Source organism: Cyclopterus lumpus, chromosome 20 (assembly GCF_009769545.1).
Source record: "Cyclopterus lumpus isolate fCycLum1 chromosome 20, fCycLum1.pri, whole genome shotgun sequence".
NCBI classification, from domain to species: domain Eukaryota; kingdom Metazoa; phylum Chordata; class Actinopteri; order Perciformes; family Cyclopteridae; genus Cyclopterus; species Cyclopterus lumpus.
Window position 1 is genome coordinate 10,930,139 of NC_046985.1, and position 69,029 is coordinate 10,999,167.

General features: G+C 42.2%; 7 protein-coding genes across 13 annotated transcripts in view; 4 read left to right on the forward strand and 3 right to left on the reverse strand.

Moving 5' to 3' along the window:
• Positions 1 to 3,595: 3,595 nt before the first annotated feature.
• On the forward strand, positions 3,596 to 14,050 carry LOC117749499 (ranBP-type and C3HC4-type zinc finger-containing protein 1-like). The gene is given in 28 exon segments (XM_034560084.1): positions 3,596 to 4,062; positions 4,064 to 4,243; positions 4,245 to 4,292; positions 5,215 to 5,242; positions 5,245 to 5,304; positions 5,307 to 5,387; positions 6,092 to 6,169; positions 6,618 to 6,700; positions 6,702 to 6,760; positions 6,899 to 6,917; positions 6,919 to 6,996; positions 7,176 to 7,208; positions 7,211 to 7,261; positions 7,263 to 7,412; positions 7,415 to 7,502; positions 8,625 to 8,692; positions 8,694 to 8,726; positions 8,897 to 9,067; positions 10,566 to 10,592; positions 10,594 to 10,650; positions 10,652 to 10,728; positions 10,925 to 11,035; positions 11,605 to 11,704; positions 11,706 to 11,786; positions 12,136 to 12,236; positions 12,424 to 12,502; positions 12,504 to 12,570; positions 12,810 to 14,050. Coding segments are annotated over 28 exon segments (2,136 nt in total). The 5' UTR covers positions 3,596 to 4,014; the 3' UTR covers positions 12,890 to 14,050.
• A 2,442-nt stretch (positions 14,051 to 16,492) lies between these two features.
• Positions 16,493 to 27,072, forward strand: oplah (5-oxoprolinase, ATP-hydrolysing). Its single transcript, XM_034560340.1, is given in 30 exon segments — positions 16,493 to 16,663; positions 16,833 to 16,893; positions 16,896 to 17,039; positions 17,516 to 17,560; positions 17,563 to 17,616; positions 17,851 to 17,876; positions 17,878 to 17,992; positions 18,386 to 18,579; positions 18,752 to 18,917; positions 19,308 to 19,446; positions 20,027 to 20,094; positions 20,658 to 20,833; positions 20,947 to 21,072; positions 21,233 to 21,345; positions 21,471 to 21,641; positions 21,785 to 21,922; positions 22,165 to 22,303; positions 22,434 to 22,546; positions 22,756 to 22,907; positions 23,078 to 23,238; positions 23,356 to 23,457; positions 23,569 to 23,743; positions 24,451 to 24,635; positions 24,713 to 24,859; positions 24,950 to 25,084; positions 25,204 to 25,353; positions 25,447 to 25,604; positions 25,707 to 25,867; positions 25,969 to 26,066; positions 26,400 to 27,072. Coding segments are annotated over 30 exon segments (3,933 nt in total). The 3' UTR covers positions 26,550 to 27,072.
• A 2,984-nt stretch (positions 27,073 to 30,056) lies between these two features.
• Positions 30,057 to 34,464, reverse strand: foxh1 (forkhead box H1). Its single transcript, XM_034560529.1, has 4 exons — positions 34,388 to 34,464; positions 32,062 to 32,652; positions 31,303 to 31,407; positions 30,057 to 31,019 (listed from the first exon to the last, which is right to left on the reverse strand). The coding sequence occupies exons 2-4, from the start codon at positions 32,536 to 32,538 to the stop codon at positions 30,057 to 30,059; spliced, it is 1,545 nt and encodes a 514-aa protein (XP_034416420.1). The 5' UTR covers positions 32,539 to 32,652; positions 34,388 to 34,464.
• Positions 34,465 to 36,584: 2,120 nt separating this feature from the next.
• Positions 36,585 to 51,992, forward strand: ppp1r16a (protein phosphatase 1, regulatory subunit 16A). Of its 5 annotated transcripts, XM_034560785.1 has the most exons (12): positions 36,652 to 36,760; positions 39,444 to 39,569; positions 44,226 to 45,371; positions 46,022 to 46,092; positions 47,484 to 47,629; positions 47,966 to 48,069; positions 48,337 to 48,461; positions 48,876 to 49,001; positions 49,090 to 49,165; positions 49,355 to 49,484; positions 49,595 to 49,757; positions 49,865 to 51,948. In XM_034560785.1, the coding sequence occupies exons 3-12, from the start codon at positions 45,125 to 45,127 to the stop codon at positions 50,396 to 50,398; spliced, it is 1,722 nt and encodes a 573-aa protein (XP_034416676.1). In that variant the 5' UTR covers positions 36,652 to 36,760; positions 39,444 to 39,569; positions 44,226 to 45,124; the 3' UTR covers positions 50,399 to 51,948. The 5 variants fall into 5 exon arrangements, with proteins under 5 accessions (XP_034416675.1, XP_034416676.1, XP_034416677.1 ...); XM_034560784.1 differs by lacking the exon at positions 39,444 to 39,569 and having other exon boundaries at positions 36,585 to 36,760; positions 49,865 to 51,992; XM_034560786.1 differs by lacking the exon at positions 39,444 to 39,569 and having other exon boundaries at positions 44,918 to 45,371.
• A 1,177-nt stretch (positions 51,993 to 53,169) lies between these two features.
• si:ch211-217a12.1 (alanine aminotransferase 2-like) lies at positions 53,170 to 62,778 on the forward strand. Of its 2 annotated transcripts, none has more exons than XM_034560789.1 (12): positions 53,170 to 53,302; positions 53,392 to 53,575; positions 58,298 to 58,387; positions 58,531 to 58,639; positions 58,831 to 58,964; positions 59,410 to 59,653; positions 59,777 to 59,856; positions 60,463 to 60,599; positions 60,763 to 60,937; positions 61,543 to 61,698; positions 61,798 to 61,910; positions 62,253 to 62,778. In XM_034560789.1, exons 2-12 carry the CDS (start codon positions 53,429 to 53,431, stop codon positions 62,341 to 62,343), a joined length of 1,476 nt encoding a protein of 491 aa, XP_034416680.1. In that variant the 5' UTR covers positions 53,170 to 53,302; positions 53,392 to 53,428; the 3' UTR covers positions 62,344 to 62,778. The 2 variants fall into 2 exon arrangements, with proteins under 2 accessions (XP_034416680.1, XP_034416681.1); XM_034560790.1 differs by having other exon boundaries at positions 53,197 to 53,302; positions 53,400 to 53,575.
• Positions 62,779 to 62,812: 34 nt separating this feature from the next.
• Positions 62,813 to 67,642, reverse strand: pdia4 (protein disulfide isomerase family A, member 4). Of its 2 annotated transcripts, none has more exons than XM_034560782.1 (10): positions 67,344 to 67,641; positions 66,471 to 66,645; positions 66,149 to 66,354; positions 65,910 to 66,048; positions 65,524 to 65,729; positions 65,251 to 65,409; positions 64,923 to 65,074; positions 64,580 to 64,736; positions 63,883 to 64,116; positions 62,813 to 63,453 (listed from the first exon to the last, which is right to left on the reverse strand). In XM_034560782.1, exons 1-10 carry the CDS (start codon positions 67,417 to 67,419, stop codon positions 63,038 to 63,040), a joined length of 1,920 nt encoding a protein of 639 aa, XP_034416673.1. In that variant the 5' UTR covers positions 67,420 to 67,641; the 3' UTR covers positions 62,813 to 63,037. The 2 variants fall into 2 exon arrangements, with proteins under 2 accessions (XP_034416673.1, XP_034416674.1); XM_034560783.1 differs by having other exon boundaries at positions 62,818 to 63,453; positions 66,471 to 66,636; positions 67,344 to 67,642.
• Positions 67,643 to 68,236: 594 nt separating this feature from the next.
• Positions 68,237 to 69,029, reverse strand: part of LOC117749913 (polycystic kidney disease 1 like 1) — a 26,938-nt gene continuing 26,145 nt past the window's right edge. The window contains exons 52-53 of the mRNA XM_034560732.1: positions 69,004 to 69,029; positions 68,237 to 68,869 (exon numbers count right to left, since the gene is read on the reverse strand). The exon at positions 69,004 to 69,029 is cut by the window's right edge and continues 72 nt beyond it. Of these exons, the coding sequence (XP_034416623.1) occupies positions 68,533 to 68,869; positions 69,004 to 69,029 (363 nt within the window). The 3' untranslated portion in view covers positions 68,237 to 68,532. The remainder of the gene's footprint in view (positions 68,870 to 69,003) is intronic.

Genomic DNA, 69,029 nt, shown 5'->3' on the forward strand with positions numbered 1-69,029 from the left:
TTTAAAGAAGAAAATCAATCAAATAAAAATCTAATGAAAACAAATGAGTTGCAGCTCTACTCTAATGTGACTTTTTAATATATGTGACCATGTGTGTGTTGTGTGTGACCATGTGTGTGTGTGTGTGTGACTATGTGTGTGACCATGTGTGTATGTGCATATACACCCTCGAGCAGCACTTTGGTTCTCCTCCACACATTAGGGCCGCCGTAATTGTATGATGGACTGAGATCAGATGTTATGATGCAGACACACGCCCTTTCTTAGGGAGAGCACGTGGTTCCAAAAATGAGAAGAAAACTACCTGTGGATGTGTAATCACGCCATAACATGGAATAATCCTCAAATAATGAAGTTAATATAATATATGACAGGGAGCCTTTATTTGAAAACACTGATTTGTTGTTTCCTCTTGGTGCCCCGGTACAGGCAGGTGTGAAAGGTTTAGTCATCCTTGTTTTGTGGGTCAAATGTGGTCTTTATGATGCTACTAGTGAATAATTATCGAGACAAATATATTTTCTACATTGCTATGTTTTATTTTTTTCATTCTATACCTATTTGTATGCATCCTAATCATCACTGCTCTAAATTCACATAATCACTGTATTTGGTTAAAAAATACACTGCTTCGGTCCACATTTTCCACTTTCAAGATTGGTTCTGTTGTATCATAATGCCGCCTCTGACATGTGACACGATGACACCACGGCCTCATCAGCACCTGATTAAATGGCCTAATCTCCTCTGTGTTATCGCTGTTTTTTTGTGAATGGAGGCAAAGAGGTTTGTGTGGTATTGATTGAGAAAACCCTGCTTGCCCAATGATTAACAGCTTGAACCGGCCACACTGTGAGGTCTAAATCATTCCCCTTATGCACTACAGTATATTTTGTTTAATTGCCTCATAATTCGTGACCCACAGAGTGCGTGGGCAGAGACATTCATTGACCAGGTTTGGGTGACCCTCTGTCTTTAAATGCTTTCAAATTGGAAGTCAGTAGTCAGCGGGGACATTTCTTTGAAGGTATATGTGCAGGATTTCCTTCAGAACAAAAGGCATTGAGATTGCAAGTTTCCTAGTTCCTCCAACGTGAACGCCATCATAATACCAAACACACATCTCAGCAGTTAAAATGATAGAAAAGACATAATTACAAAGATTTGAATAGAATACTTTGCAACAAATAGAGAATGCTGTCCAATTGAGATAAAAATGTATTGATATTTTTCATTCATATAAACTTGTACGCTGTGTATACAGTAATTCAATAATGGATTAATGAGGAAATGTGTTACAGCTGCAGCCCATCAAAGTTGACATATGGTTTTAGCCTCCAGGGCTGGAGGTTACAGGTTCTAATCAAATGGATCTCACCTGGATGGTCGTGACCACATCCTCCTAATGAATCCTCTTTAGAATCATTCCACTGCAGGGATGAAGTGATTGGAAACAACATTTAGCAGATGACAGTTTAACATGTCGCAGCAGGAAAGCGCACTAAAGCACTGAATAGAGTAATCGATGATGGCTGAAATTCCACTTTGGTTTTTATTGTGCATGCCGGCTCACATATCATGGGACGCCTGAATAGAATGAAGCCAGAGTTAATGTTTTCAGCAACGTCTGGGCTTTCCCTACAGTCCCAGGTCAAATGATCTGCTCGTGAAAAAACCTCTGTACTATTCAAATGACCCGAATATGCCAGAGCTTTGTGTCACAGATTACTTTGTGACAAGCCAAACAAATGAAACATTGTGTGAGACCTTGAGATCCAAAATGATAAAGTAGAATTGTACACTGCACACAGGCCCCGTTAACCTATGTGCATTGAACTGCTGTTGTGAGAAAGGACATTATTGACATACTGGTCATTTTTGGAGGTTATGAACCAAATCTTAATTAAGTATAACTGCAAATAGCAAATACAGTATTCTGTTTTGCAATGGATAAATATACTAGTTTTTTAAAAGTGTAATTAACGTGTAGGCAGCAAGTTACAGCATAGAGATATACTCATAGGCAACACGGGTCATAAAAAACATAATTAATAGATACATATCACAAAATGCAGCAACATCTGTATAAAGAGAAGGGGATCATGAAACGGTTCCTTTACTTCAAGAAAAAAGTAGCAATACCACAATTTAAAAGAACTTACAAGTAAAAGTCTTGAGTCTCAAAATGTTACTTAGCTAATTGTATATTAAGTATAAAAGGTAAAAACACTCATTATACAGAATTACCCAATTAATTTACAAGTATACTTGTAATTATATAATCATTGATGTAAGAAGCATGTATAACCAGGTTGAGGTGGGACACATTTGAATTACTTTATTCTGCCAGATTGTTTAAAGCATAAAACTAGACCATATTTTACTAGCCAGTTGAATGTTTTTAATCTATTTCCTAAGATGACAAAAATACACAACAGTATAATTAATATCAGGAAGAGAAACGGAGGATTTATAAGGTTTTATATGAGATGTTTTGCTGCCCTTTGTGGTAAAAACTATAGGCACACATATACTTTATATAATACTAAAATGACTTCTATTTCACTGCATGAATAGCCAATATTTCGTCCTTGAAATATATATGTAGCTGTAAATTAGATTACGGTTAGAATATGGAAGTAAAGTGTTATGCAGATTTAGGAAGTTCTTTTATAGTTATAAGGAGTGTAATATACAGACTATATGATAGAGATCCAATAAACAGGAAACACGGGAGCTATATCTGCGGTTTAAATAGACACACAAACTTCTAATTTCTTTCGCGTGTAAACTGTTTGGTTGTAGACATGTTGATGACTTCAGAATTAATTGAACAAATTAAACAAAACTAAGTTATAGTTGTTTGTGACTCAGACTCTTCTCTGTGCATCTTACATCAGGTACATCCTTTGCCAGGAAAAGTGGCAACAGCACTGAGACCAGCAGATAAGGGGGAGATATTTATTTTCAGTTCTAAGTACAAAGTGTATAGTGAAGAAAACAAACAGAAAAGACCATGCAGGTAATAGTGACTACATTAAGAATAGGACACGGCAATCTGAAAGCCACTTTCTTTATGAACACTCAAGGTAAGCTACCAGAAACCAAGGAATATTTGTACTTTTTTAGTTTGAAGCTGTTAGTTACAGAAAAGGGCAAGGTTCAAGGTTTCATATATTGTCTTTGTGGTAGAGGGTATGTCCTGGGCTGTGCACGTCCATACCAGTTTTGTAATGTTTATAGTCATTATGGAACAAGAGCTTGGCCCTTAAATTTACTCAAGAAATATAACTGCTTTGAGCTTCATCTGGATGGACGCTGATTCCCAGGAACAAAAACATGTTCACTTACCCCAACCTCAGGATAGTGATGTAGACAGGGATGCTTGATGGGTGAAAAGATTAGTGATACAAAAGAGCAACATGAAAGAAAACAATGGAGTGTGATAGAAATGAACAGGTAGATTATATCAGCTTAAAGTGGAGAACAATCTGACAAAAACGCACACTGTAGAAGCTAACTAGTTAAGTCACAAGATGGCAGCAATGCAAAACTACGGATGCTAGCTGTCGTTAAAACCCAGAGAAGAAGACAACCTACCACGCATGCGCAATATGAGTGAAAGCGTACGTACTGGATACACATCAACAACACACTCAATCGCTCCCCCAGTGTCCACCTATTGGTATAACCTCGGTGTTAGAAAGGGAATGGGGTATCTCGAAGAGTAACTACTGTTATTGCTTCGCAACCAACAGGAAGGACTAAATCTGCCTGAAACGACGCTTTAACGAAAGCGGAAGAAGAGAAGAGAAGTGAAACCTTGAGCTGGGGCTCCACTTTATGGAAGTTCGCTCCAAACAGTTGACAGACGACACTCGCTTCCTGTTGTCAGTGTGGCTATTAATATCCAGCGACGAGATGTGATGTAAGTAAGGTCGTTAACGCCAGCAGGAGGTAAACGAGCCAACTGGACCCCGCGTATCTGGTCTCCTTCATGCGTCTGCTGCCAGGATGTCGTTGAGTTCAGGCGGTTGGACTCAAACCCCCGGCTACACACCGGGACCAGTCCGCCGCCCTCCTCGCTCACTATGGGGCCTCGCAGTCACAACTGGGCTGCCAAACCGTCCTCATGGTCGGTTCGGGTGTCTGTGGCCATTCCGGTATTCGGCCGCTGTGTCTTCCTGGAGCAGGCGACGAATCACTCCGCCTCCAGCTGAGCATGGACCCGGGGAAATCCGGTGGAATTCCGGCTGTCGCTCCAGGACAGCAGCGGGACCGGCCGGAGTGTGGTGAGTTCAGGGGCACCACGTTCAGTAGAGTTGATGTTTATCGTGGTGCATTTCTGAGGGGGAACATTTGACATTTGACAAAAATGTGTCCACGGGATTACTTTTGTAATAGATATGACTTCATATACATAGTGCAAGGATTTAGTGTGTGGAAATACTGGCTTGTTACCAGGGCTTCAGATTATTTTGGTGACGTGTCTCATCAAATGTTTATTTAGGTACAAATGACGCAACATGGGTATTCATGTTCACTCTATTATACATGGTCTCAAGATGGAATAAAGGACGTGTTTTGGTACATATTATCACAGTAACTTCCAATATAAAGTGTTTGCCACACCAGGAACCAAGAGCATTTGGACCTTTTAGAAGGTCAGGGGGCCAGTTGGTAATCCAGCACTGCTGGGGACTCTGTAATTAGAGGCTATGTCTACCCTTGACCTTTCAATAGAGGTTTGTATATTAAAATATATATTTTACAGGCCTGAAGAGGTTCAGGAAAAAAGCTAAGAATAGTGGAAATCAGAAGATGCTACACTTTGGTGACACCTTGGAGGGATCCTCAGGTTCGAAAGCACTGGGCACAAGAGGACCAGGGTTCAGGCCACTGTGTTTGCAAGCAGCCCTCCTTTTGAGGAGGCTGAGGATGCTGAACTCTGCTCTTAGTAAAACGGATGCAGTGTAATGCAACAATTCTCCAATAAGTCCTGCATTCATCAAATTGATAATTGAAGTTCTGCAAGGCTGTTCGGTTGTTTTTAATAACTTCATTTTTTTCTTAAACAAATGTTTATTGAAAGAATATGTCATTTTTTGTTTGACATTTTCTTGGCCACATACTGCAACAGTGCATCTATATTTATGCTCAATTTCCCCTACCTCATCACCTTTATTCTAACTCTCTGTTCCTCCTTTCCCCCAGACCATCGCCGACTTTGATCTGAGGACCGTAAATATGAGGTGAAGTCACCAAAGTGCCACGAGCTGAGTTTGGCGCGCTCCACACGACCGCATCAGGCTTCAACTTCCGCTGTGAGCAGGAGGCCCAGGAGTGGGCCACAGTGGTGACTTCTTCCCTAAGAGAAGCACTCAGAGGTCAGTTGCCCGTCTGGCCAAATGGTCACTGATATTTTAGAGAACAACCACAGCAAGAAGGTGGGGAAATTGTAGATACGTCATACCTTGTAAATGATCCTTTGAGCCTTTTTAAACCTAAACGGTACAACGGGCAGTACAGAATCCCCTGTTGTGTGTAATTGGTGGAATTAATTTGCCCTTTAGTGAACTTAATTGAGCTTGTTGAATCAAGCTGTTAAGTATTTTTTTTAATAAGTAGCTTTTCACTGCTCATATTTTGGCTCAGGGGGGATTCAGTCTGTGCTTACTTACATAATATGCCCTTGTTTGCTCACTTGCATGCATGAAAATAATAAAGTAAAGAAAGTAAAAAGCAATATGTTGTTGTGGAATGATAAAAACTGTGTCATGGATTACTTTTTAGGTTAGCAACAGTGGCTGTAACACAAACTTCAGGGCCATGCTTTTCAACTAACTTAGCATACAATGATAAATAACCATCCGAGATCAGAACGAATATTCAGCGTGTTTTTTATGTTCCTGACTGTTGTACGAGAAAGTGGTCTCCATTAAGATAAATGTTTCCATTCCTGTGTAGACGAAGAGTTGAAGATTTAGGACATTAGACAATAGGGACTGTGGACATGTTGATTGGTGGGTTTTTTTTCTTTGCTTTTCTTTCTTTAACAAAATGCTTTGCCCTGGTTTTCCACATTTCGCAGTCGCCCCTCAAGATAATGATCCACAGCGCCTCCTAGATGGTCTCCATCATCAGAACACCTTGGCCTTGCAACGAACAGGTGTGAACATCTTCCATACAATATGGATTATTAGCAGTTTTTTTTTTTTAGATGTGATGTAACTAATTCATCGACTCCCTCACTTCGTTTTTATTCATTCATTTCATCCCTTCATTCATTCATTAAATCATTTTAGCCCTCTAGTGGCTGTTTGAGGTATGCAAACATCCTCTGCACACACTTGCCCGTATGTTCACCTGTGTGTGTGTGTGTGTGTGTGTGTGTGTGTGTGTGTGTGTGTGTGTGTGTGTGTGTGTGTGTGTGTGTGTGTGTGTGTGCGTGTGTGTGTGTGTGTGTGTGTGTGTGTGTGTGTGTGTGTGTGTGTGTGTGTGTGTGTGTGTGTGTGTGTGTGTGTGTGTGTGTGTGTGTGTGTGTGTGTGTGTGTGTGTGTGTGTGTGTGTGTGTGTGTGTGTGTGGTGTGTGTGTGTGTGTGTGTCTCCATCTGTAGAGGATACCTGCATAGAGCTAACCCGAGCCATAGAAGCAGGAGACATGCAGTCTGCTTCTGACTTTGCTGCCACACTCGCCCGAACAACGTGCCGCACTCAAGATTCAGCCCTCTGCCAGAGACTATGAAGACACTGAAATCAAGTATTAATTATTATGTATTAACTAATGATTGATTTATATTTATGATTGATTTATATTTTCAAAATGTGACAAAGTAGCTCATGATGCACAGTTTAGACAAAATGTGGCTAATGCCTTGTGTTTCATGTTATTGAACAGCTTGGCTGTTGCAGTTGAAAGATTCGTCTTCGTCCTGTTGTGTCACTGTGAAGGTTTCCCTGCATATGACTACCGCAGCACTAAAAACAGGCAGGTTAGTCTGTAGAATGTTTCTCTTCTTCCTTTGTGTCCTGTAAGAATCATGTCAATTGTATTTATATAGCTCAAAACTACGAATCACATTTTACAAAAAATAACCACTATAGTCCTATCAAAAAGGTTAACATTTCTATCTCACTGTCTTTCTTTTTTTCCTTCTTGGTTTCTATAACCTCAGATGTTTCTTGAGTATGGCTTTCACCCGCGGGTGGCAAGCGCTGGGTGATTGGCCAGTGTCTGTGCACCGACCAGCGCTCTCTGGCTTTCATACGGGGTTCGCCAGGACGGCGACACAGCCTTCTTGTACCTCCTGTCAGCCCGTCATGCTCGCTTGACCCTCCAAGTCCTCCAGCAGGACCAGGAGAGTGCCCTCCTCCTCAGTTCACCATCCTTGTCTCTCCCCCACTTCCTCCCCTCACTGCTACCTCTGCAAATAGCCCCTCATCCCTGGACCGGAGGCCTTACGTCACCCTGCCTACAAAACTCCATACCAGCAGCAACACTGGTGAGTGGAGAGCATTAGCGTGTGGCTTTGTGACAGGTATCGGATAAGATTTTCTTTTACTTTTCAATGTCATTGAGCACACCATTAGCTTATATTTGCTTATTTAGTTCATGAGGACATCCATCCATCCAATATCCGTAACCGCCAATCCTGTTCAGGGTCGCGGGGGGCTGCAGCCGATCCAATTGAAATTGGGTTACACCTTGGACAGGTCGCCAGACTATCGCAGGGCGTGCATGAGATCACACTAAAGGATTGATACACTCGGTGCCCAACGAATGGATTTATAAGTGTAATTTGTTTCCCATCACCGTTAATGGCCATGAAAAACCCACTAGTGCATTAAAATACTCTGTAAATGTCAAATTATTTTAGTAATAGGAAGAAGAAGTAGCCTGACAATGTTTCAATTTCAGTTATAACATATTTAGGACCTGCGCTATTTAGAGCAGCTGCCCAACACAAAGCTAAATCAGTGATTCACAATATACTGTGTAAGAAAAAGATGCTGCAACAACATCAGAAGATATCATCTTTGCACTGCAACACCACTGAATTGAGAACTTTGCATTAACACCCACAATGTGGTCCAATGTCTTATATACTCTAGCGTGATATTAAAATACTTTTTAGTTGTGGGAAAGTAGTGTAATTCTACCAACGCTGAATGTATAGAGATCACTGGCCCTACTACATGTTGGCTCTAGCTCCACCTTAGTGGTGTTGTGACTCTTGAAACCTCTTCTATGCATGTGATATTCTGTTGTTGTTTAACATATCCATATCCATATCCAGATGGAATATACTGTTTAAATGACCCATAATGTCATATTCCAATAGTGGAATATTTTGTAAATGTAGTAATTGACAGTGCAATGTTATTTCTTTTAGTCCTTTTTCTATTGGATTAATAAACCAAAGAAGGCCAATAGAATAGACTGTGGCTAGAATTACTTTAGTGTAGGAGGGTTTGCACTTGCATACAGTACACATCAAAGGTTGCATAAAGAGAGGCACAAACCATTCATAAATGTAATGTATGCACACATTTTCAATGTCACTGATTGCTTATTAGTTTTTAGTTCTACTTTTATTTTACTTTTATCTCATTAAATGTTCCAGGTGGGACAGAGAGAGGAAACATCAATGAGATCAGCGATCTCATCAACCTGGAGATGTCTCAACTCAATAAAGGCACTGAGCCCCAGCACAGCCTCCACCCAGGTAATATACAGAAGTTAGGTGGTTAAATTCAAGTGGTGTTTCTTTATTCACACACTGTTTTAAAAAGGTCAATGTTTTGATAAATTATGTCATAAGAAAAGTCATTTGATGAGACACAACGTGCAGGTAGTGCTGTCCCTCTCTCTTTACCGAACTACTCTGTGCCTTAGGGTTGGTCGTGCCCTTCTTGCACTTACATTAACAAACCAACACGGCCGGGCTGTGAGATCTGCAGTACAAACCGCCCAGACAGCTACGTCATCCCTGGGGGATACCGACCAGATGCACTGGAACTCAGACGGATCCAGCAGGAGAAGGAGGCTGTCAGACAGTACCAGCAGGTATGAAAAAAAAACTCAAATCACACCTGCACCACCGAGCATACCTTGCACCCAAAATCTTACATACAGTATAAAATGATACACCTGTATGCATGAACCAGCATATCTTTCTTCTATATATTTAGAGTAAACCTTATTGCGGCGTCCCATTAGGTAGCATTGAACAGAAGGGTTCAACAAAAAGCCTGGGTCAAACACTATTTAGTCAAAAATAAGCTGCCAGGCAACACAGACAAAATACTAAGGAGGGGAAGTATGAAATTGATTCTAAGTCGACATTTGAATTTAAATTTGCAGGCCCTCTCAGGTTGACTCTCTTCTCTTCTGTCTCTGTTTTTTGAAGGAGAAAGGGAGAAGAGAGGTGCTGAGGAGTGCTGGGGGCTCAAAACAACTCCCTCCTGTATAACCTGGACCAGGACTACTGAACACACACAGACGAGGGCACACATACACATATATGATTTATGTTTCCTTCACAGACAGTTTGAACTTCTAGCATCATTTACACTCATCAGACACTCACTTTTAGATTGCATAAGAAATAATCACGTGCCTAACTGTGTATGTGCGTAACCTATGTCTATGTTTCTGTTATTTCTACCCTGAATTTTAATGTAGGTTTAAATAATTCATTTAAGATGCACAGATACCACCAAAGCCTATTTAAGGCTTATTTCAGCCTAATATTGGTCAAATAAGTAAACCAGGTGGTGGCACAGGTGCATCACTGGCTCCAGTGTTTTGCATGTTCATATGATTTTACAGTAACTGTAAAATGTTATTAAAATGTAGCAACTCTGTTCTGGTGAAAATTAGTGCCTGACTGATACTGGATGTCAGAGTTCTATATTGACATTTTGTCACATAAACACACTTTTTTGGCCCTGCAGCCTGTATCACGATGCAAGCTCAAGTTAGTCTGGCTCTCTTGGGGTTGCCTGGCCTCACCACTTGTAATCTCCTGTGTTCCTGTCAGGGTCCTGTAGGATTCTGAACTTCCTTTGAGCTGGTCAAGGGTCAGGCTGTGTTCAGGTGTTGCCGTAGTCCTCTGAAGTTGGACCTACTTAGGAGCTTAGTGAAGCCCAAAGATATCTGGCTATCCCACTTACCTCGCTTCGTGGGTACAAGCCCCTGGCAAACAGATTGGTCAAAGTCTAGTTAAAAGGTTATGAAAGAGGGCGCTGTATATTGATAATCATAATCACTGTTGACTTCAGCAATAAGTGATCTTTTCTAATAAACTAAAGAGCTGTGTATGCCGCCAAGTTGAATGTATTAGCTGATTGTTAATTTTGCACTGTTAATGTATATACTCTGTGAAACACATTGAAATAAAATGTTTATACAAAATGTGCGTGTCTGCATGTGTAAGTTAGCCGACAATACTTCAATTGTCTGCATTGCCAAAAGTCATTGTGCCCTATGAATAAAAGTAAAGGGTAATAGTTTACCATATTATTGGCTTAAACCATCTTAACAACACCACCCCTTGTGCCAGGCAAGGGAAAAGGAGCGCAGGGAGAATTTTTGCCCGGCTAGTGATGATGGACGGCCAAGACCTGCTGCCTAACCCAGAGTCTGTGGGACTGTAGGATCTGCTACGTGGACCTGAAGCCTGGAGAGGGTGTCCTGCTGAGGGAGTGTCTCCACTGCTTCTGCAGGTAAGATTCAGGAGCGAGATATAAAAAACTAAAGAAAGAGTGAAGATGTATAACAAGTAGGAAGGAGGTATCTTACAAAGAGAAAGAGGAAAGGTCCGCTAATGAGCTGAGGAAATATATCCAAAAAGTTTTTATTTTTAGCTTGATTGAATATGCTGGATGGTTTCTCTCTGTGTCTGTGTGTTTGTCTGCACAGAGAGTGCTTACGTTCAGTCATCATGCTGAGTGAGGAGCCGGAGGTGGCCTGTCCCTACAGAGATGACACGTATTTCTGTGCCTGCTCCCTGCAGGAGAGGGAGATCAGGGCTTGTGAGTTACAACCACGTCTTTGCTCTCTTACAGAAGAGGACAGTATCTTAATAACTGGCATATGAGCAGGTAGTTAGCCGGTCACAAAGTATCAGAATATATGTAAATCAATCTTGCTGTACATTTAGTTTTAGTAAGCAAGTATCACTAGTTTCATTCCAACTCTTGTCAAAACCAGCCAAGAAGGCTACCAGACTTTGACCTCTCAGCTAATATAAAGACACAGTTAGCCAACCTCCCCGGCTGCTAAAGGTTAAACAACGAAATGTGGTCCAACCAGGACTGCTGAAGACAGGCAATGGTTTGAAGAGCGAGATGTGTCGTTTAAAAAATAGATCATGGCTTTGAAATTCCAGCTGGACATACAGTATTTGCCTTAAAAATTATAACTACGCGTACACATCATTTACCACACAAAAACGTATGCATTGTGTACGGGAAGGACACCGTCGTCCTCTTCAAAATTCATAAGATTTGAATATGTGTTCAGCTGATCTCCGATTATCAGTGCGTAGTATTATTAGGGGTCAGTAGTCCTCCACAATGTCTTTCCCTTTCTCCTTCACAGTTGGTGCCAGCAGAGGAGTACGAGCGCTGGCTGCAAAGAGGTCTGTCGGTGGCAGAGTCTCGATGTGAGGGCAGCTACCACTGTGCCACCCCGGACTGTCCCGGGCTGTTGTGTGTACGAGGACACGGTCAATGTCTTCCACTGCCCCGTCTGCAGGAAACACAACTGCCTGATTTGCAAGGTATGAAGTACATACAGTAATATACACAGATATTATCAGCAGGCTCATCTAGGAAATTGACATGTACTGAAACACGTGAGATTGTGCATAATATGTAAATATGAATGAACACACAGCCATGGTACACATGGGCGTAGGGATTATGATGTGCACTAATCAATTATTCAGAGATAATTAACTGCAGCATCTTCTTTGAAAGAAGCAAGTGAGAGAAGAGGTCACATGTTTTGACTGGGTCCTGTCCCCTGACGCTAACTTCAGTTTAGACACAGAAATGTGTCTAAACTCATTTAGACTTTCACAGAGGTTCTTTTTATGTCACTGTTTTTATTTATTTCTCTCTCCTCAGTCCATCCACGAGGGAATGAACTGCAAGCAATACCAGGATGATCTTGCAGCCCGCGCTATAAATGACTCTGCTGCCAGGGAGGCCGACACAGCCTACTCAAGGCAAGCTGAATACACTTGAGCATTTGTGTATGCAGTAAAAGTCCATCACTGTTTTTGGAACTGGCTATTCCATGTACAGTATGACATTAATGTGCAGAGATTTTGCTTTAACCCATAGATAGATGGCTTTGTGTGTTTTACGTGCTTACAGATCAAATGAAAACTGACATTTATTTTCTGTCTTTAGACTCTGGTGCAGTCCAGGTGAGGCAATGCACTGTCCCAGTGTGGCATTATTGTGCAGAAGAGAGGATGGATGTGATTGGCTTGCGCTGCACTGTCTGTCACACTGAGATCTGCTGGGTAACAAGAGGACCCCCGCTGGGGACCTACAGTAAGAAATGCTTCCTTCCTTTTCCTCATGGCACCCTCAGGATTTGTAAATATGATTTATGAGCCAAATTGTGTTGGTGGTCTACATCTGTGGAATGGAAGTCTGACTCATAAACCTTTTGATCATAAAGGCAACATGTCATAAAAACCAAAATATAGCCAAAACATGGTGGTTTGAAATAAAAATAATGTATTTTAAGTAAGTAAAGGTTTGATAACTATTATTCTGATTTTTCCAAGGGCCCTGGAGACACAGCGGAGGATGTCGCTGCAACATCAACAATCAGAAATGCCATCCTAAATGCCAAAACTGCCACTGAGAATCTCAAGAGCGGTCAGATTGTAGAAGGGAATGAAAGGACTCAAAGTGGAATAAACTATCCTCGAGAAAAAGTTTTATTTAGGTCAAAACTGCGGGATTGTTATATACAATGCATCCTCCTTGTTATAACTGGAAGCATTCTCAATTTCCTCTCAGCAAATGTCTAACCATCGCTTGTTTTCCTGGGCTTTTCAGTGCAGTCAGGATAACAATTATACGTTGACTATTTAGCTCTGCCTCTCACACATATTGACATGCAGGTGTGTGAATGAAGTCAGTATTCAGTATAAATAAAATGTCCACATCCGGCTGCAATGGCGATATGTTTGTTTACAAGTATGCGGAGGAAGATTTTGTTCTCAATGATTGCACTGCAAATATAGCAATACAGGTGTGTCGTTTTCAGTTTTTGGTAGTTACATACCGGATCGCAAGTGGCCTTATTCTTGTGCACAAAAGCTGTAGCAGGGTGTTTATGATGACGTTTTATGATGAACTTGACTAAATCAATGTTGTGTTTCTTGATATGCAATTTTCTGCATAGTATGTAGTTATGTATGGTTCTATTTCTTGCGTGAAAGTCTGACTGCATGTATGCCTTAGCTACCAAAGAGGTGTGTGTCTGATTGTTAATCTGTTGTTTAACCACCTGACTGCTGTTTGCATTAACAGGCGGTGCAGAAGTCACTGAGGTGCTGCTGACCAGCTGTGTAGCAGAGCGTATTGATTAATAGTCAAATGTTAATTTGCAATACTTGAATACTTTCTGAGAAGGCACATGTAAACACGTTTAGTCAATAAGCTAATATTCCTGTTAAGGAGCTGGCGATGCATATGGTGACTTAACAGCTTTTTCCCCTTTTTTTGTTTAGGAGAAAGCTTTGTATCCATGGTAACATTTTCTTATTCATCTATACATGAATTTGTTATCCTAATTCATAAGTGGGAGAACCACAGCGTACTCTGTATCACCTTAACCAGGATAAGAGCATGTCGGCTCACCAACTGCACTCCCTGTTCAGACTCTTCCCTCGACTCCACTACTGCCCCCACTGACGAGCCACGAATAGGTCTTCACTGTTACTTGTGTTAGAATATCAGCTCTGTGTTGCTGATGTACAGTTGTGCCTTAATTATCAATAAATAATATTTAACCTCACAGACTTCTTTCTTCTTTACTTAATTTAACTTTTAAGCCAATAAAAAGGATTGTTTTAATCATAAGAATGTTTGATTACAGGCTGTTTCTCCACCCTTTGAGAGTTTGTTTTAGTTTTAAAGAACACATTTCCCGTGTTTTAATCTAAAGATCCCTGAAATGTAGTTCTGGTTTTATTCAGGAAGTTACAATATGACAGATTTCTTATTCTTAGTGATTTTGAAATCCATGTGTGTTTCCCTTCTTCTTCCTTTTATACTTCTGTTTGTATTACCTTCTTTTTTTTGGCGGTAATTCTGTACTTTTTGACTAAGAATTGTCTCTTGATGTTCCGGTGGCTAAAGTGGTCAAATCCTACTTCATCCAACTGAGACATTTAACCCAGAAAAGGTCTTTCAGGCACACGCCTGATCTGTGATCTACTAACTGCCTTTAAGCTTAATTGCTGCATGACATTTTTTTACTTTGCATATAGGTGCTATATATATACAGTGCCTGACATTCACACGCTGACCTCAAATTGCCTACCTACAATTACTACAAAGTCTGATAATCAGATTCTTTCCATAAGTAAAAGTCATAATACCACACTGTCAAAATCTTCCCTTACTTAAGTAAAAGTATCAACTAAATGTACTTCAGTACTTGTGCAGTGAAATGTCCCCGGGCAGTGTTTGACTTATGTTTTTAGATTAACATTGCTGCTTCAATTAATGTCTACGTTGCATTTTACTGCTGTAGATGTTTACGGTATAGGGCTAATTTGGACTCCTTAATATACTGTTGGGTTTAATAAACAGCAATGCAACACATTATATCAGAGCATATGTGTTTAGTGTCACTGTCCTGTGAGAACCACGTATTTCTAAAAAAGTCAACTTTTCATGAGCTCATAAAAACCGCCCTGCTTCAGCCGCATTTTCCAGCTAATCCAAAAAGGCTTTAAAAATAGTTTATTTAATTATTCTCAACTCATAAAGGAACACTTTATCCTTCAGTATATCAATATATAATAATTAACATTACAACTCACCTAATTTGGAGATGAATGGTTTTCACTGAACAGAAAAGGAATTAAAAAGTGTACACAATCTGATTAAAAGTATTATACAGTATAACGTTGCATAACATCTTGAATTTGTATTGCACTGTACTCACTTACATCCAACCACTGCATATAACCCAAGGCCTATACACTGTTTCTCTCTTGCATGTGTTTATTGAAAGAGTGAACTGATCATAAGAGAGGACACGTTTCCCATGTTATGTCTGTACTACCAGCAGGTGGAGGCACAGGGAGGTCATTCATTTTAAACAGCAACTCATTAATGGGATGGACAGAAAATGCTGAGAAGCGATAACAATTTTAGTATACTGACTTGCCTCAGGTAATAAATGCTGCTGACAGGTTTCTTGATCATCATTTTTTTTTAAATAAAATACAAAAAATAAAACTGCAGCCTGTGCAATCTTCGTGATAAAGATCCGCTGTGGAGCTTCATGTGGAGATCGCCTCTCTGTTACATAATTCGGGAGCAGGTGGGTATAAGCCGGGCGCTTCTCCAACAGAGGGGCGGAGTTTAAACCCGGTCAGAAGCTCCTATTTCCCTAATGCGTTTCCTTTTGTAAGGACTCCGTCACAGAGGCGAGAGGAGGAGAATCTGACCGGTAACCGGACGACCAGAGAGTGATACTCTGCCAGTGCAGCCGCGGCGTCCGGTGGGTATTGATGTCGTTTACGGTCAGATCTCCGGCTTCGTTGCCTCGGATTCGTTGTGTGTGACGCTCCCCCTGCACGCACACCGCGCACGGCTTGCTCAGACACCTCGTGCTTAGCTGCTGTTGTGTTATTTTGTGTTGAGCTCGTTTCGATTGCACGGAGGCGGTGCAGCTTCCCCGGTTATTCACTGGCTTTGTTTATTATCTTTGAAAGAGCCCAAACGAGTCTGTTCCTGTAGAATCCGTTTACGATATGGTGGTCCGGTTCTCTGGGTATCTGGTCCGGTTCTCTGGGTATCTGGTCCGGTTCTCTGGGTATCGCAATGTTCTGCTGTGATGCAAAATCACTTAGAAGTGCACTTACATTTGTAAGATTAAAAACATGCATTATAGAGACTTACTAGCATAGTTTAAACTCACAATTCTGACATGTGTTGCTTCTTCTTTTTTTAAATAGAGTTAAAGTGACAATAAATGCAATTTAATTGAATTCAAAACACATAATACTGTGACAGAAAGATGGGCATTAGGTTGTGTTAAGAAACGCCAGGAGATGTAATGATTGTGTCAATGAATATGTATCTCAGCTGACCTACATGTGTTGCATGGTGAAAGTGGTTATAACCTCTCCCTCTTTCTCACCTTAGGTTCCTCCAGCTAGTCACAGACTCAGAAGCAGCTCCTCTCTCTCTCTCTCTCTCTCTCTCTCTCTCTCTCTCCACTATGACTGAGACTAAAGGGAAATTTGACTTTGCCATCGACCGGGGTGGCACCTTCACCGATGTGTTTGCCCGGTTGCCTGATGGTCGAGAGAGAGTCTTGAAACTGCTGTCCCGGGACCCCCAGAACTACAAAGACGCTCCCACTGAGGGGATCCGCAGAGTCCTGGAAGAGGTAACGTGACGGAATGGATGTATTAAAACAAAGGCTGATGTTCTGTGATATTAGTAAGCACTTTATAGTTCATTAGTTAATTAGTTATGCTATATAAATATTAATGAGCCATCATCTGGTTGAACAGAACAGTATATTGTTTGTATATAAGTGTGTTTGTTATTGACAGGAAACAGGACGGGACTTTCCTCGCGAGCAGCCCGTAGATACCACTCTGATTGGCTGGATCCGAATGGCACGACGGGGGCAACCAACGCGCTACTGGAGAGAGAGGGAGAAAGGACTGCGCTGCTGGTCACGCTGGGCTTCAAGGATTTGTTGCACATCGGCACTCAGGCCAGGCCCAAACTATTTGATTTGGTTTTGTAATGCTTGCTTTTCTTAGCGCATGAATATATACATAAATGTTACATTTTAAAAGGTAGTACAGAAATGCTTATGTGACATGCTGAAAAGCCAGTTTAACTAGTGAGCTGATCCAACTGCTTAACCACAGAGCCCCATAATGACCCCTCGGCTATACTGTGTGTGGTGTTAATGAGTAGCATTGGTACAGCTCTATAGTGTCTCTGCAACACAAGGTTTAGACATTATTTAGTGCTACAGATACAGACACATGGGCAGGTCTTGGAGTTTGCCCCATAACAGTTGTACCATTAATGGTTTAAAATGGTCACTTATCTATGAAGCTGATGATCTGCCGCAGAGCAAGCTGTCAAGAAATCCACCTTCAGTTGTATATAGAACAGAAGGTGGACCTTCATATTGCATGTTGCAATGTGTTGCATCCGTTCTTATCTGTATAACATGCCTTGTGGATGTGTTTTTGTGTGTATGCAGGAGGTGGTGGTTCTGAAGTGCTGTATGAAGAGGTAATAGAGGTGGATGAGCGAGTTGTTCTCGGGCAGATGGCTGCCAGCTGCCCAGAAAAGATGCCAAACGTATTGTCACAGGTGTGAAACACTATGTACCCCCGACCTCCAAATCCCACCTTCTAGTTCTCCTGTCATTCTGTTTCCGCTCTCCTCACTGATATGTCAGTGGGAATAGGGCTACAACAAAGCATACCCTGTATTTTTTGGTTGTGAATGTAGGAATGTAAGCTCAGTCTACTGGCACAGCGCATGAGAGCCTTGCCTAAATGCTTAACATAATTAACCCTTGTGTGTGTGCTGGTGTCCCCTCAGGCAGTACAGGGGATTCTCTGGAGGTTGTGGAGGGAGCTCGATCTTGAGCGAGTGGAAAAAGACCTCAGGGGAGTTCTGTCTCGCGGAATAACCAGTCTCGCCGTTCTTCTGCTGCACTCATACACGTCAGTAGTACATCCTTGTCTCTGTGGGAGTAGTGGTATGCACTCTGTACATATAGCCTGTGTCTATTGTATGTGTAACCCATGTGGTTTAATGGGTGAAAGTTCATGCTTTTCTTCCCATTTCTTTTCACTTAACTTCAAGTATATTCCTATGTATATTACTCGAAATCCATTCACAGATTCAAAGTTGTTGCATCTAATTTGCTTCAGTTCCGAGGAGAGACAATGTTTTCAAAGCCTTTGGGTTGAGTTGAAAGGGCACCTTCAAGAAACCAGCAGTTAACCAACATTTATGCGTCATCTGTCGCAGATAAAGCTTTAAAGTGATAAGGCGCACAATAGCAGTGACAATATATAAGAGCTTTATTAATGTTTGACTACAAGCTCCACCTCACTCCTCTCCCTTTCAGATTTTCTGATCATGAGAAGCAGTGGGCGCCTGGCACGCCGTCTGGGCTTCACCCAGGTGTCTTTGTCCAGTGAGGTCATGCCCATGGTGCGGGCGGTGCCTCGGGGCTACACAGTCTGCGCCGACGCCTACCTCACACCCAAAATTCATCAGTATTTAAAAGGCTTTACCTCTGGGTTCAAGGGTGGACTGAAGGTGTGTTTCATACATCAATATATGTGTTCTTGTTTTTTTGCTGATGCAAAATACCACATTTTCTTTTAGATTAATTGCTCGTGAACTTATAGCTCATAGACAGGACTTTCCAGATGTTCCAGTAACTGAGTGTCAGTTAGAAACCCTGCTTCAGCTGAACTCTTGTCCTCAGGATGTAGACGTCCTGTTCATGCAGTCAGATGGCGGTCTGACTCCCATGGAGCAGTTCTGCGGTTCACGGGCCGTTCTATCTGGCCCAGCGGGAGGGGTGGTGGGATACGCCATCACTTCATACAGCCAAACGGAGAAAAAACCTGTGATTGGCTTTGACATGGGTGGTGAGTAGAAGGAACTCTCGGGATTATTGTTCGTACCTTGTACAAATGCAGAGTTTACAGACTATGTGCGGAGCTTCTTGCTCTTTGCTGGTTCTTTGCTGCACAGTTTTTGCCTGATTTCTAAAAGAATTGTTAACTCGAACTCAGTCGAGTGGCGTATTAAAAGCTCAATTTACTGTGCAGATAAATTGTCTCAGACTTGGATTACTACATTGATGTTACATGTTCTTATATTTCTGACTTTCACTTACAAGTGTGTTACAAATGGCATTAAGTGCATAAATTCATTACAGATTAAAGAAAAGAGTTGATTTTCTGTGCTTGATACATCTGTACAGCTTTTCATGCTTCTTGTCCCTCTGTCTGCCACTGTCTTGTCTTTCTCTCCAGGAACATCCACTGATGTCAGTCGGTACGCTGGCCAGTATGAACACGTGTTTGAGGCTACCACAGCCGGAGTCACCCTGCAAGCGCCGCAGTTGGACATCAACACTGTGGCTGCAGGCGGAGGATCGCGGCTCTTCTTCAGGTTGGTTAGTCAGTCGCCAGTCTTGACCCATCGTTTGATGTACATGTCTGTATTTGACTGACTATTGTGGAAATCTAGCAAATGCGCACATCAAAGTCTGTTGGGGAGTACTACTGCATGTGATAAAATAAAGTCGTATAAAGCCTTTTGTGGCTGCAGAGGGAGCTGTGCAAAGTCTGATATATTGCCTTCTGGAGGCAGGTTGTAGTCCATCTTGTGAGCAAATGAATCAAGAATGGATCCACAGTGATGAGGAAAGTGCATTGTGAACGCTTTGCTAGATGTTTGCTTTTCACCAGATTATTTTGTGACTTAGAATAACCACCACTTAAAGCGATTTATATGCATACGTGTCTGAAAGCTAATAGTTGCAAAGATGACTGTTGAATTGAACACTTTTGTCAAAAGCGGTAGGGCGTTGAATGTTTGAGGTTTTAAATTTGACTAACACAAGATTGACCATGTACTCTCACATTCCTGATACTCTTTCTACTTGTTTCGGTTTGGTTTAGCTTTGATTTCAAATTAAACACAAGTAATTCAACAGTTTTTCCATGCTTTCTCCCATGCTTTCTCTCAGATCAGGGATGTTTGTGGTTGGACCAGAGTCTGCAGGTGCACATCCAGGACCAGCCTGTTACAGGAAAGGTGACAGTCACCATTACTCCCTTTTATTTCTGTTTTAATATTTCCAATTTCTCTCAATGCATTGTTGTGACTTCTTCTTTTCACGGCCTAGTAGATGGTAAATTATAGATTTCTCATTAACGTTTTGCTCTTGAAATCATATTGAATCCAGCTGATCCAACCTCCATGTTGTCAGAAATCCCAGCTCTGTGTGTGGATGTTTGTCTGTTTTCTCATGTCCTGCTCCCTTCCCCCTTCTCTGGATTTATAACCTGGTTTAGCGGCATTACAGTTGGAAATTAGCACAAGTCCAAGTTTCAGATGATATAACTGACGCTTGCCTCGTATTTCTCAGTTGGAACGGTGATTGTGTGCAAACAAAAAAGACACATGACTCTGACTTCATTGTTGATGTTCCCTGTAGCTCCATATTATACAACAAATATCTTTACATGTTGCACCGAGTTACATAACAGATGTTAAAACACCAGATTGGAACATGATGAATTGGGTTAAATGTGTGGACTTAGAACAGCATGAGTAAGGAAAACAAAACCCATTGACTCCTTGTGGGATTTTCCTAGGCGGCCCTCTGACTGTCACCGACGCTAACTTAGCCCTGGGTCGACTCCTCCCGTCCTTCTTCCCAAAGATCTTTGGGCCAGGGGAGAATGAGCCACTGTCATTGGAAGAAACCATGAAGCATTTCCATCATCTGAGCCAGGAGATCAACCACTTCTTGTCTTCCAACCAATCACAGGCACTAATATTTACTGAAATATTAATTAATATTGAGTGTCAAATCGTCTTAATAATACTATTGGGGAGTATTAATGATGACGCTGAAATGTGTTTGTATGTTTTCCTCCGCAGGTTAGCGCAAATGGAGCCAGCCACTCGAGCAACAGCAAGTCACAGATGAGTGTGGAGGAGGTTGCCATGGGATTCATTCGTGTTGCAAATGAGGCCATGTGCCGGCCAATCAGAGCTCTGACACAGGTATTTGGGGTATACAAGACGTAGCTGCCTCTTGGTGGAAATAGTAACGCTGGATGTTTGGTTGTTAAATGTGTCACACATTTAAAATCATGTGTTTGTTTTTGTTTCTTTTTTTTCCGGTGCTCCCTCTCTACTCCCCCACCTCCCATCCCCCCTGTAGGCTAAGGGTCATGACACATCTCAGCACGTGTTGGCATGCTTCGGGGGTGCAGGTGGCCAACACGCCTGTGCTATTGCTCGAGCCCTGGGGATGAAGTCTGTCTTCATTCACAAGTAAGGGTGATGGGTTTTATTCCCCTGTGTGTGTGTGTGTGTGTGTGTGTGTGTGTGTGTGTGTGTGTGTGTGTGTCTTCCTGCACAATGTGCGTGGCTGTAATGTGTGTGTCTGTGTGTTGCAGATACAGCGGCGTGCTGTCCGCCTATGGTCTGGCTCTAGCTGACGTGGTGGAGGAGGTGCAGGAGCCGTGCTCGCTGCAGTATGAGCAGCGCTCCTTCGGCAAGCTTGATCAGAGGGTGGAGCGTCTCTCGAAGCGCTGCCACGACACACTCTGCGCACGCGGTTTCACCAGGTCAGCACACACAACACCACATGGTTTGGGGTAACTCTCATGCCCCTCGGATCCAGGTGTGTTCATCCAATACCTTTTCACTGCTGCACTCCCTAAACACTGAACAAGTGATGACGCAGCCCTTTGTTTCTCGTCCTCCTCAGCAGTCAGATAACCACTGAGATCTTCCTTCACCTGCGTTACAAGGGCACTGACTGCGCTCTCATGGTTACCGCTGCCGGTTACCCCACCAACGCCGAGTCCTGCCTCGCTGGAGACTTCCGCAGTGCCTTCACCAAGCGGTGCGCTCATTCTTTACTCATTTGCTCGATGTTTTGTTGATTTAATTCTACTATTGTCTGGATCACGTATTCACTTTGCCACTTACACTTGTGCTCCCTTTGTCCCTTCTGTTTACATTGTACAAGCAAACACACCATCATCCACAGGAGATAAGCCTCTACTTTGCTGTCATGTGTTTACACTACTCATGTTCTCTAAGCTTAATGCCTCCTCTGTTTGTTTAATTTGTTCCTTCTTTTAGTTATCTGAAGGAGTTTGGATTCACCATCCCAGAAAGAGCCATCATGGTTGATGACATCCGAGTGAGGGGTTGTGGGAAATCTGGTATCAAATCTGTGTTTAAAACAAAGGCGAGGCTTGGACAGGCCGAACCAGTCACGGTACACACTCCCTTCCACATGCATATCGCTAATATACATTATGCTATAGGTGGATAACAGTGGAAACATCATGAATGTATGTGTTTCCAAAGTAATGAAACTTATTGTGGCAATCTGTTCTTTTTCGTAGATGACCAAGTGTTACTTTGAGGAAGGTTACCTGGACACCAGCGTGTACCTATGGGAGGAGCTGCCATGTGGTCACCGCATCCAGGGACCCGCCATCATTATTGACAAGAACAGGCAGGCATTTCCCCTTACTGCCATTACTAGCTTTCCAATAAACATCAATGAAAAACCTTATTCATATGTCCGAGCCAATCCTAAGTATCTCTATCAGGGCCACTCCGGGCATATTTTATTGTATCGGTATCTGCTCAAATATAGCTGATGCCTGTATTTACCTGCATAAACGTCTGTGTTTGTTTCAAAGTATTTATTTCCTCCATCAGTACCATCCTGGTGGAGCCGTGCTGTGAGGCCCATCTAACAGAAGGGGGCGACGTTTGTATGACTGTGAGCTCTGACCCTCACTGCGCTCTGGGCACTGAGCTCAACACTGTGCAGCTCTCCATCTTCTCTCATCGCTTCATGAGCATCGCAGGTACACCAACAGAGGGGAGAGGAGTGAATCAGACGGGAGTGTAACGCTGTTGGGAGAAACTAGGAGAAGGAAGGCAGACAATTAGTCAGTGATTGTGGGTCCTAATATTATGTCCAGTGTTATTTTCTCATTAGCTTGCTCAGTTGCGTTCCACCTCTCCTCCTCTACAGAACAGATGGGTAGAGTCCTTCAAAGAACCTCCATCTCCACCAACATCAAGGAACGGCTCGACTTCTCCTGTGCTGTGTTCGGACCAGACGGTGGTTTAGTGTCCAATGCACCTCATATCCCTGTCCACCTGGGGGCCATGCAAGAAACAGTCCAGTACCAGGTACCTCTTGTGGGGTTTGGGGACGGGGTTGTGGTTCGGAGTTTTGACATACTACTGAAACACTTTAGAATTAACACCCCATTGTGAAACCTTTTCTTCTTCTTCTTCTCTGTGCAGCTCAGATCATTGGGGAACAAGCTGAAAGAAGGCGATGTGATTCTGAGCAACCACCCGTCTGCCGGCGGCAGCCACCTGCCAGACCTCACAGTCATCACACCGGTCAGTCTGTCCAACTTTCTGTCTGCATTCTTGTTCTCCTCATTATCCATCTTAATTGTTACTACAGACCTTTTTACTTTCCTCCGTTATCTGTCCCACTTTTCCTCCCAGGTGTTTTGGAAAGGAGTGAGCAGGCCAGTGTTCTTTGTCGCCAGCAGAGGGCACCATGCTGACATTGGTGGCATCACGCCAGGCTCCATGCCCCCCCATTCCACCACCCTTCAGCAGGAGGGGGCAGTCTTCACCTCCTTTAAACTTGTCACTGGTGGCGTCTTTCAGGAAGAGGGTAAGAGAGGACGAGGTGAACCAAGAATCAATGTGAAAGACAGATGAAAGGAGGGAAAGGAGATAATACAGAGCTACAAGTCTAAATGAAGTCTTATTGCTGGGAGAGTTTTAACTGTACCAGTGACTTTGCATACTGTAGACAAAAATCTACAAGTAGCTTATTCTTAACGTGACTACCATTTTCAAAACATACAAAATTGCTTCAGATATGAAAAGCACGATTATGAGCAACTGGTCACCTGTTTTTAAATGGTATTTATGTGGTAATGCACTTGTAAGAAGGGGCCGGTTTGGAAGTTACATAACTGTTACAATGCAACAGTTATGTAACTTTAACAAGACAATAAAGGCAAGTGATGTATTGCCCATCTTGTGCAAGGTTTAATTATCTTGTAATATAATTTGTTTGCATATTAAGATATCGCAAACTAGTTGCTGGAAGGTCTGAATCAGTGTATAAAATTACTGAATACTTTGGGACATCTTGAGTAATTGTGTAGTTAATGAGCTAAAACATGCTAAATCACAAGTATAGTGATATGGAGAGCTTAGAAAGCAACATAATCACCTCGCTCCGTTTGTTTAATATTCACTCATTTTCCTTTCTTTGATCTCACTTCCAATAGTGCTTTTCTCTTTTTCCATCTCCTTTTCCAAACTTACTCATGGAAACTCTCATGCCTGTTCCCTCTGCTTCCCTATTAGCTCTAACTGAAGCACTGATGGCTCCGGCCCAGTACCCAGACTCCTCTGGGACTCGTAATCTCCATGACAACCTGTCAGATCTGCGGGCTCAGGTGGCGGCCAATCAGAGAGGCAGCCAGCTGGTGGGGGAGTTGATTGACAGCTACGGGTTAGCTGTGGTCCAGGCCTACATGGGATACATTCAGGTAACTGGCTACAAGTAAATAATAGAAAGTACTGCTGGTGGCGGTGTACTACTACAGCCTTTGTGTTAATGCTTCAGAGTAATGCAGAGCTGGCAGTGAGGGACATGCTGAGAGGCTTTGCTCGTCGTCGACGGCAACAGTCTGGCTCCTTGGAGGTGGAGTCGGAAGATTTCATGGATGATGGGACAGCAATCAGACTGCGGGTTCAGATTAATGAGGAAGAGGTGAGCAGGGAGAATCTCCTCATGGTAGTCCAAACATTGTGTCTTGCACAATGAACTGATCAATTCACATAAAAACCTCCATCACCACAGGGCAGTGCAGTGTTTGACTTCACAGGGACGGGGACAGAGGTTTGGGGGAACTGCAATGCCCCACGCGCCATCACCCTTTCAGCCCTCATCTATTGCCTGCGCTGCATGGTGGGACAGGACATTCCACTTAATCAGGTCAGGAAGTTTATTCAGGGACCTCTCTGGTGGTTCTCAGGAACGTTTAAGGTTTTGATTACATATTTAGTATTTCTTCCCGTACTTAAATTGTATTCAAATTTTGTTTTCATATCCAGGGATGCCTTGCACCAATCAAAATCATCATACCCCCTGGCTCAATCCTTCAGCCTTCTCAGAATGCAGCTGTGGTGGGAGGAAATGTACTCACATCCCAGAGAGTGGTCGACGTCATATTTAGGGCATTTGAGGTGTGCGCCGCTTCACAGGTGAGAAAAACTGGATTTGTACATTGAAACAAACATACATATTAACTATGCTTCAGTGTTATGCTTATTTATTGTCATTCCTCTTTTCATCAGGGATGCATGAACAACATTTCATTTGGCAATGAGAGTATAGGTTACTATGAGACAGTTGCTGGGGGAGCAGGGGCGGGGCCAGGCTGGAATGGGCGGAGTGGAGTTCACAGTCACATGACCAACACCCGCATCACTGACCCAGAGATTCTGGAGAAGAGGTTTGACATGAGTTCAAATTTTAGTGAAAGCAAATTATATTTATTGTGTCCAGTGACGATGATGATACTATAATTGATATTATTGATCTCTATGTTGTTCAGATATCCCGTCATTTTAGAGCAGTTCTCTCTGCGGCCCGGCTCTGGAGGTGCAGGAACATACTGTGGGGGAGACGGTGTGGTGCGGAAACTTCTGTTCAGGAACAAGGTGGTTCTCTCTGTCCTGACCGAGAGGCGATCCACCCGTCCCTACGGCCTCCAGGGTAAACGCTCACCCTCAGCAGCCAATTTTTTTTAATAGCTGTTGGTAGTGTAACTATTTTTTCTAATGTTTATACTCTTCTAACTTCCCTCTGCTGGTTAGGGGGTGAGGACGGAGCAGCAGGGCTGAACCTGCTTCACAGAGCAGACGGTCGAGTCCTCAACCTGGGTGCCAAGACCAGTATCGGCCTTCAGCCCGGGGTAAGACTGCATAATGTGCATCTTTGAAAGAAATACTAGTATCCCTGTCATGGCACTATAATTACTATGGTAATAATAAACAGAATTTGTTTTATTTTGCATGAAAAGAATTGAATTCCAAGACATGTTATTTACATAATTATTCAAATATAACTGCAAGCAAACTTCTTAAGATGACTTCTGACATGAAACCATTGTGTGCTGAATAACCTCTGCAGTTATTAAATAGTCCGCTAATAAATAGTACAGAATACACACTGGTTAACCCTTTACATTTACAACTGTTGGTATAAACTGAATAGTCAGCTGAATCCACTGTGTCTCCCCCTACAGGACATGTTCTGCCTCTACACCCCTGGAGGAGGGGGTTACGGAGGAGAGGACACAAACAGACGACCCCAGACCAAGCAAAGACCTCTGAATGAGTCTTTCCCTGAGAGAGGCAGTGTCTTTGAATACCGTATGGCACAAGAGGGTGTGTGAAAATAAATAAGGAGAGGGAGAGCTGACAGACGAGCCAGAAGAGGAGAAGAAGTAATGAGGCGGGCGAAAAACAGAAACGCCAGCAGAGTGGGAGATGGAAGAGGGCTCTTTGTCAAAGATAGATACATTCTTTAAAAAGATCGAGGGAAAATAAAGCTGTAACGAGTTTCTACTCGTACCGACAACTATCATTAAAGTCCACATCCCTAGAACAGAAATTATTACAATAACACTGTTTAGCAGAATCTGTGTGCTAACATACTGTGTATTCAAAAGACTGATAGCTCGGGCATCAATCAGATTTGTGTGACGGACAAATAAGATGTGTTGCTCAGTTAAATGAATGTCTGTCTGAGGAAAATATGAGTAGAACTTCAGCCAATTTTAGAGTCAGTTTCTGTTAATACATATCCATGTAAACATTTCATTTTAAGGAGATAACACATTTGCCATGGAAGGTAAGACTCTGTATATCTGTTCCTACTGAAATGCTCTTAAATGAATGATATCCCATCTAACTATGGAGAAGATAAACATGGGAAGCAGCTGCTAATGTGCTTTAACTGGAACAGCCACATATCTAACACCTCAAAGTCACGACGCGGTTACTGTTCTGTTATTTTAATAGGACAGACAAATAAACCACATTTGTACTTTTTAGATTGTCGGCTTTTTATTTCTTTGAAAGAAAATAGTAGTTTCACGTCTACGTTTTTGAGTGTTGGGAGGAAATGTGTTCAGACAGTATGTAGAAACTCTGAAGGGCTTGCAAAGATTGATCAAATCTGATTGGGGAAGGCACAATGTAGCAGTTGTGAGGTCATCCCTGTGGCGTGCACCATCTACCATACCAGATGAGTTATATATAATGTCACTTGTTTTACTTTTAGCTCTTTGTTAAAGGGTTGTTTGGTAAAGTTGTTCATCAACAATGATTTGGCTCATTCAAAAGGTATTTCTTCAAATGATAATTTACTGACTCCAAGGGTTATTGGGCAGGGACTTGGAGCAGTTAAAATGCACACAACCAACCACCGAGGCCCATTGTGACTGCCAGTCATACATGTAAATTGATGAGGGGGAGTGTTGAGATGCAACCCAGAGGGATCATGCGTTTGGGGGAGGGGGGCATGTCCCTGTTTAAGTGGTGTCCCCCTCCTCCCATCTTTTGGTCTGGAATGATCGGGGAGGAGAGCAGGAAGGATGGTGAGGGAGTGCAGGCATGCGTAGGCAGCTGATAAAGAGATAGTGGCCACAGCAGGAGGCTGATGGCTGCCTGACTGTTGATGTAAATCAGCTGGCATTGTGTGCATGTTTGTGTGCGGGAAACTCTAATACAGATGCCATGCATTGTGGATCAAAGATAGTTTTCCTTCTTTAGTGATCGCAATTCCTGCGGTAAAACAATCTCTCATACAGAGAGGATTTGAGACTCACCCCATGCTGCCCGGGACAATCTCCATCTTCATCCACTGGCTGATCGTCAGCTTTAGGTTATGGGGATTTGTGCTCTCATTATGGGAGACTCCGTGTGAGAGAAAACAAGCACGAATCAAGGGAAAGTTCTTATTCGTGGAATTAAACATATCTGGGCAACACAGCATCCACAAAATATACCGTTGTTATCATTCGAATAGCATGTCATTAGTACAGTTCAGTCATTAGTACAGTTCTACATAACCAATTGAGTCAGAATGGCTTTTAAAAGGACATGACAGAGAAATTGGGGTGCAGCTATTAGCTTAGTAGTAGTAAACACAAATATTATATATTGCAAGAAAGAGTGCAAATAAAACTATTGAAACATTTTGAATTCCTGTGGCAGACTGAACTGAACTAATTTTTAAACATGCAGTTATACCTCAAAGCAATGTGTCTTATTACTTTTCACTACATTCATTAATAGCTTGAGCTAAATTAATGCATCTTTTACTCCACTACAGTTGACAGATGAGTTAATAGGTGACAATAGGATTATTTAAAATATTTTTCTGCATCATCTCCCTTCACTTTTGATAAATACATTTAACTCAGTTTTGCTTAACATTTTTAGTAAAGTATTGCTACTTTTACTAGCGCTTTACATTTTAGGCACACGAAGGACAATGGAGCCAAGTTAAGGATTTATGCTTTTCAAATTATAAACTGCTACCAACAAAGAGGGCCTAGAAGTGTACACTGAACCCAGAAATCCTGGGACTTCACGATCTACAGATTTATGGTCAAATTAAGACTGCTGTTCGTCGAATTGTATTCGTGCAGAACTACTAACATCCAGCTTTAAAGACAGACAGTCGAGCAAATAAACCGACCAGGACTCAGCCATCTGAACAAACATGGAAACAGAGCAACATACAAATGCTAATCTTATAAAGTCGAATCCAACATTTACAAATAAAAGTTCCGCAGGTTTAGTCGACTTATTGCCATATACACAATGCTGAGCAGCCCATTTAAAATATTTTTTTTATTTCAGACCCTGTTCAACTCCATGAGCTTCTTTTGATACTTCAACCTCTGAGCTGTTTCACTCCAGCGCCGTATCATACAAGTCTTCAACAAGACCACAGGAAAATGGCACCAAAAAAAGGAACAGGACTTTCACCTGACGAGGTATAGGCACTTTTAAGCAATTTCCTTCGGAAGACGATAATGACATCAAATAGTGCAAACAACCGTCAGTGCAAAGTCCACAAGAAATGTAAGTCAAACCTGGAGGTAGACACTGGTTGATTGTCTCCAGTGTCCTTTCTGAAATTTAAGACAGGAACAACAAAACGGGGGGGTCCAGTATATTTAACCATCTGAACAAACAAACTAAAACTCTCAAACACCACAAGTGTGTGTACACATTAATCTGTGCAAACAGACACACCCTGACAAAGAAAAAAATATTTTCAATAAAAGTTATTCACCTAACATTTCTATTTCCCGTTCAAAATGCAGGCTACACCGTAAAGAAAGATATTGCATTGAATACTCAAATGTACCATCAACCATCCAGCTCAATGCTGTTAGTTTTTCACATAACTGTAAATTCAAGATTAAATCCAACATTACATTCAGCCGTCACAGTAGGAAGACAACATGCAAAAGCAAGTTGTGTAAGAAAGCATATGCATGCCAATATATAAAACAGTGCAAATACGATTGACAGTGCAACGAGCCAGCAGTAATGCACACTGCATTTCTCTGAAAGCCTGAGGTAGATAGTTATGAAACCAGTTAATACTTAAAGGTTTTTACTTTTGAAAATTATGTCCTTAAGAAAATAGACTTTTCATCTTGTTATTAACATGAATCCATCAACTATACACTCTGTAGGTCAGCACTCTTTTTACATATTAAGCAATCAACATTTGTCCTGGAGGTGGTGAAACTGGATTTAGCAGAATTTGAAGCAGAAAATAGTTTCCTTTACGGATCCGATTGAACCTCCCGTCCTGCATCACAGTGGGATTTGAGTGACAGTGTGGCTGAGGAAACAAGTCACTATTTCAGAGTCAGTCAGTACTGAGGATACCTGTTTATGGGAGGGCCATTTGGTAGTGTGTGCTGACTGGGTGGTTGATGATGTGGGTGAGAGTTATGATTGGTTGGTACCAACACGTCAAACACACTCTTATTCGGAGGCACAGATTGCAACATGTTGTCCAGGTCCATAATGAGGGGAGGGGCTTGGACAGAAACGCGTCCACTGGGGAGTATGGGCCAATAGGCATGCCCCAAGAAGTGACCAGGTGCTACAGGAGAGCTACCATAGCCGTAAAGGGGAAGCCCGCCATGCAGCGGCATCAGAGGACCTCCGTTAAACCGTATACTTGGTGGGGCAACAGCATTGGGGGGTGCATACTTGGCATAGGAGGTAGGAAGCTCCCATGGCGGTGCAACAGTCTCCCGACGGGCCGACTTATGCAGTGGCGGTCTGTAGTCCTCATAACCGTCTGACCCAGCTTCCCCATCAAGAGGAACACGCTTCCCAGACAAAGTGCCTTTCCATTCCTCATCAGATGAGGAGGTGGAGGCTGGGCTGGCAGAGCTGGCCGAGGCACTACGGGCAGAGGAGGCGTAGCGAGGTTGAGGAGATGGTGAAGAACGAGGGCGCTCCCCTTTGCCCCAGCAGTCCCTGGTAGACATATCCACTTCCCCAGAGGCACTAGGTTGTCGCAGACTGTGTAGCAGAGAGTCGATGGCGAAGGAGGAGTCCAGCTTCGGTCGGAACAAGTCCTCCTGTGGTGGGGAGGGTTGTTTTGAGCACATGGCAGGTAGGGTGGTGACGAGGGCCGGTGGTGGCTCCAATTCTGGCTGGTGTCCCTGCAAGATATAAGGGGCCAGATCCTGGGCAAAGATTGTCTCATCCTGGCGCGAAACAGCTGTGTTTTGCCTCTTGAGGAGCTCCAGAGGAACACGACTCAACTCCACTGCCCAGAAGTTGCCTTTGCCCTGAGGCTTCTCTGGGTCCTTCAACACCTACAGGTTGAGGGAGGGTGGAGAGTGGGATGAGCACTTAGTCTGACGAGCTAGTCAGGCAGGAATGACAGTTTCACTGTTAAAATCACAATAACTGTGGATAAAATCTTAAGACTGGTTTGAAGGTTCAATCTAAAGCCCTCGGGAGGGTATTTCTACAAACAAAGCTCCGGACAGTTCAATGCACGTTAATCCTGCATTTTGTGAACTCTGTCCACAAAGCCCACTGACTAGAATAAATAGGAATCTAAACACGTGGACTAGTTCAACAGTTTTAACATACCTTCACAAAGCAGTCATAAGAGGAGAGGTTGTGTCGCACAGAATCCCGCCAGCCTTTGTAGTTTCCTTTGAAGAATGGGAAGAGAGTACTGATCTCCTTGAGAATCTAGAAATAAAAAAACAAAAATGTCAGTTTGAAGAAGATGCTCGTCTTCACTGTATTTCAGTTTGGCTATGCAGTGAGGCAACTGCAATATAATACACACTGATGACTGATAATATTAAGAGTCAAACAATTAGAGTAACACATGTGCAGAAGTAAACACCGACTGAATGAATTAAAAACAGAAGTTGATAGTTAATGTACAAATTATAGTTGTATGGGCAGTACTTTAGTATAACAACTTCAACTGAACTGGGATTTTAGCATGCACTGTATATCACCATGTTATCACTTTCCTGACACAGATTAGTGTCTGGTTTCACTGCAGTCCAACCTTATCAAAGCTAACCAAGAATGGTCGGGCGATAGTCACTCAAGTGTCACCAAGAGGCTGCTGTTTTGTGTCACTTTATGAACTGTAAATGATCAGTCGGTGTGATATGGATATATTAAATAGTAAAGTATCAGCCACCATCTGATTCTAAATACTGTCCTGATAGAAATATACTACAGAGTATTTTATTATTTTATTTTTTTCAATAAAATACTGCGAAAATAAAACACAAGCACCGTGCGTAAAACACAACATCTACCCAAATTGTCTCTCGCACTCGGCCCTCAAACCCAGATATGTATACCATTGTATTGTGTTCTTACCTCGCATAACGTCAGTTTCTTCTCTGGCGACCTTTGGATGACCATAGCAATCATAGCGAGGTATGAGTACGGTGGTTTTGGATACCGCTGATAATTCTTTTTCTTTCCGCCGCTGGTGCTACTCTTCTCCCGTTCCCTGTTCCACGAGTCCTGGGTAATAGCTTCCTGCTTGAAGTGGACATCTTGAGGACTCTGGTATGATGAGCCCGGTGGTACAACTGTATCCATGAATGCCGTGGCACTGGTGAGGTGTTCGTGGCCCGATGTGGGTTTCTCCAGGCGCGACAACTGCTGGGGGACAATCTGAGCCAGGTGTTGAGGCCAATTTTGGGATGTAGAGCTCCTCGCTACACCGCTGGCAGGGAAACTCTGCTGCGCATTTCTGTGGAAGTCAAGTTGATGGCCGTGATGTTCTCCAAGGTGGGACAGAGCGGTTGGTGCCAAGAGGGCAAACTGCTCCGGCCAGTGCTTTGTCATGCTGATCAGCCGGAGGGGAAGATCGGCTCGCACGTTCGGACAGGCGCACGGAGAGGGGGAGGGAGGTCAAAGAGTCTGTCCTAAACTCCTGGCAGACTGCTGGCTCCAGGCTGACTATTTGAAGAGCAAACAATTAACAGTTTCATGTAAATCCCGCTGCGTAATCGAGGGGGGAGTGACGCGTTATCTGAGAGCAGAATGACTGATCGCCCTGGGGGGCTGGGGAGGGTCTGTGTACGATCAGGGGCGAGAGAAAGACACTAAACCTGTAAATAACCCTTATGATAATATCAACATGCCCCTTACAACGCAGAGAGTCAGAGTTTACTTTGGAATCAGGACTAAGAAGATTTACGCACTAAAGTATTATGTGCGTATTTGGTTTAGGCAATACACTTACAACAATTGCGTTTATTTTTGGACAATGACAAGAGCAATATTTTCATCGTAGTATCTCCATTTAACCCATATATCATGTTGTGTTCCATTTCAAACCGTGAAGACCTTTTTATCGAGAGATAGTGACACTAGGGGAAGAGGCGACAAGTAAAACCTGGTGGGGGTGGGGTACAAGAAAGAATTTCGATTGAGGCTTACGTGCAATCAACAATTTTTGGTGAGCAATATACAAAGGGAATGGCTAATATACAAACGTCTAAACAATTACATAATTTAACAATCATTCATTTCAACAGGCTATCAAATTAATTTGAATATTGGAGTCAGGAGAATACCTTTTAGATTGCGAGGAACACATTGAAAGTTGCCCAAATTGCAGTGCGGGCTGTAATTGATCCAGGTTAGCCTTAATCTAGAGAGCAAGGCGTGCACATGTAAACTCCACACTAAAAAAGGCTTTTCTATTTTGAAGATAATGTACAAATTGTAATTGGTCAGATGACACAGAATAAATTATTTGGAGACATTATGGTGGTGCTCGGATTGTGCGCAATATTCGAGGAGTGTTTTGCGCACAGTAGTGTCTCCCCGTGACTATGCAGGATGCAATTCAGTGTATAAAGACTAAGTTTCGGGAATGCATGTCTTTTGTTCATGTTAACGTAGTGCTAATGTGCAAAAGCTTTCGTCCCAGCAAGACAGTGAAAACAAGTTGGATTAGGAGGAACCCCGTTGGCAAACTGGAGACTGTTCCTGCCCAAAAGAGCTGCTTAGCATGTGAGGAAATACGGGGGCCGTTCAACACCATTTGTGGGTTTTCTGGCGCTTACAAGCTGCTAAGTGTCGTTGTTGGCTCGGCCATTCACACCTTAAGCAGGAGCAATCGGGTTGCCCTGAATCGTTGCCTCTGAAACAAAAACTGCTTCACTCAATCCAAGAATCAAGAGTTGACGGTGTGTGTCTATATTGTGTTATGCATCGGTAACTCTGACGTTGAGCTGTATATGTTAATTTACTCGGTATTTTTTATGTCAATAAGTGACCATTCGACCAGATGCAGCAAGGCAACTCCTGAATCAGATTAAAGTGCCACCCATATTTGTCACCAGAGAAAGACAGAGAAACAAAAGAATTGTAAACAAGGCCATTTTCACATTGTAACACTTTTCTAACTGGTATCACACAACTTAACTGTGCTTCCAAATACATAATGAATTGACAATTAACCTGCATGTTGTGTGCGACCAGGACCAGGCAGAATTGAATCCCCTTCAATTTAAATGACCCCAAATCGCAACTGACCACCCCATAATTTAAGTTTAACCTTCCGATTCACAGGGCAAATGGATTATATCCTGCATATTGCAGAAATAAAGGAGACGATTTGATTTAAGTTGTCTTGCACAGAAGCATTGTTTTCATAATTATTGGCCTGTGTGAAAAAACTTACCACGTGGATTTGCAGCTTTTGTAAATTTTGCAGTAAAACACAAAATGTTTGAACATGCTCTCCAGGTCAGATGGCTTCTCCGACATGGTGAGCTACAAACCTCCTTCACCTGCTGCAATTAGTACCAGTGGTTTTCTTCTCTGGTTGCCACACACTCAGTTGCATTGCCAGAAAGTTGGTCCCCATCTAGTGGCCAAAAGTCAGTGAGTCGCTTGAATCACATCCTGCTCTGCTCAGAAAGTGGATTCGATGGAGAATTTTCCTTCTTTTAGTGAGCTGGACAGTTAAACATGTACGGGCAAACCTCAACACGATGTGTGTACCCAATTTAAATGACAAACTGTCAAGCTGTCTCTTCCCGTTTACCAGAGTGCCAGTTAATAGGTTGCGCCTGGATTAGTGAGCCACGCATGAGAAGAATGGGAAACCATATGAATAGGATAGCATCCAAGACAAGGCTGTTCACATAGACTGATTGTGTCTGCACAAATCCCTCCTAAGCTGCCCTGGGATGTGTTCTGAAACGGAGATGGAGAGGAGGAACCAAGTTTAGCTCTTTGTGAAAGAGACCAAGAAAGCGAGAGGAAGTTTTTATTGTGCGCTCACAGCTTCATGACTTCAAGAGTCTTATGTTCCCCTCTGTTTTACTATCATTTTGTTTTCTTCTATTGTTTATTCAACAGGCACAACACATGGATTGCACCAGATATAAGTAAAAGCTTCCTTGGGCTCGGGAGAGAGGCCTCCAGTGGTGTGCAAGTTGACAAAGTATTCTAATATACACCAAAAGATTTTAAAATCAGTAGATCTCTGGGTCATCACTGTCTATCTGCGTCTGTGTTGGCAGCTGATTATAATGGAAACCAGACACACATCCAACTACCTCAACATTTTTTAATCTTTTGTTAAATGGATGTGTATTTTAAGTTGATTTTACAGGCGCACACATTCAGGCTTGTGTTGACTACATTGTCAAGTAAAAGTATAACCAAGAGGGCAAATACACCCTGACAGTTTATTGTGAACAGACTGAAGCACATTCATGTTTGTCAAACCAGAGGTACAGTATTCTAGCTCACATGATCTCTGTGACAAACACATGGTTATGCACGCAAACACACCCATGGCATTCTTTGTTGTACCACAATTTCCAGTAATACAGCTACTTTCTTTTTAACATTATGTAGGCTATAGTACTATTTTAAAACATGTATCAGAAATGGTCTTCTTCTCCTCCTCACATTCTCCTCTATATCCATTACATTACTTCCTTGCACCACAGTGTCATGTCTGATAATTGTACTTAGACAGCAGTGTCTAATATGTATATTATATTATTCTGTCACACTAAGACTTTCTTTTAAATACCTTCATGTCAGGTGTGATACTGCACAAAGTGCTATGTTGTTGGATATGGTTGCAATGCCAGCTCCATCTGGGATGAGGAAAGGGAAAAGGGATCCACAATCTCACCAGTGACAGCTCACTTAAAACAATCAGACGGTTGTTTTTTAAGTATGCACATTAAAAGTATTCATCAGTATTCATACTTGCCCGAGTCAAATCATTGCTCCCTCCCCCTAAAAGTTGAGCAACTCCACATCTTATTTTTCTCTCATATCGACTACTGCTTTCCCTTTTACTTCTTTAGTGAAGCAGCAATTTACTTATATGGTTTGGTTCCATTATACATATCTGATCCTTTAACTCCTGCACCAACTAAAGTCTGGTAATTAAATTGTGTACTATGTCTCATGTTATTGCACTCTGTTTCTGTTTATTGTTATGCACCTTTTCCCAAGTCAAATTCCTTGTATGTTTAATGCACTTGGCAATAAATAGTTCTGATTCTGATCGTTATTGTTATTCTGATTCTAATTCTTCTTCTGATTCTAATTCTTCTTCTGATTCTTATTCTGAATCTGATTCTAATTCTTATTCTGATTCTTATTCTGAATCTGATTCTAATTCTTATTCTGAAAACCCTGTACAGGCTGGCATTTTTTCTAAATTGTATTTTTGTTTTTGTTTGACCATTCCCTGACATCTTTGGCGTGGTCTATTTCATGCCATGTGTAAATGTGAAGGACCATAAGTGCAATAGAAATATCGCGTAATGACTGGACCGAGTGGACGCTTCATTGAAAAGCAACACACAGCTTGCAGACTTGTGTCGCCCCCTGGTGGAGAGTGCGTCCTGCAATAGGAGAGAGAGAGAGAGCGAGGAGGAGAAAGAGAGAGAGCGTGAGAGCGAGAGAGAGAGAGAGAAGGTCCGGTTGTTATGGTGAAGCATTTATTTCTCCTGGAGCAAAAGTGGACAGCAGCTGATTCAGTTACACAGCGGCGGACCCGGACACGAGCTTCGGCTGACAGGTAAGGTGGCGGCACATTGTGATCTGTCACTTTTCACGTCGACGTTGTACGACCCGCTCACTTTAACTTGCGTCAGTCAAACTAAATTGTCAACCGGGGTCTGCGTAACTCTTAACTCGGTCAACTGCAGCTGCCGTGTTAGTTGTGTTAGCTGCTCGGTAAGCTAACCCGAGGCTAAGGTAACGCTAGCGTGACACAACATCTCACACAACCGACTGGCGTCGCGGCTCAACGACCATTTCTTTGGACAGCCTCGCCGGTTCGGGTGGACTCGCCGACGTGAACTTTTATCCGCACCTGGCCGCGGTGAACGGAACCAGGTATCTTAAATGAGCTGTTCAGCTCACCTGTCAGACTAGCCACCTGTTGAGCCCGTGTGCGGACCGCTCCGGAGGGGAGCGTCATAAGCTGCTGCTCGGTTAATCCTCCACTCCACTCAATGTGTATGGCCATTTGCAGCGACTGCACCAACTGTAACTGTTAAAAGTAAATAGTTTCAGGTAGTTTTCCTTTAAGCGTACACATTAATATAACAAGTGCAAAGTCTCATTCTTATTCTTATTATTACTATCAGGCACATAGGCTGACATCTGTATGGCTTTTATAGTTCGCGCTGCAGCTCGTAGTGCAATGCCAAATGGGTCCGTCCAGTGCTCCAGGTGAAAGACTATTATTTGATCAGACCGAATCAAGTAATATTGTTGATAAGCAGTTAATAGTCACAGTTATTTATCATTCTCTGTATGTGAGGTTTGGTTGTGGTCAAAGAACAACAACTTGTGCTTTTGCCCACAAGTTTGGTCAAAGTTCTTTTTCAATAGCACTTCCTTGGTATGTATGTATGGTCAAATATTTGCAGATTTCATATTAGCTTGGAGGCCTCAAGATACACAGCATGATGGCACGCACACACACACACACACAAACACAAAGAGTCTTGCATGGTGTCAAAGAGAAGGATCTTAAAAGGTTTGATTATATTTCAACACTGTAATTCGGTGTTACAATAAATTTAGATCCACGGTGCATCTGCCATTGTGGTTTTATTAGATCCTGTGGAGGGATGAAGAACTGAACCCAGTGAGTGACTTGAGTTAGTTATTATAAAAATGTTTCTTTGACATCCTAATATAGTTTTTTTCCTTTGCGATAAGATTATTTTAACAAGTCAAATGACCAGAGCAAGCCTTTAAAGGTCACACTGTGTTTGTCTCTCTGTTACATTCCTTCTCTGGTGCATAACTCCCCCTCATCTGTTCTTACCGAGGCATTTCTTTACCACCATGAGGGTATGTCTAAATGTGAGAGATTCTGCAGGTGGATGTCATATACATCATCTCATCCCGTGGTATCCATTTAAATTTTCTTTATGCCTAATATCCTCTCGACCTTTGCCTGCATGACGCAACCCTACTTCCTGCTTCGGAGCTGTCGGAGGAGTTAAAAGTAGGCTAGTCTGTCTGCCTCCTCCCCATCCTTCCTCCTCGTACCCTGCTCTATCTCCCTCGCATTCTTTCCTCCACATCCTCTTGCCCTCTCCTTCCATATCTCCATATCCTGTCCTCCAGAAAAAGCTATGACCCTTTTTCTATTTGTCAATACAACTCAGAATTGATCTATCTATCTATATATCTATATAGATAGATATATCTATTTATGTATACCCCCCCCCCCCCCCCCCCCCCCCCCCTTATGGCCACTTGCTCTCTCTCTCTACTCTGGCTACTCTGTGGCATAACTGGCATTTCTGAGTGATTATAAGGAGCAGCTCAAACCATAACACATGACAGTCCCACTCTCCTGTCAGTCCCGGGAGGGTTGCAGCTGTGTGTTTTCCTATGAATTGATACATTTTTAATAGTTCTGGTCTCTAAACTGTCAGAAAGTAGCAAAGAAACTCCCCAGAGCCCAAGGTGTCCTCTTCAAATGCTTTTGTTCCACCAACCGCTAATAATAGAAGTGCCACTTCCTTTATTTTTTAAGTTGCACAGTAATGGTTCAAAACAACCAGTTCAGGTCACCTGGCATTGGTTCAGATGTCCGGCGGGATCGGTCACAAAGCATCAAGCTGCATTGACTCAGCATTGTTTGCTCCAACCAACAGGATGGTGCCGCAGGTCCCATCAAATCTCACACTGGGCTGGTGGTCGTACACAACAGCTGAGCAATGTCATTCCATGATGGCAAACCATGAATGATGCACGTTGCGCTGATGGCCTATTTCCAGTTGAGATTTAAGGCTGAGCAGGAGTTTTAGCTGTGTGTTCTCTTGTGTTCTTGTAAGTTCAGTCGCAAGCGTTTTACACCTAGGTGCCACCCACTGGATGAATGTATGAGCTTCAGTGTGTGTGTGTGTGTGTGTTTTATACTGCTCTATTCATTCCAGCTGTTGAATGAAAGTGTATGTTCCTCAGCAGGTGTAGACGGCCCTTCCTGTTAGGTCACGACATGGAAAAAGTAGACAAATGTCAGATTGATGCACGGACAGTTTTCCAAACGCACAAAATGTTTCATTGTATTTCTTGATGAGTGTGTGTGTGCGTGCTGCCATGCCAGAGTTAGTAAAATATCAGTGATCTCACCGTGTCCTTTCCCATCTGTCTGGGCTCTGCCTGACTCAGAGAATCACAAGGCTCTTACACGGTTTACCCACCAACAAATTCCCCATTCTGCATGTGTACAGGGGCTTAATTTATAAAACCACCTAATGAGAAGCTCCCTCAAGTCCGGTCGCTGCATCACCACAAGTTCTCAATGGACCTGTTAGGATGCAGACTGAGCTAGATTTGGACACAGAGCGATGAATGAGGTAAGATCACAAAGTCACAGAAAAGTTGGTGTTAATTTTTACTATATTTTTCATTCAATATTGATTTAACTACTTGTTGTTAATATTTAAACTTGTTGGTTGTTGGTGTAGTAATAGCCATTTTGGCCTAATTCATGAAGAATTCCTCTGTGTTTATTAGGGCTGCACAGTTAATCAAATTTGTATCCGAATCGCAATATAGGCAAATGCAATTTTCAAATTGCAGGAGGCACAATATCTGTTGAAGGCCAAAATGTGTGAAATTACCATTTCAAAATAGTTCATCCTTACATGACATTGTGTTTGACCTTTGACCGCGACGTACCTGAATGTACCCAGAAGCTGTCAATCGTTCATTCTTGCTTCTATTTGGCTGCTGATAAGTGAGCGACAGCCGGCTGAGACTGACTGAGCTGCTAGTCTGTCCGAGCAAGACAACAATTTCATGCTGAGATGATCTCTAAGTCAGTTTTATTTCTTTCACCACACCCTGGCTTTTACTTTGTTTAGTTTTTTCCCCAAATGAATGGCCCGTAACTCCAAACCCATGAGGCTACTTTCAGAGTTCTCTCCACTTTCAGGCTCTAAGACATACACTGAACTGAAAGGTTATAGTTAAGAGAGGGTCAATTTAAAAATAAGAACACATGAACCGTTTGATGCAAACACTTGTGTTAAGTATTGGTTTACACAGACGGAGCCCAAAAAAGGAGGAGCGGTGACTGACGTACGACGCTCCCATGCTCATTCGGTTATTTACATTTGAATATATGTATTCAATATTTTTTGTTATGTAAAAATAAAATATGCCAAGTAGCTAATTTCCCCTTATCATGTACCCCCTTTCCATTCTCTTCAGCTCAGTTATTTACTATGGTGAGATGCATCATTACCATAAACATAGCCAAAAGTATTTGATCATATTTGGATACATTCAGCTAATATTTTGTTTCAGGATTTGTTTAAAGGTGAACATCCTGGGTTACAGCCTGTTGGATTAATGACAGTTTGTGGTTCATATTTAGAGCATAGTAGAGTCCTGTTTCAGGCATTACACAATGCTAGTGGTATACATAAAATCATAATATTTATTTGGAATCTGTGTTCTTGGTGGAACATGATGCATCTTTCATGTTTGTGTACCTGGAGCAGTCGGTACACATCGTACTGTCTGAGTCTCTGTTTCAGCTCCATTCCCTCGATACCCTGCACTGATTGGTTTTTGCCGAGATTTAAAGTGTTCAGCTCGCTCTGCCAAGACGGCTTATCGGGAGACATTGTACTGTGCCCTGAGTGTTTGTGTGTGCGTCTGTATGTAAATGTGTAATGAGCGGGAGAATGAGAGCATCTGTGTCACTTTGCATCTGTGTGTGTGTCAAAGTTGGCCTATGTGTAAAGTGTGCATGTTTCTTTACAGCTTTTCTTTTAAACTAATGTGTAAATATCATGACTAATTATTATTGCCACTAGCATAACTAATGACCCATCATATGTTTTTATATACCACCATTCAGTAAAGCTGAACGCACTTCTAAAGTACCAGCATATCAACAGGTATAATCTACCTTAGTTTACTGACACGGCTCCTAAAAGGTCTATTGGGGTCCTTTTTAAGAAACACGTTGTCAATTGAATCTCGACTAAGATTGTTTGACAGATGATATTTAGACCAAAGCTATAGACGGATAAAAAAAAAGAAGGTCTGTGTTAGTTGGTGGTGGGCTTTAGAATATGATGCTGATGCTGATGCGTTCAACACTAGCCAGAAATGAATTTATATGTAAGTAACTTCTCACCAACTACAGCGTCACTTTGTTTTCCTGTTTTAAAGGAACACTAAAGATCGAATTCTAACATTACACAGAAGTGGTAGCATTGACATTAATCTCCTAGAAAAGCTATGTGATCACTTCACAGGTCATAGATGTTAAAGTACAGTAAGTTGGATTTCTGTTTTGGCAACACACTCTGGTCCTTACAAGCGCGATCAAGTCTGCCCAGATTCTGCAGTCAGGTGAGGCACAACGCTGCGAGACAGAGCGGAAACACAGTACACCGTTTTAATTGACATAAAAAAAAAAACTGATCAGTGATTGGCGGTAAAAGAAAAATAGATGTAGACAATGCCGCTCAGTGTGTGGCCCAAACTGTCGTCTGCAAGCTGCCTTATTCATAATTGTGAATTTAGAGTGAGTTCATGGTAGATTTATAACACAGAAATCTCGTTCACGTCTCTCAGAATGTTACAGAATTCCAATGACGGTAATATTATAAATCCAAATCAGGCACACAATGTCAGTGCAAGGCCTTCAAACTAGGCCCCGTAATGATTATAATTCCAGCCCCTGAGATGTGCATTTTTTATATTCTGCTTGTGTGTAATAGCATATTCATTCAAAATGTTAGTGGACTCCAGTCAAACAATACTATGAACTTGCAAAAACGTTATGAAGCTTCTGATTTGCACAAATCCATAAAAGCACAGAGCAACAGATTAATTAAGAAGCTGTATTGTAACATTCAGATTGCCCAATCTTTTTGAATGCCATTTTGCGTCCACTGCATTTCACATGAACTCTAATGAAACACAAAAAAAATACTAATAATGTCTGTCATCTGGAATTTTAGGTCAGATGCAGCCTTGTGAGTATTAACTCTTTTAAAAAATGAGTTTTATTTGTGAGGCACACAATACTAACGTTTAAGATTGGGATATTTATTCCACTGATCTTTCAGATTGTGTTAGGTATTACCCCAGTAATACAGCAGTTAAGTTTCTCCAATCCTTTCTCCCCTTAAAGCCCCTTAAAATACCACAACACACGTGCCCATTTTCATTTGTTACCTGAGGCTGAAAACACCAAAAATAGATTAGGCGTTTTGTTTCTTTCCTGTTGACCATTTAAGAACATGGACTTTGGACACTGTTTTTTTTTCTTGTAGGAGGAAGACTTGTGAAAAAGAAAATGTCCCCCCATGGATTATTGGCATTATAAATGAACCTAGCATGTCTTGACCCTGTGCATTCCAAGTTCATGTTCTTGTGTGTATTGTTTGAATGAATGATCCGTGTTGTGGCCTGAAGTCTAAGAGGGAGAGTTAAGCTTATTACCTCAATCTAAGGAAATCCTTACATTGTAGCTTGTGACAAAGGGTGAAAGGTTAGGTATCCTAAAAATAGTGTGAAGGCATAGTAAAGGAACAAATGGCAAAAGTCTGTCTGTCCTCAGGGCAAGAACTATTGAGATTTTCGTTGGCAAGGAAATGGGCCTAATGGGAACTCTGACTGGTAGGTCTCTAAGAGATATGGCCCTCCGTTCCTGACGTGGCTTACAATACTTGGTAGTTGTGCTGCAGATAGTCTGTTAGATACACTGTTATTCTTCAAGTAATAAGTGTTTCATATGTTTTAGTACTTTTTACAAAGGGTTTACAATTTGTAGCTCACGGTTTTATTTATAGTTAATAACGTCTTTACTGCTTTATGAATCAGTTATAAGCCGTCAATCAATAAGAGGAGGTTTTATGGTTGCTGGATTGTGAAAAGTCAGCCGTTTATCCCCGTTCAGCAGGACACTTGATGTACTGTTTACGGTAGCAATTTAGTTAATCAGATAAACACCACTAAGAGACCTGCACAACCTCTGGAACGTACAGAGAATCACTAATAAAATAAATGTATTGACACTTATTATTGTAGACTTTGGCTTACTAGAGAGTGTTAACTCCACAAACGTATATGAATAGATTAATAACCCCCCTGTTACCAAACAGAAAGGATAAACAGCAGCCAGAGGGCAACCTAAAAGGGTCTTCATGGTTTATAGCTGGTCTATAAACCATTAATAAATAATTTAGTTAAGTTATTTAGTTAGTTAAGTCTAATAATATATATATATATATATATATATATATATATATATATATATATATATATATATATATACACATACATACACTTATTAGACAATCTACCAATTGTATTGACTTGCTGTCCAGTTTGCACCACCACCAGTCTGACCAACGTTTTCCATCTAACTGTTGTTATGAATCACCCAAATCAGCTGATTGCTGGTGTACCCACCTTCTCAGGTGCTTGGCCACTTGCTGCAGAGGCTCTGTGGCCCAGGACTACTCTCTTGTGAGTCACTCTCTCTATCTCACTGAGTGCCTCTAGTTGACCTTCCTCTCAGCGCTCACAAGCCCAGGCCTAAATAATTAATGAGTCGCTTGGAAAGAGCAGAGTGCGTGTGAGCCCAGGTGAGTTACCTGGGAAGTTAACGAAAGGTAATGAGAGCGAGGTTGCCAGGGTTCGTACTTGCACTGGGATGTGACACTGAAATTCGTCACATCCCAGATATTTAACCGCTTCTCTGCCACATCCCTCTATCATTCTACTAGCCCCCCTGTGTGTGTGTCAATGGCAGCAAAGTGTGTGTCGGGCTGCTGGGTGTGTCAATCATTAATGAAACACGTCCCACTGTCTCGGGTTTCCTCCGGGAGAGGAGTGGGAGAGGAGGGAGTTGGTGGAAGGAGCTCAGGGGTTAAAGATAACAGGATGAGGAGAGCAGTGTGCGCACATTATACTGTAACACAGCACTCACACTGTTCCCTCTCCCTGCCTCTTTTTTTGTTCTCCTCTCTCCCCGCTCACAGTTGCAGACAGAAGACAATGTTATTGAGGGCCTGATCATTGACACATTTGTTTCCTGCCAAAAAGTCCACCAACAACAACAACAACAACAAGTTGACTTTGGAATAGTCTCTACTTGCCACTGTGGGATACTTGAATCCTGCCACTGCATTACCTACAGTTGTGTGAATCCTGCGGAGGCCCCTTTTCAGTTCTTCCTACCTTGTGTATTTATGTTCACAGCCACCATATTCTCACTATGGATTCTCAAAGACTTGCCCCTCTGTTGGATCCAAGTCTTGGGCACAGTCACCACCACGTTGCATTAGAAGCTCTGACAGAGCATCCAACCTGGAGAATAGTTTGACTCCGCCTTTCTAGCACTATCTTTTCCCTCCGTCTCTCTCTTCCCTGGATGGCTCATTGGTCAAGTTACCAACAGTTGATATGGATGGGAGGACTGACAGTCGGTTACAATCCCCAGCTTGGATGATAATATTTTGGACATCTTTTCCCCTCCTTTTTCCCATGGCACAATAAGAGTTGTATCATCTGAAAGATGGGAAAGAGACATTGCAGCAATTATTTGTGTTGCTCACATTTGAAATCATGGAGATATCCTTCACGTGATTGCGCAATATAAATTGTTTCGTTTCATCGAACTTTGGACATTTTTGCAGCTTGCTTGAGTTTTTTCTTCTTCATATATTTACAGATACACTGCAGTATCTGGTTGTGCTCTCCCACAGACCCTAAAGTAGGCCTGGTTGGCCTTAAAGAAGGGCCTCTTTAAGGGACACAGGGATATGAGAAGTTTGAGAACTTGAAACTTTTATATTTAACATCCTTTGGGACTAAGAGGAAAAAAACAAGAACAAAGAAGCGAAGCCACCGTGACGTTCGTTCATAGGGTTGTGGGGGCATGGCAGCAGAGCACAGCGAGCTGCTGGCTGAAATGGCCACGGTTGGGCGTTTGAGTGCTACCGAACGCCTGAAGCACGCCCAGAAGCGCCGCACTCAGCAGCTGAAGGGGTGGGCGCAGATGGAGAAGGATGGAGCACGAGGGTCAAGGGCCAAAGCGGATAAGAAAAAGGCGCGCACCACCAAAGTTACATTCCCCAAGTCCATCACACTGCTAGACGCAACTGCACGCAATGACCTGGAGGAGGGTAAGTAGAAACACACGCACACACACACACACACACACACACACACTCAAGTGATACAAGTCATTTAGAGACTGAAGAGCTTTACACAACACTTTGTTAAATTAGGAGTAAATAACTCAAAGCAACTCAAGACAGGATGAGAAGTAACATCAGACTATTCTATACTCGACTAATTCGCGACCATCCTGCTCAGACCAATCAAAATCTTTTAACCTGTGAAAGCAGTCTCAGTTGAAAGTCGGGGCTACCCTGACCGCTGCATCTGGCTCATTTGTGTTGTGTTGCTGTTGGACTTTCCTGATTTGAAGCATGTGTCAGCCAATGGCATGGTGCTCCATAAAATGTGATTCAAAGGAATCATACATAATTTTTACTGGACAGGTCACTTTTAAATTGTAACAGGAGAGGCATTTTGTTTTTAATGGCATTATTGCAATCCACGGGGTCAAAGGTTAATCACAGTGGCAAAGCTTCTACGTTCATTGTTAACACACAGGCATGCATGCCGTATACTTTCTTATATCTATTTAGGCCAGAGAGATGTGTGCAAAGTGCTATAACGTTTATCTGAAAAGGACTCTGCCCAAGTTGTTAGTTATAAGTGTGTGTGTGTGTGTGTGTGTGTGTGTGTGTGTGTGTGTGTGTTCTAGTTAGGGAGCTTCTTAACAATGGTGTGAGCCCAGATCTGGTCAATGAGGATGGACTGACAGCCTTACATCAGGTACGTACACACACACACACACACACACACACACACACACACACACACACACCTAGTTGTGTCTCCAATGCAGTGGCAAGGACAAGATCCCTCACTGGCCTCCCACCTGCAAACACTGCCAATTGTGTTTACTAGAACGCACAACTAAGCCAGGGATATAGTGACAAGGGAATAAATATGTTGCTTGTGTGCCCCACCTAATTGTTGCTTTATAGTCATGGAGTACCTCACGGTTTACTTTAAACACACCTCTGCATGCATTTAGGGGTTTAAGTGCCCGCCTGTTTTAACATACACCGGCACCCACTCCCACAGCAGTCTACACACACTCGCAGCCTTCCAATAGATGTGATGAGGTCACCAACATAGTTTTAGACCAACTCTGTGTGACCTTAGCGAGGCAGGTCACCTTTTGAGCAGCGTGCATGTTGATGTTGTGTGCGGTCACAGCTCTCAGCTCACCAAGTACTGTTTGCCTTTATTTTGTCTGAACCGTAACTTATCTTAAGTCAGTGTACATGAACACACTCATTCATTCCCACTATTTTAGTTCCAAGAGGCGTTTTTGGAAAGAGTGAGGGCAGCTTGCTTCAGCTTACATTCCTTCCCTGAACATTTACAGTCTGATTTTAGAAGAAACCATCGTAACAAGATTCCTGAGTTTTGTTTGCCGTGACCTTGAAACGCACACATTCAAAAGCTACACAGAAATCTTGACAATTCAGATGGGCACTTTTTCTCCCTTCCTGGTTTGCTCTCTGTGTTGTTTATGTCTCTTTTATGAATCAACCCACACACATGCTACTATTGGTGAGCACAGAGAAGTCTTTATAAAAGCAGTTGATCCTGCTCTTCCCCTTGGAAAAGCTTGTGTTTACACAGCAGAGGGCTGGGCCATGAATGCAAATTATTATTACTCAAACCATTATATTATTTTCCATAAATACTTATGCATGGATTAATAAATTTCTCTCAATGCTTGTCTTCCTATAGTACACTTTTTTTCTGTCGTGGTTTTTGCCTGTTTTCTGCTGTCTGTGCTTCCCTTCGCATTTATTTATGAATGTTCATACATCTATTCAATTCAATTTCAATTCAGTTTATTTTGTATAGCCCAATATCACAAATTACAAATTTGCCTCAGAGGGCTTTACAATCTGTACACATACGAATCCCTGTCCCAGGACCTCACATCGAATCAGGAAAAACTCCCCAAAAATAACCTTTGACAGGGAAAAAAGGGAAGAAACCTTCAGGAGAGCAACAGAGGAGCATCCCTCTCCCCGGATGGACAGAAGCAATAGATGTCATGTGTACAGAATGAACAGCATTTACAAAGTTACATAAACACATTACATGAATATGACAATGCATCTTCCCTTTCGTCGTAGTGCTGCATTGATGATTTTGTGGAGATAGTGCGGTGCCTGCTGGACGCTGGTGCCTGTGTGAATGCCTGTGACAGTGAGCTGTGGACACCGCTGCATGCTGCTGCCACCTGTGGACACACTGCATTGGTGCAGCTCCTGATTCAGTCGTGAGTTTTCCCATGAATTTCAGCTCCACATTCATAAATCCTTTATACCATTGAACGTTTTTCCTGCTTTCATGACATTAAAATCAATGAGCTGACATTTTTCCCTTATATATGTTTTGGCTCAACTGTGTTAGGTTAAACGTTGCTTTCTAAAATATCCATTCTGCAGAATGGATATTTTTTTTCTGCATCAAATCGGCTAAGAGCCTTCTTGGGGAGAGTCTACTTTACATGAACAATGCAAATATGGCTGCAGCCTGGCTCACAAAACACTTTGCAAGTTTATGAATATTCCTGAGTGGCTGAGTACATCAGTGTCCATGTGTGTGTTTCTAGTGGGGCTGACCTGATGGCTGTCAATGCGGATGGCAACATGCCCTACGACCTCTGTGAAGACGAGGCCACCCTTGAGCTGCTAGAGATGGTTATGGCTGAACAGGGTCAGTAAGATGAGTCACAACCAACCTGTTAAACTTATTTATTGTTTAGTTACCAGGGACAATGATTATTACTTATATAGAATCAGATATAGCTTCAAGATATTTTTCAGTTATAGTCCCTGAAGGCCACAAGGGCTGCGCAGGTTACAGGGATAAAAGATAAGTTGTATCACAGACACAATAAAAGAAACAAAAGAAATGCATCAGTACTAGTGAATTGCCAGAAATTGGTGTAGTTTCTTTAATAGCATTTATTTTCTTGTATAGGGATAACTCAGGATCGTATTGATGAATGTCGAGGGGCTAAAGAGTCGACCATGCTGGCTGATATTCGGGCTCTGCTTCAGAGCGAAGCGGACTTGAACGCACAGGATGCTAACGGAGCTACACTGGTGAGATGAAGGAACATCTACTGTATACACAAAGAAGATTAAAGAATTATAAATTAGGATGTGACAGGCCAGGGATTTTAACCATACTTTTAAGCAACCAAAATCATAAGGATCTGCTAAGAATTGAAGTGCTGGTCAAAGTCTGGACATTTGATATGAATGATTGGTTGTACATGTGTATTTTGATGATTCTTTTTATTCAAGATCTTGAACAGGTCAAAAACGCAAACATTTCAAGTTCAAATTTGAGTATAAAATGCAACAATAGCTTTTTCTGAATGCATTTGGACATTTGTCTTTGACACAAGGTGTATTTCTGCGGGCAGAAACAAGACTTTAAGTTAAACCCTAAAATGTTCAAGTGCCTCCCGCAAAGTCAGCACTTGACTGACCAATGTTAAACGTCTCTCCCAGCTCCATATAGCGTCTGCTAACGGCTACATGTCGGTGGCGGAACTGTTGCTCGAACACAGAGCTCTGGTGGAGGGAAAGGACTCTGATGGCTGGACACCGCTACATGCCGCCTCCTGCTGGGGACAAGTAGGTGCTGCATACAGACCGAAAGAGAAGAAAACTCCCACTTCTTTTAAATGACCCATTAATGAGGTTGTTTGCATTTGTTCCATAGATCCAAATGGTGGAACTGTTGGTGGCCAATGGAGCCAGTTTGGACACAAAGTCTGTGCTGGAGGAGACACCTCTGGGTAAGACCAGAAAGACCTTTTGTCCTGTATTGCCTCGTAAAAAAAAAATTATGTAAATAACGGTACCTTTCACTTTGAATTATGTAATGCTAATCCACTTTAGAATAGGAACAAATTATCATGACCCATTTCCTAAATATCTCGATTATACCTTCCGGTGTCTAACCTTTGCTACTACGGACTTTCCAGACGTATGTATGGATGAAGAGGTCAGAGCCAAACTGATGGACCTGAAGCACAAACATGATGCCATCATGAAGAGCCAGGACCGGCAGAAGAGCACCCTGCAGAGACGAGCCTCTAGTACTGGCAGCAGAGGGTGAGAGGGCACAGGAGGCCAGAGAGCCCAAGGCAGCCAGAGGAGGAAAACTAATCCCAGTTAGAGCAGTTCATCTTTACGGCTCCCCTTTCTCTCGTTTGTCTAAACAGTAAGGTGGTACGTCGTGTCAGTGTCAACGAGCGCTCCAGTCTGTACCGACGGGAGCACCACAAAGAGGCCATGGTGTGGCAGGAGCGCGGCCGACAGCCAGAGCCACAGGACGACGATGAGGACAGACAAACGGACAATGAGCTACACCAGCATGCGACCCTGGTGTGTAGACTTTTTGAAAATGTATCCCATTATTAAAGTTTGTCACACATTTTGTGTTGAAGCCGATTACACTTCTATGCGTTCTTCAATGTTCTCTTGTGTTTCAGGCTGCTGGTGGTGGAGCCACAGAACGTTTAGGGGAACTCGAGGCTGCAGACAGGAAGATTGTGTCCAGTGTAGGTAACGGAGACACCTCTGTTTCGCTGGCCTCCTCTGTACCTGGAGAGCTGTGGACTGGTGGGGGTCTCATGGAGCGCAGCGCCTCGTACCAGCTATGCCCTGCATCTGGAGCTGGGTTGGGGTCTACAGGAGGAGAGGGGGCAGACAATATGACTCGGGAGAAATCGCACCATACACTGGCAGACCTGAAACGGCAGCGGGCAGCTGCCAAGCTCAATAAGTACCCAGCACCTCCCCCACCGCTGCCTCCTCCCTTAGAGGAGGAGCCTTCTGGAGCAACGGTCGAGGTGGAAGACGCTCAGGCCCAGCCAGAGCTCCAAATGACCCCTAGTGCAGAGGAGGTAGCCTCCCCAAACCAGGTATATTTCACCCCAGCCAGCGGAGACCCCCCTCTGCTGAAACTCAAAGCCCCTGAAGAGGACCAGTCTAACAATAAGGAGCCTTGCTGTGGACTCATGTAGACAGTCTGACACTCCAATTTTACACTCCAAACACCTTTCAAAACGCACATGCTTGAAATAAATCATTGTAGACTGAATGTAAGGCCACATGCCAATGAGGATTTGATCTACACTGCATTTCAGTGAACTGAAGAGGAATCTTTGTGCTTATTTGTCATTCTTTTTTCAATACAAGACACACTTTACACTAAGGTCCAAGCATTCCCTGTTGCTTCCTCTTATTTAGTGACTGCCCGGTAAGATGTTAGGCAATTACAAGCAAATATTTATTTTGCTCGGCCTTTGACATTACTTAACTTATTTCTTACTACACTCCTCAACTATTGTAGATTGACTTTTCTTTGAAAAGCCTTAGACTCATGTAAAAGTTTAATCAACCACAAAAAGCTGAATTTTAATGGCAGTTCAAGATTATTTGTTTTAAATTATGAATGAGAGGATGTCTTCTTTACTGAGTGCTTTGGCGGTACGTGATACATTTACATAATAAGACGGGGGTTATGTGCTGTTGAGCGAGTGTCTGGTCGGGATAGCTTCAGTACACGGTATAGCTACATTGAATTTACATTAGTGTAAAGATGAAATCAAGGACTGTTCCCATGTGTGATTAATTTTGTTCTTGGACTAAAAATATGCGGAGGTTTCATTTTTTAAATGACTTTTCCAGTGCACAGAAAAGCCTATTTTTCAACATGCGTAATGGTGCATGATTTGTAAATCAACTGTTTGTCACTAAAGTAAGATGTGAGATCATATATGTATATTTAAATCGGTGGACAATTTACTCAGCCCCTCATTATCATTTCTAGATTTCTATTTTTTGTCAGTATTTCTATTTTTCTACTCTCTGAATGGAATCACATTATTTATTCTATCTGATACTGAATACGGCTGGGGGTGTACAGTGTACATTTTTTTGTAAAGTATGAAGGTAAAATATTTATCTAAGAGATGACGTATCACTTTTTCTTTTTGACAAACCAAGTAAAATTGTATTTCCTTTGTCAAAGGTCGGTGCCTTCTTTAGGTGGTATATTTGATGTAGGTTTGCAATTCTTGCACAAAGTCCCACATGTAAATTTGGCGAGCAGTGGGATGAAATGAAATATCATTCTCCAACAGCTGTCAGTGCACTCTAATTTCTGTATCGCAATTCCGTTTTGTTAGTGATTTTTACTGAGCACTGTTTAGAAAAACTAAATATATAAAACATTATGTTTTCTCTAATGATTTTTGTATTGTTCTTCAATGGATCTGAGCATTATGTCTCTAGGTATTGTTTAAAGGGACGGAATCCGATAATCATGTTGGTTTGCTTTAAGTGTTTTGGGGCTTTTTATACATTAGTCGTGGTCAAATAATGGCCTCATGTTTAGAGGATGTCTCCCACTTGTGGTGAGCAGTTGCACATTGTACACACTTGTCCTCCCCGATGCCTTTTCTCTTCCTCTTCCGTCATGTGGTTACTCACTTCCAGCATATCTTGAATGTCACAGTCTATTCTGATCCACCTGCCAGGGCAGCACATGATATACACACAGTAAACACTTTCGTACACATGCATTTCATAAAATAAAAAGTATTGCAAGAGGCTAAATCTGTTTTGTGTTATTATAATGGTACAAGTTTCTGCCTTATTTAGGGAAACTTTTTTTCCTTTTCCTCTTAGATGCACTTAAATCCAGGACATATTGTATGTGGCCTTGGTGACAGCTGTACATGGGGCGTTAAAAATGTAACCCATTTATGTTCAGACATGTTTTGGATGTGAGCCAAGGCTACTGAGCGACAGAGAGAGAGATCTTTTTAAGTGTTTTCTCTATTGCAATGTTGATCTGTCTTAAAAAGAAATGAGGTAAAGGCGAAATGGATCAGACTGTGGCATGATTCTGCATTGGCATGACGCAAGGTCGCCGGTACATCACATGCCTGCCTGTGAACCGTTTTGGATCGAGATATCAGATGTCTTTCCCCAAGCCCTTTGCAAGACATCTGAGGATTTCTCTTTCTCACACACAGGCAGCTAATTCTGTAGCTCACTTTGTCTTGTCCCCCCCAAACAAAACACTCAAAGGAAGAGTCTTGCATCGACGCGTATACCGAAATCATGCCCTTATCATTAACTCGTGTCTCTTCTTGTAATGCCATTCCCTTTGCTGTTCCCTGATTAGTCTTTAACTGCAACTTCATTCAAAACCTGTTTCTCAGTCTCGTTTAGAAGCTCAGAAATGAATTAATCTTCCTAGCCTGAGGGTATTTTCCAGAGATCTCCTGTTATTTAAGTAGGTCGGTCACATGATAGATTAAAGGATCTCTTACAAAATGCTGCCCCATGATTCCTTGCAACACCAAGGCAAACACCCAGTGTTGTAATATTCTCTCAAGCTCCTCGCTGGTCATGTTTGTACAAAGTGGCCACTCACCATGCTGTCTTTGTGTCTGCCTCCAAATTAACAAAAACAATGTATATGGGGTCTTAAGTTTAGAATGAAGCAGTGTTTTTATATTGCATTGGTACTTTTAGAATAGGTACTGAAGTACTTCTCAATACCGAACCGCTAAACACAGTTTCAATCCTATTTAATGAATAACCCCTTTTCACCTAATTTACAGTGACCACTGCCCTCTTACTCCACTCAAGTGGGCGCGTCAGTTATTCCTAATTAACTCGTACAGTTTCAGATAAAATACCAAACGTGTCCAATTGCTGTACGCGAGTTGATGTTCTTCCGACAGCACGTGAAGGCATCACAAGGCACGCTGCGAGCCAGGGGCGAAGTCAGTGAAGAGATCCAGCCAACCACGGGCAGAGGCGGGCGAAGGCGTGGCGGCCCGTGGAGGGGCTCAACTGTCAGTTGTAGCTCGAAGAAGTTGGAGTGGAAGGAAGTAAACACACGAGCTCTGGTAACAGCTGACACACGCGTCATTTCCCAAATGTCTATAGTGCCAGTTGTTCATTCTTGATGTGTCTAAATCTTCTTTTCCGTTTTCAGGTTTTCAGTGAGACGGAGTGCGCGTGACATAACGAACATGTCACAGCAGGCGGCGAACGGGCTCCCGTGCCGGGGCAAGGTGCTGAATTTGGACAACATGAACCCCAACGTGAGGCGTGTCGAGTACGCGGTCCGCGGTGCCATAGTCCAACGGGCTCTGCAGATAGACAAGGAGCTGAAAGAGGTAACCGTTATACGCCAAGTTTGAGGGTGTCGGGGCACGCGAAAAGGTGTTTCATTTATTTAAATCGTGTGTGTGTGTGTGTGTGTGTGTGTGTGTGTGTGTGTGTGTGTGTGTGTGTGTGTGTGTGTGTGTGTGTGTGTGTGTGTGTGTGTGTGTGTGTGTGTGTGTGTGTGTGTGTGTGTGTGTGTGTGTGTGTGTGTGTGTGTGTGTGTGTGTGTGTGTGTGTGTGTGTGTGTGTGTGTGTGTGTGTGTGTGTGTGTGTGTGTGTGTGCGTGCGTGCGTGCGTGCGTGTGTGTGTGTGTGTGTGTGCGAGAAATAAGCTTTTTAAAACACTGCAGCTGCACAATATTGCATTGGCACAGAGCAGCTATGGACTGAGCAAACAATTATTATTATTATATAACATGCTCTGTTTCCTCGAGATATGGTGAGAAGTTAGTGTGTGAGGAAAGAGAGGTCGGTAGCCCTGATCAATAATGCTGGCCTTGGACAGTTTATGCTGAGTGGCTGCAGGACATTGGACAGTAGGTTGACTTTTAAAAGCCTCTGCATTACAGCAGTTGTGGGGCCTTTGTGTCCTGCGCAGCACTCAAACTCACATTACTGTGAACATATTGATCCAACATGCTTTCCTAAGGAAGGTTGCACAAGTTGAGCAGAGATCCTTAAACGTTAGAAAGTTGTAAGTTGTAACACTCTCTTCAGTTATGTATATTCTCTTTGCAAGACACTTAATGATCCGGGGGGGCCCAATCTACTGCTCGAGTCTGAGGTGGCCTGAGCGGGTGTGCATATCGTGGAGGGTTATTATGTAAGATGAGAGGATCCTCTTTTGTCTCTCTGGTTTACCCACATCTCCTCCTCCTCACTGGGGAGAGAGTTCATTGGACGAAGCCGGGGCTGTGAGGCCCAGCAGCGTCACAGGCCTTTCTCTGCAAAGGAGGTCCATTAACAAGCAGCCCCAGTTCAACTGAACGTGCTTGAATTCTTGGTAATCTACTGTTTTGTTCCCCCACCTCCTTTATAAAAAGGAAAAACAGGATATTTGCCAGGAATATGTTTGCTGCAGTGAATTATATTATTTTAGACCAATCAAATCCAAACTCCAGAGGAGAGATTGCAAATATTGACACACATTAGTTTAGACAAACCTGCGTTATGCATTTGTTATACTTTCGTCAATGCAAATGTGAGTGAAAACAGTCCGACATGTAAAGTCCAGGTGTTTTCTGAGGGGTCAGGAGGGTTTACTGCGGCTGTGCTTCCTGTCAGATCTGTGACTGGAACACTTTCACTGATGGCTCAGCAGATTTTACGCAAGTGTGTGTTTGTGCGTGCATGTACTGGTGTGAGGATGACCCTTATAAATCCTTACCCAGACATCTTGACAGCGCCCACTCTGCACTAGGCTTTTTCAAGCCTGAGTCTAAGCTGCTGGCATGTCAGCATTGTAGGTGACAATGGAGTCGTGACAATATAGAGCAAGAGATCAGAGAAAGAACAGAGACGTCTTATTGAGTTATGAGTTTGTTCAATCAGAGAACATGTCAAAGCCAGAGTTTGTTTCTTTTTATCATCCATTTCTCTATTCCCTGGTTATGAACCCCTTTGAGTACATTAGAAGGGTTACTTTTATCTCTATTGCCGGATTAAGTGCCACGTGGTTAGTCATCAATTTGCATTTGATAGAACTTGAAATACTAATTATTCTAGTATGACTGAACAGAGGGTTGTCGGTTTCATATTATTATCATAAGTAAAATGAGAATTCAGGTCGGGCTCTATACAGCCGCTTGACCTAGAGGGTTTCTCGGCCTGGTGTAATCAGTGCCTGGTGCTGAGTGAGCAAGAGAACGCAGTGCTGAGCCGGGGGAAACCAACGGGCTGCTCTCTTTCCCAGAGAACAGCAGCCTCTTTGTTGCTCGACAACAAGGCGGAGACGAGGACTAAAAAGGAAACGTGCTGCTTCCACTTACTTAGATTTCAAACCAACTGGTATCTGATTTCCTACGCAAACCTGTTCTTTCAGTCACGCAAGGTCATAGACCTGATCATATTGACTCGGTCAAGAGGAAAGTTCTGTGCCCTTGGAGGCCTTTTGCCTAGTATTTTAAAAAAAAAAGCTAAATGTGCGTGAATCAAGACAATGACCATCTGGAGAGCATGAATTTGAAACGTGTATATATACTTTTTATAGAAATCCTATTGCATTGTTGTTTGCTGTCAAAACCTCTCCGGAGTGGCAGAGAAGACAAGATTGGTAATGTCACATTTACCTGCTGGCAAACAAAGAAGGTGAACTAGTTCAGAACAATCTCGCACAATTAAGATGATTATAGACTGGTCAGTGACAAATAAAGCACTTGTGATGCCTTCCTCACCCTGAGTTTATATTCCAGATTGTGTGTGTGTGATACTTTGTGATCTGCTCTGACTTGACTCGAAAAGGTTTCATAATAAAACTGATATTCTTTGCCGTGTCTATACTTGAACTGCACATGAAAGGCTATATTTGGATGTGTTTGCTTGAGTCGCACTTCCTCCATGCTCTACAGCAAGAGCAGAAGCTGGCTAGTCACAGCTGTGTAATACCTCACTCTTAGCATTTGGTCCTCTTTTAAGTATAATTGTATGACGATATGTGCTATGCAATTGTGTTTTAACTTGTTAAAAAGTGAATTTCTTTGCACATTTTCCATTTAGTTTGACATTGTATTTCCACTGTATTTCACATCAGCATAGAGTGAAATGTAATGACCTTTTAGTTCAATGATGTGATTTTGTATCCACAAACCATAAAGGCAAAACCTCATAGTTGTCACGGTGTCAATTTAAACCTCACTGCTCGGCCCTGGTATGAAGTAGCGTGGGATATCTATTGTCAATTGACCTCATCTGATAAATGGCAACAGCTGCAGCATGTTACAGGCACCAACGTGTGTGTGTAAGAAACTTAAACCCAGCACTCAAATAAAGGGGTCTTTTTTTGGGGGGCGTTTCAGCGAGAAGCCACATTTATTGTAATCATAACCATAATATAATCCATCGAGCAAGAAATAAACTTCCCTTATCATTATATTTTGTGCAACTTACCCAGTTGGTTCTTGACAAAATATACTTTTCGAGATTATTTTGACTTGCAAGGAGTCCGTATGGGTAACTCATGTTCCCCAAATGATGCTATGCATAAAGTGACAAACAGTACATTAGTGACATCAGTGACAAACATAAAGTGGCAAACAGTACATTAGCCCCTCAACCTCCCTCTGTGTTCTCTACCATGTGTTCTCCATGATCCTATGATATGACGTGGTGTGTCAACAAACAGGCACATATTATCCAGTGACCCCTAAGTAGGTCCTTTTACTGGCACTGCACAAGTGGCAGCCGGTTGCAGCAGCTCCTGCTCACCGTTGAGCTTTTTCTTGTCTATGAAAACCCAAGTGCTGGTGGGGGACCCTCCTCCTGTACAAGTGAACATCCAGGGAATGGACATTAGGATGGCGAGTCTGAACAATAAACTGGACAAACGCACAATACAAAAAGGGGCGGAGCAGACTCAATCTGCTGAGGAGACTCGGGTCCTTTGGTCTGCAGGGAGTACTCCTGAGGACCTTGTATGGAGTGGTCTGCTGGGGCAGCAGCATCTTGACTGCCGACAGGAAGAGACTGAACAGACTGGGTAAGAAGGCCAGCTGTGTCCCGGGATGCCCACTAGATCCAGCGGAAGTGCTGGGAGCAAGGAGAATGATGGTTAGGCTATCGTCCCTGATGGACAGCACAGCAGGACACTCCGACAGCGCCGTGCAGCTCCTTCAGTGACCAGCTGCTTCACTCGCGTGGTGCGGAGGAGGGATATCGGTCCTTCCTTCCTGCTGCTGTCTGACTGCACAACCAACACAGACAATTACTCATTCATTGATATAAATAATCTGTTCAATCAACTCTGCAATTTTAATTGATTCAGTCCGACTATATCCTATTTTATTTTATTTTGTACTTATTTATCATACCTTTTTTTACTGTTTGATTATGTATTTATTATACTTGTTTTGGTCTTGTTTTTCTACTTATGTCTCTGGTTTGTTTGTTTGCACTATCCACTGCTGTAATCCTGCAATTGTCCCAGCTGTTGGGACTAATAAAGGATTATCTTATCTTCATTAATTGCACTAGTTTAAATTATGCTGATGATGGCTCCTAGCTGAAACAAGTTTGTTCTTTTGCCCATAATTTATCAGTGAGTGCCGGGTTCATCGGTGAGTGCTGGGTTTTCGTTTCTGTTGGTACTGCCGTGCACCCGATGTATGTCAGAGTTGTGTGCACAGCTACTTACCACATACTCCTTTATAGTGATGTATTGCACAGGAAAGTAGACTGGCTGGGGAGAAAATTCAGAAATGAAGGATTGTCTTTTATTTTAAATGTTACAACTTCAGTCAAGATCATGTACATTTACACGAGAATAGTTGTTTCCCTTTTTTTAAAGTCCTATAGTTTCCAATGTTTCTTGACTTATGTGACTCTTTCCCATTACTTGTTGTTATGTCTTTACACACATCCTGTTCGTTAAGGAGCTGTGGCTACATGTACGAGATAACTGGGAGTCACCAGGTTCTGGTCAACACATGGTGATGTGTCAATATTGTCTACACCTTCCACACTTGTTCTGTCGTGTATATTCGGAGATTTACCTGCCGTGTTCTGTCTTTATCTTTCAAGGGAGTCAAGAAACCTTTCACAGAAGTCATCAAGGCTAACATAGGCGATGCCCACGCCATGGGCCAGAAACCAATCACATTTCTCAGACAGGTAGGACAACTACAGCTTTTCCTCTCGTCAATTGAGTGCTTGTATTTCACAACCAAGTAGCATTCACGCCCATGAAGCAGGACCTACTGCTTTCATACAAACTGAATGTGCCAGAAAGTAAGATATGCGTCTCCCTCTCTCAGGTCTTGGCCCTCTGTGCTTACCCTGACCTCCTGGATGACAACAAGTTCCCGGACGATTCCAAGCAAAGAGCCCGACGTATTCTCGAGGCCTGTGGAGGCCACAGTATAGGTCAGACAACTCCCGCTCACTCCACCGACCACATCCACTCCCTCCGACGTGCACATCATTAGCATCCACCTCCATTTGTCTACTCATTAATAATTCATTTGAACAGTCTGTACTCTTATTTAAACAGAGCATCAACCGGTCAATGTAGTGGCGTTCTTGTTTGATTCAAAGTTCATCTTCATGTGTTCAAGGGGCCTACAGTTCTAGCCAGGGCATTGAGTGCATTCGTCAGGATGTGGCGCGCTACATAGAGAAGAGAGATGATGGAATCTCCTCCGACCCCGACAACATCTACCTCGCCACCGGAGCCAGTGATGCCATTGTGGTACGGGTGACATGTTTTTTTTATTGTCTCTTCTCCAGAGTTCTGACACACTGTAGGCAAAGGCACAAGTTGATATGTTGCTTTAATGCAGCACAGGTGACACACTTTTAGTATAAAACTGACATGTATGTCAGTTTTATGCAACTGAATGACCAAAATATCCAAATATCTACTGTTGCCTGCTGTGTTAAATCGTGACCTTTTGGCCCTGAATGTAGGTGTGTTTGTTACCTGTCACGTGTGGTCCAAGCAAGGGCACCAGAGGTGTGGCGGCAGGAAGTAGGGAAGGGGCCATTGGCCATCTCCACTCAGCTGTCCCCATTTTGAGAGGCAAAATGCTGTTCTCCCAAATATTGTCCTATAGTACTCCTACCACCTTAACTTTCATTCTTTCTCTCTTCCCCTCCTTTCCTATCTTCTTCCTCCCAACAAATCCTAATCTCAGACCATGCTGAAGTTGCTGGTGTGTGGCAAGGGTCGTGATCGTACGGGAGTAATGATCTCCATCCCCCAGTACCCGCTGTACTCGGCGGCCCTGGCAGACCTGGCCGCCGTGCAGATCAATTACTACCTGGATGAGGACAAGTGTTGGAGTCTGGACATCGCAGAGCTGAAGAGAGCCGTCACCGCAGCCAGGCAGCACTGTAATCCGCGCGTTATCTGCATCATCAACCCTGGAAACCCCACTGGTATGTCTGGTGATAGTAGTTTCTGTGTGTTAAATCAAAGTGTTGCTGGAATAGTGTATTTTTTGTCGGTGTGCGTGTGTGTATGTGCACGCCCGACTTGCATCAACCTATTCTGTGTGATAGGTCAGGTCCAGAGCAGACAGTGCATTGAAGATGTGATCCGGTTTGCTAAAGAAGAGCATCTCTTCCTCATGGCTGATGAAGTAATACACCATCACATTTCCTTATTTTCTCCCAGTTTCTCCCAGTTTTAAAGTGTTTTGTTTTTCCAAAAGCTGACCGCCTTCATCCACATCACCATTCAGGATGCAACCAGAATTATAATACGCTTCACAGTTTCGACACCACACATCGAGCAGCCCAACAATTCCCTTTTCTGCTAATTATCGGTCAACATCATGCATTTACATGAAACAGTGCATGACAAAACACCTCTCAATATAATGTTGTCCATTACAGCACCACCACTAACTATGACCATATTCATGTAGGTTGAAAAAGTAAGGACAGAAATGTATGTATCTATCATCCTTGGTGATGACTGAATACATTTCAAATTGACAACCGATTTTCAAAAATATTCAATAAAGTGAATATATGACTTCACCCTCACTTAATTCATTAAGCGACATGTACAGAAGTTAAATTCAGTATGTAATTAGCTATGAGCACATGAGCTCGCCGTGCCAGTGTAATGATCCTTTTTCAGTCAACTCTTGAAAATATACACAACATATACAACTGCATATTTCAGTTCATTCTGTTTATGGATAATGATGTGCTTTTAATGAGGGGTTTTCCCATTTCAGGTCTACCAGGATAATGTGTATGCAGAGGGCTGTAAGTTCCACTCCTTTAAAAGGGTGTTGTTTGAGATGGGACCAGAGTACTCCACTACAGTGGAGATGGCCTCCTTTCACTCTACCTCCAAATGCTACATGGGAGAGTGAGTAGCTAGACTACACTTGTGTATGAAACCTACAAACGGTCCTCTTCTTTATTAATACTTAAAGCATCCTTGGAGTTGTTACTCTTACAAACCAATAGCTCCTGCTGCTGACGTGTACTTTGTGTTTGACTTCCTCCTTTCAACTCTTTGCTTTTGTCAGGTGTGGATTCCGTGGCGGCTACATGGAGGTGATTAACATGGACCCTGAAGTGAAGGCTCAACTTACCAAGTTGGTTTCGGTGCGTCTGTGCCCCCCTGTTCCCGGACAAGCTCTCCTGGACCTGGTGGTCAACCCCCCACAGCCTGATGAGCCCTCCTACGACAAGTTTATGAAGGTCTGAGCACACCAGCTGGCACACAGCCTAGCTTAGTGTCTGCAAACACAGAATGTATTAGTATAAATACTTTAAACACCACCGCATGGATTCTAGGCATAGACAGTCTGTATTGACTTTGCTAAAGTTGTCACATGGCACTGAATAATTAATTATGTGCTGTTCTGAAAGGAGGTTTGAAGAACGGCAACGAAAATGTTACATTTCCCCCACTGTGTCTGATCAGTGAGGCAGCAGAACAGACTGCAAAGTCCATACCAATTCAGCCTATCCTCCCTGTAAAGTTAATCTACCTTCACTACCTTTTTTTAGTATGACATTTTTCTTATTTTAATGTTACAGACTATACTATGACTATGACTTCATTACTTTTTTTTTAATGATATGTATACCATGGATTTTTGAAAGCTTTTTATATATTGTATATATATATATATATATATATATATATATATTATTTTTTTTAATGTATTTATATATATATATATATATATATATATATATATATTTTAACATTTATAAAATATATATTTTTTTCGTTTTTAGGTTTAAAAAAATATATATACTACACCAAAACATTTGTATGACTCTTGCTTCCCCTTCAGGAGCGGACAGCGGTGTTGGCAGCTTTAGCAGAGAAGGCTGGGCTAACAGAGCAGATCTTCAACACAGTGCCTGGTATCACCTGTAACCCTGTGCAGGGGGCTATGTACACCTTCCCACGCATCACTTTACCACAGAAGGCAATTGACAAGGCAAAGGTATGCGCTGCACACCTACCATATGTCAATAATGAGCCTCACCCCAATGTACTTGTCTTGTGTGGACGTGTTACAACGTTTGTGTGTGTCCATCTACAGGCGGAAGGCCAGGTCCCAGACATGTTTTATTGTATGAAGCTGCTGGAGGAGGAGGGTATCTGCCTGGTGCCAGGTAGTGGCTTTGGCCAGAGAGAGGGAACCTTCCACTTCAGGTTTGCATGGCTCCTCCGTCTCTGTCCTGGATGTTTTACAGATTCAGTTTGTTCCTCAACTTAATGGTGGAAATGTAGGAACCTATTGCAAGCATTCTTTGACCATTACTCATGTTATGGCTTTATGTGCTATATTATCAGTGTATTTAAAGTTAATCTGCAAAAGGGTCTTTTGGCTATTTAAACCTGACTATCCTTTTCTCAGTTTTGCACTTGTACTGCACAAATACATTTATATACATTTTTTTATTCATAGTTGCGATAGAATTATGAAACTCATTTGGATCAAAGTAGTTCACACTTGCCATTAACCCACATCCTTCTTCCTGTTGCTGCATCCAGGATGACCATCTTGCCTCCCACTGAGAAGCTGAAGTTTGTGCTGCAAAAGATCAGTGATTTTCACATTCGGTTCACACAAGAGTTTTCATAACCATCAAGAACTGACTCACAGTTAAGTGCCTTTTGTGAGAGGGAGGCAAGAAGTCTTAATGTCACCTCCTGCAATACCAATCTCACAGCTGTATTCATATTACATTTCACTATTTTGCATCAGCAAAGAACTTTGAACACAGCTAGTGATAATTAGGTCCTTTGTGTACATGATGTCATAATTCAATGCACAGCTATATTGCGTGTCATGTCTGAAGACTAAATTCAGTAGTCCTTGTTGTAGATGGTGCTACAGATACATCAGTCCTGTAAAGACTTATGCCAGGGCAAATTGATGTATTACAAGGCCAGTTTCAGATTTGTATTACTAATATTAAAATTGTTCTTAAATGTGTTTAAAGCAGATTTCTAGAACACTTGTTTACTGAATATAAAACATCAGCTCTTACATTTGGAATAAATGTGCAAAGCGGTATCCATCTTGTATTGATTTACAGCAACAAAAATAGTCACATTTGAGTGTTGGCCCCCAAAGCTTCCATCAGAGTTTTATTTAAAAAGACTGACATCTTCAACAGTGCTTTTAGATACAGAAGAAAGCTGAATGTCTTGGGGCAGAAACTTAAAGCTGATTGAACATTGCAATTATAACTAACTCAGTAACTGTATTCCCTTCCCCGAACACTCTGCCTGAGCATGTTTAAGAGTTCTTCGCAAATCATCAAAAGAGATTTTCAAAGTTCATCTCTCTTCTGCGATAGCTTTGTGCTGTGCTCTTCCAAGAACTTGCTGAAGCCCTCTACTGTTCTGTCTCCACCTTCAAATTTGATGGGGTTCTGCTTGTTGTTGCTTGGGGCAAAGTATATTGTCGGGAAGCCCTCCGTTTTGTAGCGCTTGTTTGGCACATCGTTGGCTGTGGCGTCCATCTTGGCGATCACCAGGTTCTTCTCCCCCTTGTACTTCTTGCCCAGAGCCAAATAGTCGGGGTCCAGTTTCTTGCAGTGGCCACACCAGGGAGCATAAAACTCAATCAGGACATCCTTCTCTTTATCCATGACAATCTCCTCAAAGGTCTTTCCGACCACAACTTTAACTGGTCCTTTGTTGTTCTTTGGCACTGGCTGGGACTTGATGATGGGTTTGAGCTTTCCTGTGGACATGACAGAAAAGTACATTCAGAACCATTTTTGTTCTCAGTTTTATTAACATGTTTCTGTAGATTTTCTTTCACATTTACTTTAGTGTAATTCAAAGTTTGTCAGCACTAAACTAAAGTTTCATGAAGATTCCTAAAGAAATATATTCACGCACATTTTATGTACTAATGCAAAATAAATATAAATATATATATATATATATATATATATATATATATATATATATATATATATATATATATATATATATATATATATATATATATATATATATATATATATATATATATATATATATATATATATATATATATATATATATATATATATATATATATTTAAGAAAAACTGCATGTGCCTCAAGTAGTAAAACCATGTTCAAATGACATGACATCATCCTTCAATATTCACATAACACTAACCTTTCTTGAAAGCCAAAACAAATTCTCTCAGCACGTCAGAGTCAAACTCCTCCGGCTCCATAGCAAACTTTTTGTCTTCATCTGCCAGAATTGCCACATTAACTTCCTCGCCGCTGTCGCTCAGGCCCAGGCCCTTCAGCTCTTCTGCGTAGTCCTCCTCATCACCAATGGCAAACGTGTATTCTGGGAAGTCCTTGGCCACCTCAAGCACCTTGGACCTCCAGAACTGTGTCGCTAAAAATGTAAAGTATTAGTATGTCACAAAACAGGTGTATTGAGTCAGAACATAGTACGACAAATAGTTGTAAAAAAAAAAAGTCAGTGCATTAGGTTGAAAAAAAAAAAAAAAAAAAAAAAAAAAAGACAGTACAATGTCACAATGACATAAGATCAAAAAAAATATAGTACAGCATGTTGAAAAAAGTTACAAAAAAGTAATTCAATAGTCATTGACAGTCATAGTAGCCTGTTGAATTTGCCTGTTGAATTTGTGTAACATGTGAAAAACGTATGCTGAAACGGAGTAAAAAAAGAAAAACATTGTATAGTATGTCAAAAGAAGTCAGCATCGTAAGTCGGAATAAGTCATAAATCACTTTAGTGAAAGTCAAATACTTACTTCTAAATACTACCAATTTAACTATATCCCAGGTCAAACCTATAACCTTAAAAAAAAAAAAATATTGGAGAAACTCACCTTTCCTGTAGTCAAAGCTGAAGTCAACTCCATAGTAAACAATAACAAGGGGTCTTTTGGTATAGCGCTTGGCATCATTGCTTGGTTTTCTGTGGCCCACCAGAGGAATTGCATGTTTTTTGAAGAACTCCTGCACTTCTGACACTAAAGTAGAGTCCTGTATGATAAATAAATGTGTCAAGACTTCAAAAGTGACTCCTTTTGAAATAAATCAGGATATAGAACGTTTATTTTTATTAAACTTAAACTAAAACCCCTTATTGTAAGTCTATTTTTCCCCCGATACTAGAACTGAAAAAAAAGAGAAAGAAAAAGAAACTCAAAATGATCACACAGAAAGTACCTTTACTGCAAGTGTGTGCGACGCCGTCTCGTACTTTGAGCCGAACCTTTCAGGCTGAGCCATGACAATCTGACCGGGCGAAGCTTTGAGCAGTTTGGCCACTTCAGAGTTGAAGGTGTGACGGAAGTTGAAGTCTTCCCTCAGTGCATTACCTGCCGAAAAGACAGCAATGCAAATAGTTGTTAATTTGAAGAAAAACTTTTAAAAGACTTAAGTAGAGATACTAGAACTTTGAACCCACGGTTTCCTTTTTAAAGCGCACACAGGGATGAAGCAAAATGTACTTTGCCACTTGCTTTGAACACACCTCCAAGCTCATTGTACTTACAGGCCTCACTGTAGATCTCATAGGCTGCATCCTGTTCACTGGAGAACACACCGACTATGACGGCATCGTCACCATCCTTAATGAGCTCCTGCACCTGTTTTACTGCCTGGATCTGCAGGGAGGGAGGCCCTGCCTGCTCCTCCATGAATTCAACAATGCCTAGAGAGAGAGTGGATCACCTGTGATTGATGAACAAAATGTGCACTAGGCCTGTATGCTTATAAACCTTACAATACACAGGGAAAACGGCGACTTGTGTTAGTGTCCACCTACCGCGCTGCTCTCTGGGTCCGTTGTAGTCAAACACTTTGCCCTTCCTGAAGATCTTGATGGTGGGATAGCCTGTAACTTCAAAACGTGCTGCTATCTCGTTCTCAACAGTGCTGTCCACCTTGGCCAGAGGAATAGGGGGAGAGCGCTGGCTCAACTCCTTGGCTGCCTTCTCGTACTCTGGAGCCAAGGTCTTACAGTGGCCGCACCTGAAGGCAAGATATAACAAGAGTTTTAATAGACGCCGTTTAGATTTACAAAAAAACTTTATTATTTGCCCGACTACCCCTCCAATAGATGTCAAGTGTGTCACTTTTTTTTGGGCCAACAGAACTGACATTTACAGTGACAATTAGACACATCTGTAGTCCATATATCTCCTGACTGACCATGGAGCATAGAATTCCACCAGGATGATATTTGCGTTGTTAACGGTCTCATCAAAGTTGTCCTTGGTCAGCACCAGAGTGGCTTCAGGAGGGGGCTTCCAATCTGGCTGAGCCACCTCTTTCACCCGGGCCACAATAGCTGCAAAAGAAACATGAAGACACCGATTACTTTAAACGGCAATTCCTTTGAAAAGGTTTGAAAGGGTGCGATGATGAGTAAGTTAATTAGATGTCCCTACCCTTCTCCGTTCTTGCTCCGTCATAATCCACGGGTTCCCCATTTTTAATGATCTTGATGGTGGGATAGCCTGACACATCGAACCTGCTCGCTATCGCAGTGGCAACTGTTGCATCCACTTTGGCCACAGGTATCGGAGGGTCATTCTCCTTAAGAGTCTGTGCAATCTTTTCATACTCTGGGGCAAACTTTTTGCAGTGGCCACACCTAAAAGGATACAGAAATAACACACCAAAACAAACAGAAACGTTAGCAGGGATATGGAGTGAGAGGCGTGCTGTAGAATCTAAACAGGGAATGTCCTGGAGGAACAACAGACGCACCATGGGGAATAAAACTCAACCAGCACTGTGTCTTTGCCTTCCATGAACGTGTCATAATTGCCATTGGTGAAAACAAGCACTCCGTTCTCTTCTTTCAGCTCGGTGTCATCCTCCTCTTCATACTCATCATCACTGTTTTTTTCAACAGCAGCCTCCTTCTCCTCCTCTGCAACATCTCACAACAAACAAGAAAGAAAAAACTGATTTCACAAGCACAAGCTTGGGCAGTGGTTGTTTTACTCCTCATGGAGAGAGTAACAGAACAAGACAAGTATGAGCATCATATGAATCAAGAGACTGCGACCTGTACTGTTAGTTAGCTGTACTGTGAGCTTACCTACACTGTTGTTAGTTAGCTGTACTGTGAGCTTTCTGTACTGTGAGCTTTAGTTAGCTGTACTGTGAGCTTTAGTTAGCTGTAATGTGAGCTTACCTAAACTGTTGTTAGTTAGCTGTACTGTGAGCTTACCTACACTGTTGTTAGTTAGCTGTACTGTGAGCTTTAGTTAGCTGTACTGTGAGCTTACCTACACTGTTGTTAGTTAGCTGTACTGTGAGCTTTAGTTAGCTGTAATGTGAGCTTACCTAAACTGTTGTTAGTTAGCTGTACTGTGAGCTTACCTACACTGTTGTTAGTTAGCTGTACTGTGAGCTTTAGTTAGCTGTACTGTGAGCGTACCTACATTGTCAGTATAGTTGTCTTGCTAACAGAACTAGCAGATCAGCTGCAGTAACTTAGCTAACTAACCTAGCTTAGTTTGCATAACAACGAGCAGGAAACACACAGCAACCACGACATTGCTTTACTTCAGTTGCAATTAAAGCATTAGTATTGTAAAAAAAAAAAAATTTAAAAGGGAAAAAAATACTCACCATCCTCACATCTGCTGAGAGTTGCAAAATGTGCAACGCCGAGCAACACAATCAGCAGCAGAGCAACCTTCTTCATCGTGCAAAGATGATGACGATGATGACGCGGCCCTTTGTGTGCTTCTCACAAGTCTCCGGCTAAAGTAAATTAGCTAATTAACGCTGATGAATATCATCAAAACACTGTCCGGATCAATACTGGCGTTTGGCTGTCGACGCCTTCGGCTCGTGGTTTCATACAAACTAATCACTGCAGAACCCGGGCTCCCCTCCTGCTCCGTCTGGAACTTGTCTGACTTGCCACGTTGTGATTGGTCCTCGTCCTCGGCCGTCCTCCAATCACAATTCGCCACTCAATTATACGTTGGGGGATGCTATTGGATACTTGTATTGATAATTTCCCTTCTAGCATGGGCCAGTCCTGGAAAACATCCATGGGGATAGTATGTTAGAGACTTTATTTAGTGCTAGATTACATGCTGATTTGAGAGTAACTTTGAGAGACATTTTCATCTCAATGAAGCCAAATCCAGGCCAATCTTTCTTTCAAATGATCAAAACTATTGGCCTGGATTTAGCTCCATACACCTCAGATGAACAAACAATGAATATTCATGACAATCCAGTCTTCAAAGCAACATTTGAGATATTTTGATAGCAAGTCAGTATCATAAATACCAATATATAGAGGGTATATCCTATATTAACGGTATTCTTATTTAAAAAAATATTATTATTATTTGCAAAAATTGTGCTATACAAATCAGATATATGGAACTTTGACGCGTTAATAAAAATAAACTTAAGACAATATATTTTGGATTGACAGGTTGCAACTTCAATAAGTTAAAGGATCCCTTTATTTGGTGTACAACTCAATGAAAACATAGCTGGCGCTCTTAAGGAATCTAACTAAAATACATTTATTCTTACATTTATTTATGCATTACAAAAGGTGTGTTTTTGTTTTATAAACCATTGAACTAAACAAGTCATGAAACAACTAGTTATGCAGTATTATATCATAAGTATCAAACATTCTTGGAAGATTGGTTATGTGATCTAAGTAATATTATTTGCTAATTAAGCAGATGAATAAGATGATTGGCACACACACCGTACAATACAGTAAACCTTAATAGAATAGGAAACCTTGCAATGGTTGTTCCATCAACCATTGTTATCTGGGACCCTACTGTTTATCTGGCATAACGCTTCCAGACTCCTGGTGGACTAAAACTTCCACCACAACCTCTGTATGTGTGGACTGTGTTTTAGTTAAGCAGCAATTGTCATTTGTTTGAGTCCATTCATTAACGGGCTTCTCCTGAGTATTTTCTGTCCTGGTGCGTGATGTTGACTCCGGGAGGAAAAGGTGGTTTGGTGCCTTTAAATATGTCTGGAGCTCTCTGCCTTTTAGGCTTTCTTTGGCTATTGTGTCAGGTTGTTGTGAAGCATCCCATACCACAACAGAGGAGGAATGGACTCCCCTTTGGCCCCTCTGCAGCATCTCCACTTTAAGCTTGGACCTGGTAATTCAGTGTCATACAGAAAAAAAAACATGAAAATTCTTCTTTCTTTTTTGACACCTAATTGAAATATATTTTCAGTTTACTGTAATTCATGATATGTACATGCTGCAGTATATGCTACATGTTATTACCTGAGCAGGTGAGATTCTGGTACGGT

Bases quoted from the DNA above. Each gene is read 5' to 3' on its own strand.
- pdia4 (XM_034560782.1), bottom strand. From the start codon at position 67,419: ATGAAGAAGGTTGCTCTGCTGCTGATTGTGTTGCTCGGCGTTGCACAT. The intron at 65,730-65,909 runs GTCAGTCAGGAG...TCTTGCCTTCAG, and splicing joins GTGGAATTCTATGCTCCATG to GTGCGGCCACTGTAAGACCT. The intron at 64,117-64,579 runs GTGAGTTTCTCC...TTACATTTTTAG, and splicing joins CAGCTTTGACTACAGGAAAG to CGACACAGTTCTGGAGGTCC.
- ppp1r16a (XM_034560784.1), top strand. From the start codon at position 45,125: ATGGCAGCAGAGCACAGCGAGCTGCTGGCTGAAATGGCCACGGTTGGG. The intron at 45,372-46,021 runs GTAAGTAGAAAC...TGTGTGTTCTAG, and splicing joins ACGCAATGACCTGGAGGAGG to TTAGGGAGCTTCTTAACAAT. The intron at 46,093-47,483 runs GTACGTACACAC...CTTTCGTCGTAG, and splicing joins GACTGACAGCCTTACATCAG to TGCTGCATTGATGATTTTGT.
- si:ch211-217a12.1 (XM_034560789.1), top strand. From the start codon at position 53,429: ATGTCACAGCAGGCGGCGAACGGGCTCCCGTGCCGGGGCAAGGTGCTG. The intron at 53,576-58,297 runs GTAACCGTTATA...TTATCTTTCAAG, and splicing joins TAGACAAGGAGCTGAAAGAG to GGAGTCAAGAAACCTTTCAC. The intron at 61,699-61,797 runs GTATGCGCTGCA...GTCCATCTACAG, and splicing joins AGGCAATTGACAAGGCAAAG to GCGGAAGGCCAGGTCCCAGA.
- foxh1 (XM_034560529.1), bottom strand. From the start codon at position 32,538: ATGACAAAGCACTGGCCGGAGCAGTTTGCCCTCTTGGCACCAACCGCT. The intron at 31,408-32,061 runs GTAAGAACACAA...TTTTATTTCTAG, and splicing joins AGAAACTGACGTTATGCGAG to ATTCTCAAGGAGATCAGTAC. The intron at 31,020-31,302 runs GTATGTTAAAAC...CTCAACCTGTAG, and splicing joins CTTATGACTGCTTTGTGAAG to GTGTTGAAGGACCCAGAGAA.